This window comes from Colossoma macropomum, unplaced genomic scaffold, assembly GCF_904425465.1.
Source record: "Colossoma macropomum unplaced genomic scaffold, Colossoma_macropomum, whole genome shotgun sequence".
NCBI classification, from domain to species: Eukaryota; Metazoa; Chordata; class Actinopteri; order Characiformes; family Serrasalmidae; genus Colossoma; species Colossoma macropomum.
The window spans coordinates 3771041-3843129 of record NW_023494786.1 but is presented as its reverse complement, the minus strand read 5'-3'; the positions used below and the strand labels follow the sequence as shown (position 1 = coordinate 3843129).

The 72089-nt window shown below is 43.2% G+C and overlaps 3 protein-coding genes across 8 annotated transcripts in view; 1 reads left to right on the top strand and 2 right to left on the bottom strand.

The window, feature by feature from the left end:
- Nucleotides 1–37425, bottom strand: part of fgf12b (fibroblast growth factor 12b) — a 55185-nt gene extending 17760 nt beyond the window's left edge. For 2 of the 6 annotated variants that reach the window (XM_036558171.1, XM_036558162.1), the window contains exons 1-2: nt 6551–6749; nt 2866–2976 (exon numbers count right to left, since the gene is read on the bottom strand). In XM_036558171.1, coding sequence (XP_036414064.1) covers nt 2866–2976; nt 6551–6749 — 310 coding nt within the window. Of the gene's footprint in view, nt 1–2865; nt 2977–6542; nt 6750–20227; nt 20251–20335; nt 20663–37118 lie in introns of those variants that run through there. The other 4 variants (XM_036558188.1, XM_036558180.1, XM_036558197.1 and 1 more) reach the window with 4 other exon arrangements.
- A 6778-nt stretch (nt 37426–44203) lies between these two features.
- Nucleotides 44204–51587, bottom strand: LOC118798559 (protein MB21D2). Its single transcript, XM_036557942.1, has 3 exons — nt 51371–51587; nt 46350–46603; nt 44204–45976 (listed from the first exon to the last, which is right to left on the bottom strand). Exons 1-3 carry the CDS (start codon nt 51585–51587, stop codon nt 44972–44974), a joined length of 1476 nt encoding a protein of 491 aa, XP_036413835.1. The 3' UTR covers nt 44204–44971.
- A 772-nt stretch (nt 51588–52359) lies between these two features.
- On the top strand, nt 52360–66345 carry LOC118798606 (presenilins-associated rhomboid-like protein, mitochondrial). Its single transcript, XM_036558018.1, has 10 exons — nt 52360–52463; nt 53752–53941; nt 54448–54588; nt 56876–56924; nt 58343–58438; nt 60541–60690; nt 62296–62366; nt 62927–63028; nt 63122–63219; nt 64405–66345. The coding sequence occupies exons 1-10, from the start codon at nt 52375–52377 to the stop codon at nt 64529–64531; spliced, it is 1113 nt and encodes a 370-aa protein (XP_036413911.1). The 5' UTR covers nt 52360–52374; the 3' UTR covers nt 64532–66345.
- The last annotated feature ends 5744 nt before the right edge of the window (nt 66346–72089 follow it).

The following is a 72089-nucleotide window of genomic DNA, read 5'->3' as shown; positions in this document are numbered from 1 at the left end:
CAAAGGATGGGACAGATCACTGGTTTTAATGCAACGCCGCATTATCGCCTAATGATTATTAAATTTCGAGATGTCAGGATTAGTCGATCGACTGAATTTATATTTTAATTTACCTTCACTTAGTGATCAGTTTGCAATTCGGATAATAAACAGAGTATCCGCAGGTCATTATTTTAGCTGATTCTCCACAAGGGGGTGCTATCAGCATTCAGGTTGCTTTTGTTCATCGCTGAAAGAGAGGAAACCCACACCAGAAGGAGCTCAATAGTGAACATATGTTTGTAATTGAGTTTTCGGCTGTTCTACTGCACTCATTAGTGCAGTAGGTGAAGTACAGAAGTGTGCGGTTTGGGACGCGGCGTTAGATCAGCCAGTGAGACGCGTTCAACTGCTGCTCTGCTGTGCTGCTCGTTAGCTGATCATTAAATACCTCAAAGAGGAAGTTTGAGGGGTTTGTTGATTAAGGAGCTTTTATTGAGGTAAATTAAAGCATTTATTCATTAAGTCCACCTCCTTGTTTCTATATTCTTTGTCCACTTTATCAGCTCCACTGACCGCATAGTTTCACTCTGTAGTTCTACAGTTACAGACTGTAGTCCATCTGTTTCTCTGCATACTTTGTTACCCTGTTCTTCAGTGGTCAGGACCCCCGTGGACCCTCACAGAGCAGGTACTGTTTGGGTGGTGGATCATTCTCAGTACTGCAGTAACACTGATGTGGTGGTGGTGTGTTAGTGTGTGTTGTGCTGGTGTGAGTGGATCAGACACAGCAGTGCTGCTGGAGTTTTTACACACCTCAGTCTCGCTGCTGGACTGAGAACCAAAAACATCGAGCCAACAATGAAACTGTAGAACTACAGAGTGAAACTATGCGGTCAGTGGAGCTGATAAAGTGGACAGTGAGTGTAGAAACAAGGAGGTGGACTTAATGAGGTGTCTGGTCAGTGTATATCCCATACTTTAGTGTGCTGGTGATGTCTTAGTGTTAGGACCATCAGATTGATTGCGAGTTTATGACCAAAATCTTTTCAGATTCAAAATCTTTCAGATTCTGATTGTGCATCATTGCTATCGAGGAAAATCCTGGACCAGTGGAGTCAGGGTCATGGTCAGGGTCAGTCTGAGGGTCAGTCCGGATCTGAGAATGAACACCTGCGGAGGGCGGATCCGCTTGCATTTCCCCTGTCCCTGTTCCAGCGCTCCGGTAATACTGTCAGTTTCCATTTTGGATTTGAGCTCAGATCAGATTCCTTCACTTAGAGGACACAAAGGGAATATAAGCACACACACACACACACTCACACACACACACACACACACACACACACACACACACACACACCCTCAATGCTTTTCCAGAGAGCAGAAAGAAAGCCGGAGAGAAATGATGATGAAGATGATGGTGATGATGATGATGACAACAACTCTGTTCATAAGATGCTTGGCAAAGAACATTGCAAAAAAAGAGGCATACTTAAAGGGGAACTCCACCAATTTTTCTAAATTTCTAAAATTTTCTGCCTGATTAAAGGGTTAACACATCAACAGAGTCATTCAGAGTGGTTTGGTGTGAAACGCTCTGTTCTAGATAAACTTACCGAGTCAGAACTGTTCACAGTGGTGGTGATAGGAACCAGACGTCCACCTCTAAAAGCTCCCTCACAGAAAGTTACTACATGAAATGGTTATGAATTCACTGCCTGATGACTGACACACTGTTTTATGATAGTTTAGAGAACTTAAACTCCATTCATGGTGGAGGGATACATGCAGGGCGCTGTGAGGCAAAATAGTCCCCAAAGAAAACTTATTATTTCAGATTTTCCACTATTTTCATCATCAACACTCCATATAAACTCAGAAGACTCGTGTAGGTTCACTGGTGGTTCTGGATAGTAAATAAAATGTCTGTATTTGTGTTGTAGTCATGGCGACCCCTGGGTCCCATCACCACCACTGTAAAGACATCTGAACCATTTCACACCAAACCACTCTGAGTCACTCTGTTTACATCTCACACACTGAATTATAGGGGATTTTTGAAACATAGGTGGAATTCCCCTTTAAGTACATGAATAGTATACTTGAAATATATAAACAAAAGTGTACTTAATTGTCAACCTAAGTGTATTATTTAGGAAAGCACTGATTTTAAAGTATGCTTTAAAATATTTTAGTTGCATTAGAACTAACTAGCAGTCATATAAGGGAACCAGTACACCCAGGAGTTTACAAGTATGTTGCAAGTGTGTCAAAAATTGCTTAAGTTAACTTCATTGCAATGTAAGTTGCTCCAGTTTAAACAGAAAAGCACTTACTAGACATAGAAAATATATTCCAACATGAATTAAATATAAGCTTTTAGTATATATGTTGGTTTTAGTATATATCCAAAAGCATATATAAGTGTGTATCCTGCATATTTAAGTGTGTATTTATTAACATCTTAATTCTGCCACACTTAAATAAATATTTATGTGTTGAACGTATGTACATTAAAAAAAAAACATGCAAATGTATTTAAGTGTGTTTTAATTGCAGTATAACTCAATAAGTAGCACTAAAGTGTATCCATACATCCAGCAGGACATTCATCATGTATTCCAAGTTCCATACTTAAATCTACTTAAATGTAACTTTAACTGTGCTTAACATTTATTTTATCATATGTTAATTACAATTTGCATACACTTAAGCTGTCCAAAATAAAACTTTGTATGTATTAAAGTATGGTTACAAATTTTAACATTAAAAATGTACTTTTCATTTTAAATATGACACTAAAATGCTTCTTTTCCTCTACAAAAGGCCAAACAGAACACAAAAAAGAGACAGAGATGGTTTGTTGTGTACGTGTGGACTCACTGTAGTCGCTGTTCTCATCCTTGGTCCCATTGATGGTTCCATCTGGCTCCATCTGCAGGTAGAACCCCTGTTCACTGAACAGCCTCGTTACTATCCCCTTCAGCTGCGGCTCTGCAACACACAAACACACGAACGCTTTACTGTCGTGTATCCTCAGGGTATAAACGCATGGCATGACGCTAAACAGCAGAAACTTCAGCAGTGTAAATTTACATGACAGGAATCTGTACAGCAAAGCTGCAGTGTAAAGTTGAGCAGTGTAAATTTACATGACAGGAATTGGTACAGCGAAGCTGCAGTGTAAAGTTGAGCAGCATAAACCAAATTGGCATAAATCTATACAGCAAAGCTGCAGTGTAAAGTTGAGCAGCGTAAAACGTAAATGGCATAAATCTGTACAGTGAAGATACAGTGTAAAGTTGCGCAGGGTGAAGCTAAACTCCATGAATCTGCACAGCAAAGCTGCACTGTGAAGTTGAGCAGCATAAACCAAATTGGCATAAATCTGTACAGCGAAGCTTCATTGTGTAAAGTTGAGCAGTGTAAATTTACATGACAGGAATCTGAACCGCAAAGCTGCAGTGTAAAGTTGAGCAGTGTAAACCTAAATGGCATAAATCTGTACAGCGAAGCTGCAGTGTAAAGTTGAGCAGTGTAAATTTACATGACAGGAATCTGAACAGCAGAGCTGCAGTGTAAAGTTGAGCAGCATAAACCAAATTGGCATAAATCTATACAGCAAAGCTGCAGTGTAAAGTTGAGCAGCGTAAAACGTAAATGGCATAAATCTGTACAGTGAAGATACAGTGTAAAGTTGCGCAGGGTGAAGCTAAACTCCATGAATCTGCACAGCAAAGCTGCACTGTGAAGTTGAGCAGCATAAACCAAATTGGCATAAATCTGTACAGCGAAGCTTCATTGTGTAAAGTTGAGCAGTGTAAATTTACATGACAGGAATCTGAACAGCAGAGCTGCAGTGTAAAGTTGAGCAGCATAAACCAAATTGGCATAAATCTGTACAGCAAAGCTGCAGTGTAAAGTTCAGCAGCGTAAACGTAAATGGCATAAATCTGTACAGTGAAGATACAGTGTAAAGATGCGTAGTGTGAAGCTAAACACCATAAATCTGTACAGCAAAGCTGCAATCTAGAGATGCACAGCTAAAGCTAAATAGCATAAATCTGTACCACACAGGTGCAGTGTAATATGGAGCTGCATAAAACAAAAAAAGCATATTTCTGTACCACAACGATGCAGTGTAAAGTTGCGTATTGTGAAGTAAACGCCATAAATCTCCACTGCATAGCTGTGCATAAGTTGAGAAGCGCAAACCTAAATAGCATAAATCTGTACAATGAAGCTGCAGTGTAAATCTATATGGCATAAATCTGTACAGCAAAGCTGCACTGTAAAGCTGTGCAGTGTGAAGCTAAACACCATACATGTCCATCACACAGGTGCAGTGTAAAAGCTCACAGCTAAACCTAAATAGCAAATAAATCTGTACAGTGAAGCTGCAGTGTAATGTAGAGCAGCGTAAACCTAAATAGCATAATCTTTACCACAATGACGCAGTGTAAAGTCCTATAGTGTAATCCTAAATGGCACTACTTTGTACAGCAAAGCTGTTGAGCAGCACAAACCTAAATACCGTAAATCTATACCGCAACGCTGCAGTGTAAAGTTGAGCAGTGTAAAGCTAAATAGCATAATTCTGCACCTTAAAGCTGCAGTGTAAAGTTTCATGACCATTTTCCAACGGCTCTTCATCCCTTAGAATTAAACAGGCTGTTTTTTGTTGTTGATATATGTAAATGAGCTCAGTGCTGATTGGCACCCCCGTATTGTGCCTCATGCAAAAAGCATGCTGGGCTGAATCACTGCGTATAATCTCATGAGCTCTTGAAGAATCTGGTGTGTTCTGTTCCTTAATGTGGTCAAGAACCTCCTACTTTGACAGGAAGGGGCTGCTAAGCTGACCACAACCAACCTCAGAGCACTGTTTTAGTGTAATACGTAAGGCAGGTGCTTTTTAAAACAGGGCTACAACATAAAACCCTCAGTGTTCACACAGACGTGCAGGTAGCCAATCAGAATGGAACTGACAAAATCTCCATAGTTGTGACCAGCTTAACATGCAACAGATATCAGATGCTCTATTTACATGTGGGTGGAGCGTCAGAGGCTGAGACGACACCCATTATGACCTCATTATAACGGGCGGGGCTAAACTGCTGTAGTCTGAATAGGTGGACAATCGTAAATAACATCACAACAATTCAACGCCGGCTGTGTTTGCAGTTGAGATACCATATATTAACTGTATGTACTGGGCAGTGAGGGGTGCGTTTTAAAACTTTACAATGTTTACATTCTACATTAAACTCTTTTATTATAAAAGAGGGGGATAAAATCAATTTGGTCCAGATGATGTCCACTGAACAGTTAAACAGGCTACACTGCATGGTTTTAAATGACTAACCACAGAACAGTATGCCCTCAAAGTTAAATGATCAAAGCAGTCACAGGCTTAATTAAGCGCTAAGTGCTCTTAGCAAACTATGCACTCAGTAGCTCAAACCATGAAAACAGGCTGGAATACCAGTAAAAGTTTAAAAAAGGTATTTTGTAAAGATCCCCAGTGTAAAGATTCGTTATAATGATTCACAGACTTAAGCGGCAGTGTAAACGTATACACTGTCACGACGCAGTGCAGTGTTTCAATGTAAAGCTGTGGCATAAAACTGCAGTGTAAAGAGACATTTAAATTGGAATGTTTTGTAAAGGCAGCATGTACACACCATGTAAAGAGGTTGTGTAAAGGCACCCAGTGTAAAGCTGCACTGTAAAGAAGCTCAGTGTAAAGCTGCACTGTAAAGATGCAATGTAAAGCTGTACAAGATGTATTGCAACACTACAGTGTAATGTTACATGCTTCATAAAGATGCAGTGTAGTGTTACACAGTGTAAAGATACTTTACATTATAGATACACTGTAGATATGTGTAAAAATACTCTGTAAAGACGTACAGTGAAAAGCTGTGCTGTAAAGATGCTTTGTAAGGATGCACTGTACGGGTGCACCGTGTAAAGCTGCATTGTAAAATGCACACTGTAAAACTGCATTGTGAAGGCGCACTGTGTAAAGCTGTGTTGTAAAGAAGCTCAGTGTAAAGTCACACTGTAAAGACGCACAGTGTAAAGCTACACTGTAAAGACGCGCAGTGTAAAGCTACACTGCAGAGACACACAGTGTAAAGCTACACTGTGAAGACACGCAGTGTAAAGCTGTACTGTTAAAATGCTATGTAAAGTTGAACAAGATGTAATGCAACACTGCAGTGTAAAGTTACACGCTTCATTAAAATGCAGTGTAGAGTTAAGCAGTGTAAAGATACTTGCAGACCTACAGTGTAACTGGACATTACTCATTCCACTGAAAGTTGGCTGTAAACCTCCAACTGTCAGTGCGTGTGAGCCGACCTGCTGCATCACAGCGTATACACAGTACACGAGCGCTCATGTTAACACTGAGAACTGCTTTTTTACCCATAGCTCACATCTACAGCGCACGCTTATATAACGGGAGCGCGTTTATTTGGAGCGCACGCAGACTTTCTCTCTCCCCCTCTCACACACACACACACACACACACACACACATACACACACACACACACTCTGACCTGGTTTCCGGCGCACGGGTCTCTTTTTGCCACTGCAGAAGCGGACCTTGCTGAAAACACCCAGGAAGTGTCTCGCACACAGCGAGCGTGCCTCCTTGCTGGGGCTCGAGCGCCGTTTGGACGCGGCCACTCGCTCGCTGTTGGACTCGCGTGCCTGCCTCTTCTGCCGGATCAGCGAGCTCGCGATGGCGGCAGCCATGCCGGAGTGTGTACAGACTGAGTGTGTGTATGGTGTGTGTGTGTGTGCGGGTGGGTGTGTGTGTGTGGAGGTTCAGGCTCGGGCGGCTCTGGGTGTTTCAGGGCTGCCGCTGCATGCGGGGCTCCGGGCTGGAGCGCGCGCTCTGCTCTCCGCGCGCCATGAGCAGCTCCGGTGGGCGCGCGTGGTTATGTAAGAGCGCGAAGAGATCCTTCACACGCGCTGCTGAACCGGAGAGTCCGCGCGGGCCGAACTAACCGGCGCATCACGCGCACATCACGCAAGGAACGACCTCCTTCCACTGCGCGAGACTGTGTACATCAAACACGGAAAACTCGCCACGAACTGTACGACGTACTGAGCTGCAGGACGGTGATGTGAGCACGCGCTCCTCCAGTCATGCAGTGCGGATGAAGAACTCGCCGAGGAAGGCGGAGGGGGGGTGAGAGAGTGAGTGAGTGTGTGTGTAAAACAGAAGGAGGAGGGTTTAAAGCTCAGGAGATACAGAAAACATCTCTCCCTCCAGCTCCTTCACCCGGCGCGTCAGCAGGCCTCCACCACTCCAGATGTCAGTAATTATTCATCAGTGTTTTAAAGCAGAAACACCACCGAGAGGAGCTTCAGGTCCAAACCCATACAGCGGCTATCTGTCCCACATCTACCCCACAACACGCTCCCCTAGTTCTGCCCCTCTATAGAGATCTAGCCTCATGTAGAATTTAACCTTAGAGACGTTTCCCCCCCAAAAAAAGATTACCACTGGAGATCTACTCCAATAGAGACGTACCCCCTTTAGAGCTATTTCCCCCTGTAGTGATTAAAGCTGGATCTACCACTATAGGGATTACCCCTACAGATCCACCCCTGTAGAGTTTACCCTGGAGATCTACCTCCTGTAGAGTTTACCCTGGAGATCTACCTCCTGTAGAGTTTACCCTGGAGATCTACCTCCTTTATAGTTTACCCCTGGAGATTGACCTCCATAGAGATTAACCCTATAGATCTACCTCATAAAGATTAATCCTGAAGATCTACTGCCTGTAGAGATTGATCCTGTAGATCAACTCTCTGTATAGATTACCCCATAGATCTACTCCCTGTAGAGATTATCTACCCTCTGTAGAGATTAACCTTGTAGATCTACTCCTTGTAGAGATCTCCCGTGTAGATCTACTTACTGTAGAGATTACCTCTATAGATCTACTCCCTGTAAGGACTACCCCTGTAGATGTACCCCTTGTAGAGATTAATCCTGTAGATCTACCCCCTGTAGAGATCACCCCTGTAGATCTACCTCCTGTAGAGATTACCCCTGTAGATCTACCTCCTGTAGAGATTACCCCAGAAATCTACTCCTTCCAGAGATTACCCCTATAGATCTACTCCCTGTAGAGATTAACCCCGTAGATCTAAATCCTGTAGAGATTAATCTTGTAGATCTACTCCCTGTAGAGGTTAACCCTGGAAATCTACCCCCTGTAGAGATCACCCCTGTAGAGATTGCCTCTGTATATTTAATCTCTGTAGAGATTACCCCTGTGGATCTACTCCCTGTATAGATTACCCCTATAGATCTACTGGCTGTAGAGATTACCACTGTAGATCTACTCCCTGTAGAGGTTTCCTGTGTAAATCAACTCCATGTCGAGATTACACCTTTAGATCTACTCCTTGTAGAGATTACCCATATAGATCTATCCCCTTTAGAATTTACTAGAGATCTATTCCTCTGTACAAATTACCTCTATAGATCTACCTCCTGTAGTGTTTACACCTAGAGATCAATAACCCCACCCGCGCCCGCCTCCTGTAGTTTACCCCTAGAGATTCACTTACCTGTGGAGTTAACTTTTATAGATCTACCCCCTGCAGACTCTACAGGTGTACTGTACTCCTGTTTACCCATGATGATGTGCACCATGCAGTTTTAGCTAGAATTAAGGTTAGCTAGCAGTAACAGAGGGAATGACAATCTAACGCTGAATAAATAAGTAGCTACTTAATTGATTTATTGAGATGTTTCTGTTGTGACAGCTCTTTGTGTTCTTTTCACTGTTTTGTGGTGGATGTTGTTGCTTCTGGCCAGTGTTTTGAATACAAAGCTCTAAAAACAAACATGATTAGCATTAGCTGTGCTAGCAAACTGCATGACAGATAACGTTAATGTTAGCTATTATGACTGAAAAATAACGTCCTCTGAATTTGCAAGTACCTGGTTCTCTGAATAAACAGATGTGAAATTCTCACACTGGCCTCCGTTCCAGTGAGAAACAGACCGATGGACACAAATGAAGCCCATTTTTATCCTTAATTAATCAGATCGTTGATAGATTATTCGATTACAGCCCTACGACACTGATACAGTTGCAGCGGAGTATCAAATGTAAATCCAGTCAATGCTACACACACATCCGGCCGGGAAACGTGGGAAAATTCAGTTCTAGTCAGTGAAGCCACTTTATCATGCTTGTACACTAATACCCAGCACTGTGGATGCAGTGGTGGGAGTTATAAGACAAGGCGAATAACATCACCGTCCAAAAAAGCCCAAGTATTTCCATTTTTTGTGATTTTTAGTTCTCTGCATAACTCAAGCGACTGTCTTTTATATTGTTTATATTTCCATGATGAATGGACCAATAGAAATGCTCCAAAACTGCTTTGAAAAAAATCTCTTTACATTAACTTACGTTGAAAGTAAAGAGTATTTTTGCCATCTCCTGTAAAGTGGAGACTCTTGTTTTTCTTTGGACAGCAACAATGTCTTGCCTAGAGGATTTTAGGGAGCGCCCCCTGTCTTTTAGACAGGTGTAATGCTGGGGGGAGAGGAGAGAGCAGGATCATGCCAGAGAATCTACAAAGCTGATGTGTTCGCAGACACTCCAGCACAAAGCACTGCAAGATAGTTTCTGTTCTCTTCAATAAAGAGGCCAATCGCTGTGACCCAAATAGATCATCACTCTCATCACCGCACAGTGATTATTTTTTCACAGAGAGAGGGAGGAGGAGTCTGTCTGTTATCTTTAACTCACATACAGGAGGTGTGATCTGAAGCTGACTTTACATCGTGGAACTTTCACGCAACTTTATCTGCTTCAAACCTCATGATACTCAAATTCGCATGTGTTATATAAGGTAAAGCCTCCTGCAATTCACATGAAATGGGTCTGACACTCAGCCGGAACAGCTGGAACCAAGACCAGCCAATCAAACTGCCCACAGTGTGACAAACATTCAGGTCAAATGATCTGGTTTGAACTGCCTGACTCAAAAAAAAAACCAGACAGAATATTGGTTTTTGGGTAATCAGTTAGAGGGCGGCGCTGAGCGACGTTTGTTTATTTGATGGTTGTTAATGACGCCTTTAGAGGGCGGCGCTGAGCGACGTTTGTTTGTTTGATGGTTGTTAAAGACGCCTTTAGAGGGCGGCGCTGAGCGACGTTTGTTTATTTGAACTTTCTTAGTGACGCCTTTAGAGGGCGGCGCTGAGCGACGTTTGTTTATTTGATGGTTGTTAATGACGCCTTTAGAGGGCGGCGCTGAGCGACGTTTGTTTATTTGAACTTTCTTAGTGACGCCTTTAGAGGGCGGCGCTGAGCGACGTTTGTTTATTTGAACTTTCTTAGTGACGCCTTTAGAGGGCGGCGCTGAGAGACGTTTGTTTATTTGATGTGTGTTAATGACGCCTTTAGAGGGCGGCGCTGAGCAACGTTTGTTTGTTTGATGGTTGTTAATGACGCCTGTAGAGGGCGGCACTGAGCGACATTTGTTTATTGATGGGTGTTAATGACGCCTTTAGAGGGCGACGCTGAGCGACATTTGTTTATTTGAACTTTCTTAGTGACGCCTTTAGAGGGCGGCGCTGAGCGACGTTTGTTTATTTGAACTTTCTTAGTGACGCCTTTAGAGGGCGGCGCTGAGCGACATTTGTTTATTTGATGGGTGTTAATGACGCCTTTAGAGGGCGGCGCTGAGAGACGTTTGTTTATTTGATGGTTGTTAATGACGCCTTTAGAGGGCGGCGCTGAGCGACGTTTGTTTATTTGATGTTTGTTAATGATGCCTTTAGAGGGCGGCGCTGAGCGGCGTTTGTTTGTTTAATGGTTGTTAATGACGCCTTTAGAGGGCGGCGCTGAGCGACGTTTGTTTGTTTGATGATTGTTAATGATGCCTTTAGAGGGCGGTGGTGAGCAACGTTTGTTTGATGGTTGTTAATGACGCCTTTAGAGGGCGGCGCTGAGCGACATTTGTTTATTTGATGGTTGTTAATGACGCCTTTAGAGGGCGGCGCTGAGCAACGTTTGTTTGTTTGATGGTTGTTAAAGACGCCTTTAGAGGGCGGTGGTGAGCAACGTTTGTTCAATTTTGTCTGTGTTGGGGTGGAGCTTCATTTAGCAGCTTTGAATCTCCAAAACAGAGGAAATGCTAATGCTAATTCTGTGAGTTTACTGTTTGTGGTAGATGAGATGAGCCAGTTATCGACACATTTTTTCCAACCAACCACAAACTATGCTGTGGTAAATATATAACAATCTGATAGAATTATGTGTTTTACTGCTTACGGCAGGTGCGCTAGCCAGCTCGCTAACAGCTATGTTAGCTCCTTGACCAACTGCATCTGCAGACAAATCAGTTAGCTACACTTACGTACTCCAGATCAGTGTGTGGCGCTGTACTCCTGTGAGTGGTTAATTATCTTTTATCAAAGCAACATTTGTTTCATTGCTGTTAATGGTTAAAAATTTAGCTAGCTTGCTAACTACACCAACACAGAGGACTCCTTCTGGTCCAGTCTCGGTCACGCCCAGTTCGCAAGGTGACTAGCAGACGTCTAGCGGCTTAGCGTCTGCTCTCCACTGCGGCTGAAGGGCTGTAATGTGCTGCCGCTGGTAGAAAGGCACACAAGGACATCTGATCAGCAGCTGTAATGATCTCATTCACACCCTCTCGCTCTCTCACACCAGCTCTGTTAGGCAGAGATGGAGCCAGAGCAGGTCATTAACTCAGTGACATTATCAGACATTAGAAAAGTTCCCATAATTCTGTGCATCCATGCACATGGATTTCTGCAGTAGTGAACCATGATGACCAGAGCTGGGCCTCCGGATATGAAACAACAAACAACAAACAACAAACAACAAAACACCTTTACAACGATGCTTTTTTCTGCTAGCGCCCCAATGTGATATCTAGTAGTAAGGTAGCGCTAAGCTAACACTGCTGCACACAAAGACAGTCCAAGCTTGTAACAGACACTTCACTGATCAGCTATAACATTTATTTAGATTCACTACGTAACACTGCGCTTCCAGTTTAACACGCTATGCTAATCGACTCCAGGCAGGTTGGAAACAACGAGTAGACACTGTCTGTTCTACAGTTTCTCATTAGGTTGAATGAATAACCGACTCTAAATGTAGGTATTGTGATATAAACCGAGTCTGTTCTACAGTTTCTCATTAGGCTGAATGAATAACCGACTCTAAATGTAGGTATTGTGATATAAACCGAGTCTGTTCTACAGTTTCTCATTAGGTTGAATGAATAACCGACTCTAAATGTAGGTATTGTGATATAAACCGAGTCTGTTCTACAGTTTCTCATTAGGTTGAATGAATAACCGACTCTAAATGTAGGTATTGTGATATAAACCGAGTCTGTTCTACAGTTTCTCATTAGGCTGAATGAATAACCGACTCTAAATGTAGGTATTGTGGTATAAACCGAGTCTGTTCTACAGTTTCTCATTAGGTTGAATGAATAACCGACTCTAAATGTAGGTATTGTGATATAAACCGAGTCTGTTCTACAGTTTCTCATTAGGCTGAATGAATAACCGACTCTAAATGTAGGTATTGTGATATAAACCGAGTCTGTTCTACAGTTTCTCATTAGGCTGAATGAATAACCGACTCTAAATGTAGGTATTGTGGTATAAACCGAGTCTGTTCTACAGTTTCTCATTAGGTTGAATGAATAACCGACTCTAAATGTAGGTATTGTGATATAAACCGAGTCTGTTCTACAGTTTCTCATTAGGCTGAATGAATAACCGACTCTAAATGTAGGTATTGTGATATAAACCGAGTCTGTTCTACAGTTTCTCATTAGGCTGAATGAATAACCGACTCTAAATGTAGGTATTGTGGTATAAACCGAGTCTGTTCTACAGTTTCTCATTAGGCTGAATGAATAACTGACTCTAAATGTAGGTATTGTGATATAAACTGAGTCTGTTCTACAGTTTCTCATTAGGTTGAATGAATAACCGACTCTAAATGTAGGTATTGTGATATAAACCGAGTCTGTTCTACAGTTTCTCATTAGGCTGAATGAATAACCGACTCTAAATGTAGGTATTGTGATATAAACTGAGTCTGTTCTAAAAGAACAACCATTTGTGGGCGGAGCTAACTGAAAAGTAAGTAAAGTGTGACTCAGCTTGCGACATGGCATCGGTTTGACCCTCAGCCATCCACCCCAAGGATGTTAACACTGCAGCTATTGAGCACAGCTGACTTTGGGGGGCCTGAGCGGGTGGATCTGTGTGTGTGTGCTCAACCGCTGCAATATTAAACTGTAACACTGCCTCCATTCTCTAGATTAAGTGTCGATGCGCCAGCAGGGCGGCGCTCTAATTGGTGCGTTCGTGAGCGATGGCTCTTTCAGCAGCCAATGGCGTCGCAGCAGCTTCAACTGTCATTATCCTGACCTCTGATGGTGCAATTTGGGAATCGATCTGAAATCCCCACACTGATACTGCCCCCACTGGCCCCCACCCCTACCCCCCACACGTATCACTGCGATTGATGTCTGCCCTGATTCCTTTGCTGTGAATTAATCAGCGATTCTGCCAATAACCTGCAGTTAGGAGTGCATGTGTGTGTGTGTGTGTGTGAGTGTGTGTGTGTGTGTGTGTGTGTGTGTGTGTGTGTGTGTGTGTGTTGGGGGGTGGGATAAACCTCCACAGAATAAACAGAATAAACCTCCACTGAACTCACAACAGCACGTTTAACTGCAGTTTAACAGTGACATCTAGTGGACAACACTGAGAAATGCAGGCTTTGTATATGAAATGGCCCTTAAGGTTAGAAAACCCTTTTTTGGTGCTATAAAGAACCCTTTTCAAAAAGGTTCCATATAGAACCATCTATAGCACATTCTCCATCAGTCTGAAGAACGCTTTCACAGTGTTCATGGTTCTATTAGAACCATTTTCTCTACTAAAGAACCCTTGAAGAAGTGTTTATGTAAACACTGTCACAAAATGTGCCATCCACCCTTCAGGCCATATACGAACACTAAACTGCAAAAACAGTCCGTTTTGAATTTTGTGATGTCACAAAAACTCATTTACATATATCTGTTTAATCAGCCTACAGCAGCTTAGCCCCGCCCATTCATGCTGAGGTTATGAGGTTATGTGGTTTCAGCCCAGACTCCTTTGGTAACGCTTTCTATGAATGTCACGTTGTTAAGCATCTATAAACACATTTATAACATGTTATAATGCCTTCATACAGCATTATAAACATGATTATAAACATTTATAAAAATGAATTACACCGGATTACACTTTATAGCCATGTTTATTATACATTATGAATTGTTAATATAATGCATAATAAGTAGTGTTGATAACATGTTATATTGTCAGTGCCAAAGAAATCAGTCCCAGCTTGGAAAGTGTAAAGTAAAGACAAATACCAAGCTAACGGTGGTGAACATTACCTTTCCCACATTGGGTAAAACACTGATGGAGCACTAGTTTAAACTCTGACATTTGAAGCCTATAATGTGCTTTATTGTGAATGTTTTAGTGTTTCAGTAAATCCTTCAGTAAATACTTCAACTTGTAGCCTCACTCTTAACACTGGTGGAGGCTCTTATAACTTGTTATGATCAGTACTTATAATGTATTATGTTAACAATTCATAACGCATAATAAGCATGGCTATAACGTTCAATGCATTTTTATAAATATTTATAGCCATGTTTATAATGCCTTATGAATGCATTATAACATGTTATGAATGTGTTTATAGATGCTTACAAAGGTGACATTCATAGAAAGTGTTACCACTCCTTTCTGAATGAAGCAACAGAGGACAGCCAATCAGAACAGAGCTCATTTACATACATCAGTCTTAGAGGAACAGTCCCGAAAACAGCCTGTTTGATGTTTAAGGTGTAAAGTGAGGCTGAAAATGGCGATGCAGAATTGAATCATGATGTTTTTGGTATAAAAAGTATAAATGGAATAATAAAGTGTAGAATGTGGCACTTCACGTGTGGTTTAGTGGGAGGGGGTGGATGGAGCTCTGCTCTGTTTTGGATGTAATCGTCTATTCAGCCCTGCAAAATGCATGACCTTAAAACAGAACCCGGCTTCAAAACACTCGCACAGAGCACTTACATCCCTCTCTCTCGCTCGCTCTCATGTTTTAGACCGCACCCCACATGTGTGGAGGTTCACATCGTTCGCAAGTGTTCTGAAAACAATAACAGCACGAATACAGTGTGTATAAAAACATCATCAACGTCGTCTGATTTTCAGTGAACAACTCAAGCTGAGAGTAAGTGTTCGGCTGCAGTCTGAATCAGTTCCAGCAGGGGGCAGCACAGGCACTACTAGATCTGTTCTCGGGAGACATTATAAAGGAGGAGGAGACGGTCACTGGTTGAAACACAAATATAGACATTTTATTTACTATCCAGAACCACCAGTGAACCTACACGAGTCTTCTGAGTTTATATGGAGTGTTGATGATGGAAAATAGTGGAAAATCTGAAATAATAAGTTTTCTTTGGGGACTATTTTGCCTCACAGCGCCCTGCATGTATCCCTCCACCATGAATGGAGTTTAAGTTCTCTAAACTATCATAAAACAGTGTCTCAGTCATTAGAGAGAGAAAAAGAGAGAGAATGGTGTGAGTAAGAGGGAGGAGAGAGAGAGGGAGAAGGCAGAGTGTGTGAGAGAGAAAGATAGAGAGAGAGTGAGGGAGGAGAGGGAGAGAAGGAGAGAGAGAAAGGGAGGAGAGGGAGAGAGGGAGAATGGTGTGAGTAAGAGGGAGGAAAGAGATAGAGTGAGAGAGAGAAAGATATAGAGAGAGGGAGGAAAGGGAGAATGGTGTGAGTAAAAGAGAGAGGAGAGAGAGTAAGGATAGAGGGAGAGAGAGAGGGAGGAGAGAGGGAGAGAGAGAGAGGGAGGAGAGGGAGAATGGTGTAAGAGGGAGAAGAGAGAGTGTGTGTGAGGTAGAGATATATAGAGAGAGGGAGGAGAGGCAGAGGGAGAGAGGGAGATATAGAGAGAGAGTGAGAGAGAGAGAGATAGAGAGAGAGGGAGGAGTGAGTGTGTAAGTGAGACAGAGATAGAGAGAGAGTGAGAGAGAGATATAGAGAGAGGGAGGAGAGGGAGAATGGTGTGAGTAAGAGGGAGGAGATAGAGAGAGTGAGAGAAAGAGATATAGGGAGAGAGGGAGAATGGTGTAAGAAAGAGGGAGGAAAGAGAGAAAGAGTGAGAGAGAGATATAGTGAGAGAGGGAGGAGAGAGAATGTAAGTGAGAGAGAGAGATAGAGAGAGAGTGTAAGTGAGAGAGAGATAGAGAGAGAGTGAGAGAGAGAGATATAGAGAGAGAGGGAGGAGAGGGAGAATGGTGTGAGTAAGAGGGAGGGAAGAGAGAGGGAGAGAGAGATATATAGAGAGAGGGAGGAGAGAGAGTGTAAGTGAGATAGAGAGATAGAGAGAGTGTAAGTGGGAGAGAGAGATAGAGAGAGAGTGTGAGAGAGAGATGTAGAGAGAGGGAGGAGAGGGAGAATAGTGTGAGTAAGAGGGAGGAGAGAGAGCAAGAGAGGGAGATATAGAGAGAGAGAGCAAGAGAGGGAGAATGGTGTGAGTAAGAGGGAGGAGAGAGAGAGTGAGTGAGGGAAACATAGAGAGAGAGGGAGGAGAGTGTAAGTGAGAGAGAGATAGAGAGAGAGTGAGAGAGAGCTATAGAGAGAGAGGGAGAAGAGGGAGAATGGTGTGAGTAACAGGGAGGAAAGAGAGAGAGTGAGAGAGAGAGATATAGAGAGAGCGAGAGAGGGAGAATGGTGTGAGTAAGAGGGAGGAAAGGGAGGGAGAGTGAGAGAGAGAGATATATAGAGAGCAGGAGGAAAGAGGGAGAGAGTGAGAGAGGGAACAGAGAGAGGGAGAATGGTGTGAGTAAGAGGGAGGAGAGAGAGAGGGAGAGAGGGAGATATAGAGAGAGAGGGAGGAGAGAGAGTGTAAGTGAGAGAGATAGAGAGAGAGTGAGAGAGATATAGAGAGAGAGGGAGAAGAGAGTGTGTGTGAGGTAGAGAGAGAGTGAGAGAGAGATATAGAGAGAGCAAGGAGAGGGAGAGTGGTGTGAGTAAGAGGGGGGAGAGAGAGTGAGTGAGGGAAACAGAAAGAGAGGGATGAGAGAGAGTGTAAGTGAGAGAGAGAGATGGAGAGAGAGTGAGAGAGAGATATAGAGAGAGAGGGAGGAGAGGGAGAATGGTGTGAGTAAGAGGGAGGAGAGAGAGAGAGTGAGAGAGAGATATAGAGAGAGAGTGAGAGAGAGAGATAGAGAGAGAGCGAGAGAGGGAGAATGGTGTGAGTAAGAGGGAGGAGAGAGAGAGAGAGTGAGAGAGAGATATAGAGAGAGAGTGAGAGAGAGAGATAGAGAGAGAGCGAGAGAGGGAGAATGGTGTGAGTAAGAGGGAGGAGAGAGAGAGTGAGAGAGAGAGATAGAGAGAGAGCGAGAGAGGGAGAATGGTGTGAGTAAGAGGGAGGAGAGAGAGAGAGAGAGTGAGAGAGAGATATAGAGAGAGAGTGAGAGAGAGATATAGAGAGAGAGTGCGAGAGGGAGAATGGTGTGAGTAAGAGGAGGACAGTAATGATGTATTTATTAGTGTATTTTTATACAGTGTTGAGTCTCTATTACTGCCCACATCAGCGTCCATCTCGTCTGTATCGTCTCCTCTGAAGGTTACAGTCTAATGATTAAACACCGCAGCTCACTGTGGGAGCTCAGGACAGTCTATTGCACTACAGTAACTGACCACTGACAGGACAGTGACCGACGCGCCGCTCAGTCACATCCGTCTCTAACGTCTACACTCCTAAAAACACGGTTCCTCAAGGGTTCTTCAGTAAAGACACCGGGCCTCATTCACCGTCCGTCCTTAGGAATAAATTTCACGAAGGTTCTGACTCACCAATGTTCTCTTATGTGGGATTCGTTCTTAGGTAAGAACACAATCTGCACACACTCAAGAGCACGAAGGTGAGAACAGTTCTGCGCTTTAAGAACGCGTCATGAATCTGACGTAGACTTTATCTTAGAACCTTTCTCAAGAACACATTTAAGAACACACTTAGAATATATTGGAGAATGAGGCTCAGTGGGTCTATATAGAACCATGAACATTCAAAGAACCATTTGTTTAAAGGGTTCTCTGCATGGTAAAATGGTTCTTCAGACTGGAATGGAGAATATACTGTATATGGTTCTATACAGAATCTTTTTGAAAAGGGTTCTATGTAGCACCAGAAAGAGTTCTTCTATTGTTACAATGTCAAGCTTGATGTGAACCTTAATGAGTGTTCATGGTTTACTGAAGAACCATTGGAGAACCGCCTTTTTTTAAGAATGTACCGATATTAAGAATGTAATGATATTTAACCTAAATGACGTTACAGCGCAGTTAAGATCGATTAGCTAACTGGTAAACGTAGCTTAGCTGCTGACAGTGATCTTGATCAGTCAGATCAAACCGCGCTTACTTAGTGATTAAAAACATTCTTTATAAAGATAAACAATGATCCACTCTTAGATGAGCCGTTCTTTGCATCAGATCATGTAACGGCCTCAGGAAGGGATCGGCATCAGAGGGTGTGATGGCATCAGAAAACACGGTGTTTGACAATGTAACAGCATTAGAACAGCCTAATGGCATCAGAAAGAAAAATGGCATCAGAACCGTACAATTAAACCTGTAAAAGCATCAGAACTCTGTAATGCTGTTTTACACCAACAGAATAGCACAACGGCATCAGACAGTTTAAATGTATCAGAACAGCGTGACAGAATCAAAACAGAGTAACGGCATCTGAAAAGTATAACAGCATCAGAACAATGTAATAGCATCAGACTTCGTAGCAGCATCAAACAGTGTAACGACTAACATTAAAATGCCATCAGACAGCAAAACGGCATCAGACGGCATAATGGTGTCAGACAGGATAACGGCATCAGACAGCGTAACGGCATTAAAAAGCATAATGCCTTAGACAGTGTAACGGCCTTTGATAGCACAATGGCATCAGACAGCATAACAGCATCAAACAAAGTAACGGCATTGGATAGTGTAATGTCATCAGACAGTGTAATGGCATCAGACAATGTAATGGCCTTTGACTTCGTAATGGCATCAGACAGTGTAACAGCATCAGGCAGCATAATGGCATCAGGCAGGGGTACATTATCAGGCAGTGTAAAGGCACCAGTCAGTGCAATGGCAACAGACAGTGTAACAGCATCAGACAGCGTGACAGCATCAGACAGCGTAACAACATCAGACAATGTAATGTCCTTAAACAGCATACAGGCATCAGAGAGCGTAACCGCATTACAACAGTAAAATGTTATCAGGCAGTGTAACGGCATGAGACAGTATAACATCAGAAAATGTAATGGCATCAGATAGTGTCATGTCCTTAAACAGCATAATGACATCCGACAGCGTAAAACTTCAGGCAACGTATAACAGCATCAGACAGTATGATGTCATCAGACAGCATAATGGCATAAGACATTGAACGGCATCAGACAGCGTAATGGCATTAGATAGTGTAACGGCATCAAACGACATAACGGCATCAGACAGTGTAATGCCATTAGGCACTGGACAGCATCAGACAGCTTAACGGCATCAGGCAACGTAAGGGGATCAGACACGTAACGGCATCAGACAAAATAACGTCTTAAACAGCGCAATGGCCTTAAACGTAATGGCATCAGACAGCGTGATGGTATCAGATAGTATGATGGCATCAGACAGAATAATGGAATCGGACAGCGGAACTGAATTACAACATAATGGCAATATAATCACAATGTAAAAGCGTACTGATGTCTGACGACGTAACAGGATCGTCAGATTAACCCCTTTCCAAGCTATGGGTCCAAGTTTTATTACACACTTCTATAACCTAAGAAAAGCTCCATTAGTTTGCATTGAAGTCGCTGTAGTTACTGAATAATAAGCTAAAGATTAATAGCATCTGAACAGCGTAACAACATCAAACAGTTCAACAGCCTCAGAAATCAGAACGGAGACTTACACAAACACTCTTCTAATAAATATTTGTGCCAGTCTGGCTTTTGCACAACCTTTAAACTGTGAAAAAGTGACAAATGCAAGGAGTAAAAAATAATCTAAAGCTTTTCAAACCCAGGAACACACAAACACGCACAGCTGGGCTAACAGCAGCTACAGGTTTCAGCCCAGCCGGCTCTGCTTTAGCCAGCACCACACACAGCCACACACAGCCACACACACACAATCCCAGAGTGAGTCTGACCGGGTTCAGCAGCGTCACTCTTCACCTCTCCCTCCTCTTCGCCTTCGTCCTCGGCCTTGTTGCGGCGAGACAGCAGGCGGCGGAAGGCGCTCAGGTACCGCGTCATTGTGTGTGTGTGTGTGTTTTAAAAGTCCCCTGCTGGCCTGTAAGTCTTGGCTCTCTGTACTGCGGTGGTCTCTACTACTGTATATAGACCTATGGTGGTCTGCATTGCTCTCTATGCTGTTACCACATTAAGACTATCAGCGCGCACACACACACACACACACAGATCCAATCACACAGCTGACTTTGGGGGGTTTGAGTGATTGGATCTGTGCGTGTGTCGTTCCACTGGGGGGTATTTGACAGGATTAAGTGGTCACCTAAAACCACATACACATGGACACGCCCTGACTTTCTGTGTCAGTTCAGAGACCCTCAGCTGCAGTGCAAAACAAGGCTGGCTTTACACGGTGAAACGTCCACACAGCAGGTTGCACGTTGTAAGTTGCTTTCTGGATCAAATCTTCTTAAACTCTCCTTTAAAGGCTCTTCATAGAACATGATCCTCATACATTTCATATCAAAATGCTCCGTTATCTTCATCACTACTTTCCAAAACCACTGCAGCAGCTTCAGCAGCTGTAAACTCTCTGAGCGCCGTTTCACATGAGTCTCTGATGTGGACTGAACGAAGAATGAAGGGTTTCCAGCGTGATGGTCAGTCCTTAGTGATTTCCTGAGTGTCCATTGGTCAGTTTCACACAGAATGTAGACGGACACACGAATCCACCAGTTCCACACGGTGAGAGGCAGATGACGTGTATCTCAGCCCCTCTTCATAGGCTCATAACTCCGGATGTGAGTGTCGTATGATCTCGTGATGAGATGGAATGGAAAGGACGACTCTACAGATTCAGGAAATATTTGGACCACATCGCGTCGCTGCTGCGAGTCGCCCTGGAAAGCCTGAAATAATCGTTTTAAAGTCAGAGGTGTCGAGTTTTTCACGCCACGTCGTACGTCTTTACATATTAACATCACACGACAGGCTCAAAAAGAAGGTCCGGCTCGATGTTTAGGCCTCAAATGCTCTCAGAATCAACATCATACTGAAGAAGTATATAATTCTACGTTGTGTGCAGTTACACATTTCCAGCAGAGAGGTCTCCAAATCCCCAAATCTTACATAGTGCAGCTTCAAGAAAATTTGCCCTTCTCCTATAAAGTTGCCGTTTTTAATATATCAAGTGTTGTTGCTGCTACTGTAACCTTTCAACGTTACATTAATGTACCTCAAAGTTAAAGCTGCTTATTTCTCCGAAAGATTTGCTGTTTAAACTCAAAGAAGTGTCGTTACTGAGTGAGGAGAATGTAAACAGACTAAAATATGGTGCTGCTGCTGCGAGTCACCCAGTAAAGCCTGAAATAATCATCTAAAATTCAGAGGCGTTGAGTTTTTCACGCCACGTCGTACGTCTTTACGTATTAACGTCACACACAGACTCAAAAAGACGGTCCGGCTCGATGTTTCGGCCTCAAATGATCTCAAAATCAACATCACACTGATGAAGATGTGATGACAGTAGTAGATAATTCACTCACATCCACAGAAGACGCTCCTTCACCAAGTTTAGACTGAGTTCTCTTTGAATTCTCTTTCAATCATCAGATTCATCCCCTCGGGGAAGGAGCACAACCCACGCTACAGAATGTTCTGCATTCAGTTACACACTTCCACCAGAGAGGGCTCCAAATCCCCAAATCTTACACAGTGCAGCTTTAGAAATTCAGCTGTTTTTGTACTGGTTTCTAAACAGCATTAGCCGTTCAGAATTTTTTTACCAGCAAATCTGGGCATGTCTTATTGGAAAGTGAGGATAATAAGATGACTATAAATGTTTACAGTGTAGGAATAGGTACAGGAAGGACTGTGCAGTTGGTTAGAGAGTAACTCAGAAGTAAAGTACGGAGTAATCAGATCAGTTTTCACAGTAAAACCTTGTTACAGCCTGAGAGGAGTAATCAGTCATTTCTAATAGATTACTTTCTCTGAGTAACTGCTCCTTCAGGAGTGTGTGAGGAGTGTGTGGGGGGTAAGGTGATCCTCTCTGGGTGTGTGTGTCAACTCAGAGGGTCTATTCCCAGTGTGGAAAGAGAGACGTGAGACACAGCGCAGATATTAATAACACTGTTTACATGCAGAAAGTGCTGCACAAGCAGATTCAGCAGATTCTTAAACACACACAACCGCTCACACAAGCACACCCCAGCGTCCACCTCTCAGCTCTGTGAATTGTCCCGTCCTGCTATCGGAGTGAGAATAACTCAGTTTTGACACTAGTAGTGTCTCAGTCAGAGGCAGCAGTTCCTCTGTCTGCCAGCAGGGGTCTCTGCTCAGCCAGCGCAGATACAATATTTAATAACATGTATGAGAGCTTAAATATGTTTTCACAGCAGTTCCCCTGTCTGCCAGCAGGGGTCTCTCTTTAGCTGTATTCTGGCTAGCGACAACACAACAACAATTCAACAACATCTGACTCCTCCCTCTCCCCTCCAATACCCTTCCCTCAGTTAGACTCCTCCCTCTCCCCTCTGAACCCCCTCCCCTCAATTAGACCCCTCCCTCTGAAACTCCTCCCTTCAGTTAGACTCCTCCTCTCCCCTCTGAAACCCCTCCCCTCAATTAGACTCCTCTCTCCCCCCTCAATTAGACTCCTCCCTTCAGTTAGACTCCTCGCTCTCCACTCTGAAACTAATCCCCTCAATTAGACTCCTCCCTCTCCTCGCTGAAACCCCTCCCCTCCATTAGACACCTCCCTCTGAAACTCCTCCCTTCAGTTAGACTCCTGCCTCTCCTCACTGAAACTAATTCCCCATTTAGACCCCTCCTCTCACTTAGACTCCTCCACTCAGACTCCTCCTATCAGCAAAAAGTAAAACACACACAAACGGAGAGAGAGAGAGAGAGACAGAGAGAGAGAGAGAGAGAGAGCGACAGAGCACTTAAAACCCAAGAGCTCAGCCCTAAACCCAGTCCCCTCTGTCAGCTGGCTCTGAGACTAACTAACCCACTGACCCCTCACACACAGCGGCCTCAGTCCAGCACTGCTGACCAAAGTCCAATCAAAGTAAACCAAATGATCAGAAACAGTAAAACCACCTATCTGGAACATTGGGACAGCGAAACCAGAACTCAGTCTAAATTACAGGACTATCGGGCCCTAAACAGAGAGCAGGAACTGGCAGAGTATCTCTTCACCGTCAGAGACCCACAGCAGAGACAGATCCTGACCAAGTACAGGCTCAGTGACCACAGTCTGGCCATAGAAATGGGCAGATATAAAAATCCTGGCTGCCCAGAGAGAGAAGACTGTGCGGTCACCGTGAGAGCGGTGAGGTTGAGACAGAGCTGCACTTCCTCCTTCAGTGTGAAAAATTCAAATTTGCACGAGAAAATTTCATAACAAAATTAAAAAACAGTCTCTCAAATTTTGAAATTCTAACAGAATCTGAAAAACTACCAATCTTCCTTGGTGAGGGCAGCTCAGCGTCTCTCGCTGCGAAATATGTAGCAACTTGTCACGGCCTGAGGGACAGTAACACACTCCACACCCCCACCTCCCTGACCCCCCCAAACCCTTCACTGTATATAGGTTAAATACACAGATTGTAATTATTTTTTATTATATAATATATGTTGTCTTATTTTATTTATTTATTTACTTTACCAAGCTTTACAACATTTATTATATTGTCTTATTTTATTTATTTACTTCATTTATTTTAACATTGTTGCTGTTATTTCAATAACCATTATCATTGTTACTATTAATTCTATATTTGTTTTTTAGTTCTACAAAATATGTTCCGCTTTGAGTTGAATTTTATATGCTTTGGCAACATTGTACTCAAAACAGTCCTGCCAATAAAGCTACTTTGAATTGAATTGAATTGAGAGAGACAGAGAGAGAGAGACAGAGAGAGAGAGAGAGACAGAGAGAGAGGTATACAGATTGGTTTGGCTCAGATTTATACAAATTTTATTTCAAAACAGCAGCAGATCTGCAAAACAGTGCTCTATAAAACAGAGTAACTGAGATAAACTATACAGAGACAATATATATATACATACAGACAACAGAGATGCATAAGCCCCTCCCCCTCACTGCCCACATTACTCTGACAGGCTTCACTCAGATGCATAAGCCCCTCCCCCTCACTGCCCACGTTACTCTGACAGGCTGCACCCAGATGCATAAACCCCACCCCGACCCTGCCCACTTTACTCTGACAGGATGCACTGAGATGCATAAGCCCCGCCCCTTTAATGCATACTTTACTTTGATAGGCTCCCAGATGCATAAGCCCCTCCACCTTATTACCCATGTTAGGCTGACAGTCTGCACTCAGATACATAAGCCCCTCCCCTCACTGCCCACTTTACTCTGATAGGCTGCACTCAGATGCAGAAGCCCCATCCCTCATGCCTGCTTTACCCTGATAGGCTCCCAGATGCAGAAGCCACGCCCCTTCGTGCCTGTTTTACCCTAATTGGCTCCCAGATGCATAAGCCGCACTGCTTCATGCCCATTTTGCTCTGATAGGCTGCACTCAGATGCAGAAGCCCCACCCCTCATGCCTGCTTTACCCTGATAGGCTCCCAGGTGCATGAACCCCACCCCTCCCTGCCTACTTTACGCTGATAGGCTGCAGCCAGACGCTGAGTTTCCATCATTCACAGTGGTTTCTATGAAAGCTCTGGAGACAGTGAAGAGCGTATCAGCCATACTGCTTTACATTTGCATGCATATTTAATATATGCTAATTTTTACAGTCTTTCTGTGGCAACATCGCTACACTGTTGGTCAGCACTGTGGAGAAACTGTCAGTGATTGAGGGAATTTAAAAAATCCTTCCTGAAAAATGGATTTTATTTAAAAAAAAAAACTGCAAACTGCTCACACGGCTGAGACCATCACTGCACTGCAGTGCGCTGGGTGATTTTTCACTGCTCTGCACTGCAGTACAGTCAGAAAGAGGAAGCGGATGGACACGGCTGGACTGAAGGACCGTTCTGACCTCTCTTAATGGCCCAGCAGTTTCCTCCAGCTCCTCTCTGGACGCAGATCTGCTCCAGCTGTCCAGTTTCGGCCCCAGCGTGCTCCTCTCTGGCTAATCGCTGTGGTCAAACCGTTAAAACTCGATTTCAGAGCATCAGCCAAGAGCTGTTATCAGATTTTATCACCAGAATCAACAGGAACCAAAAAGCCACATCTCTACTGCAGTGAACAAAGCTAGCAAAGCTAGCATGGTGGAACACATACAAGATGGTAGACATAGAACATGGTGGAACACATACAGGATGGTAACATAGAACACAGTGGAGCACACACAGGATAGTAGATAGAGGACATGGTGGAACACATATAGGATGGTAAATATAGAACATGGTCGAAAACATGGAACACATACAGAATGGTAGACAAAGAACATGGCGGAACATACAAGATGGTAGATAGAGGACATGGTGGAACACATAAAGGATGGTACACAAAGAACATGGTGGAACACATACAGGATGGTAGATGTAGAACATGGTGGAACACATACAGGATGGTAGATGTAGAACATGGAGGAACACATACAGGATTGTAGATATAGAACACGGTGGAACACATTCATTAGGGTATATAGAACATGGTGGAATAAATTGTAGGTATAGGACATTGTGGAATGCACAGAACATGGTGAAACACATACAGGATGGTAAACATAGAACACAGTGGAACATACACAGTATGGTAGACAAAAAACATGGTGGAACACATACAGGATGGTAGACATAGAACATGGTGAAACAGATACAGGATGGTAGACACAGAATATGCTGAAACAAATATAGGGTGGTGTATATATAGAACATGGTGGAACATATACAGGATGTAGTTATGGAACATGGTGGAACACATACGGGATAGTAGACATAGAACACAGTGGAGCACATACAGGATGGTAGATATAGAACATGGTGGAACACATACAGGATGATAGATATAGAACATGGTGGAACACATACAGAATGGTAGATATAGAACATGGTGGAACACATACAGGATGGTAGACATAGAACACAGTGGAACACATACAGGATGGTAGATATAGAACATGGTGGAACACATACAGGATGGCAGACATAGAACACGGTGGAACACATACAGGATGGTAGATATAGAACATGGTGGAACACATACAGGATGGTAGACATAGAACACAGCGGAACACATACAGGATGGTAGATATAGAACATGGTGGAACACATACAGGATGGTAGATATAGAACATGGTGGAACACATACAGAATGGTAGATATAGAACATGGTGGAACACATACAGGATGGCAGATATAGAACATGGTGAAACACATACAGGATGGTAGATATAGAACATGGTGGAACACATACAGAATGGTAGATATAGAACATGGTGGAACACATACAGGATGGTAGACAGAGAACACAGTGGAACATATACAGGATGGTAGATATAGAACATGGTGGAACACATACAGAATGGTAGATATAGAACATGGTGGAACACATACAGGATGGTAGATATAGAACATGGTGGAACACATACAGGATGGTAGATATAGAACATGGTGGAACATATAGGATGGTAGACATAGAACATGGTGGAACACATACAGGATGGCAAATATAGAACATGGTGGAACACATACAGGATGGTAGATATAGAACATGGTGGAACACGTACAGGACGGCAAATATAGAACATGGTGGAACACATACAGGATGGCAAATATAGAACACGGTGGAACACATACAGGATGGCAAATATAGAACATGGTGGAACACATACAGGATGGCAAATATAGAACACGGTGGGACTCATGCAGGATGGAAGACAAATTGTAACAAATTGTAGGTATAGAATACGGTGGAACACACAGAACAGGGTGGAACACATTTAAGATGTAGATATAGCACATGGTGGAACACATACAGGATGGCAGATATAGAACATGGTGGAACACATACAGGATGGTAGACATAGAACATGGTGGAACATGTTCTAGAACATCAGAACACACCACAACACAGGTTTGATATCCAGAAGTTCAGAGGATAAAGATTCAAATCTGAATCACTTTTTGTGCGTTGAGCCGTTAGCGATGCTAATCTTGCTCCGTTATACAGTCCCTTGACAGCTTCAGAGGCTAGCGTTAGCTTAGCAAGTAGGCTAAGCCTGTTTCACACTCAACAACACGGGTTCTGTATCCGCAAGTGTAGAGGATCCAGACTCAAATCTGAGGCAGTAACCTGTTTTTGGTATTGAGCCATTAGCTGATAATATTTTTTCATAAGCCCATTGGTAGCATCAGAGGTTAGCGTTAGCTTAGCGAGCAGGATAAAACAGTGTCACACTCCACAACACAAGTTTGATATCCACAAGTTTGGAGGATCCAGACTCAAATCTGAGGCAGTAATTTGTCTTTTGTGTTGAGCCGTTAGCTGCTACTCTTGTTCTGTAAGCCCATAGATCTACATTCGTAGATGCCGCTTTGTCTGTTATTCTCTATCTGAGGTGATACGTCTGCGCATCCGCCATGTTGGAGAGGTCAAGATCCACTTGTGAACAGATTCACTTGTATTGAGAGACAAAGAGTCTCAGGATTAAATCAGCCACAACTTCCTTATTACTCAACCGATTTTCACCAAATCTGCTTTGTTATAATCCTCAGACGTAGATTAATCTGGGCTGCACGGATCTGCTCTCGGTAGCTTTTATTACTTCAATAACTGACCGTGCTAATTAGTCGTCCGGACCAGCAGGAAAGTATTCAGTCTGCACCTGATGTTAAAAACCGAGTTTAGCGTGAGAAACAGAATCAGACACATCAGCAAATCCATCAATGTGTGAATCAATTCTAATCTTAATACACATAAACATAAAATAAACCCCCAAAACATAGTAAGAAAGGCGGAGCTGAAGTTGGCTTCATATTCGCCAGCTTCTTGTTTGAATTTTCCCGTTCCACCTTAAATGGTGCAGCGGTCGCTTTCTGGTGCCTGAAGCTGCACCATTTAAGGTAGAATGGGAAATTTCGAACAAGTTGCTGGCTGCTGCACCATTTAAGGTGGAATGGGAAAATTCGAGCAAGAAGCTGGCAAATAAGAAGCTGACTTCAGGTTTGTGTAAGAAGGTGCTAACATTAATCTATTATGAATATCTACACGGATTAAGGAATGCTAAAACTGCTACAATGCTTTAACCATCATTGTAAAGAGGAAAAACAATCACATTAACAGGTTCTCTGTGCTTCACCAACCCTCATGGCCATATCTACACAAACATCACACAAACATGAGTGTGGAACACTGCATTCCCTCCGTTATATAATCCTATCCCACTTTTTGAGAGTAATATTCTTAAAATAGTGTAATTTTGGACAGCATCTTTCTTAAACTGCTGCTCTGTAATGGTACTGAATGCAGTCCAGCAGCGATGTTGACCGCCTCAAAATGGTGGCGCCGTTGACGTGCCTGGCTGGACCCAACCCCTATGTGTAAGCCCCTTGGTAACTTTAGAGGTTAGCGTTAGCTTATCGAGCATGCTAAAACAGCAAACTCACCACAACACAGGTTCGATTTCCGCAAGTTTAGAGGATAAAGACTCAGATCTGAGGCAGTAATTTGTGTTTTTTTGAGTTGAGCTATGTTACTCTTGTTCTGTAAGCCCCTTGGTAGCTTTGGAGGTTAACGTTAGCTTAGCAAGCATGCTAAAACAGCAAACTCACCACAACACCGTTTTGATATCTGCAAGTTTAGAGGATAAAGACTCAAATCTGAGGAAATGACTGGTTTTGAAGTGGCACAAAGACCAAATAGAGCCAAATATAACCTTTGCCAGTTTATTTTCTGATTATTTATGTTAGAGAGTGTATTGTTTCTGTTGTTTGGGGCATGTAGAATCTGCAAAAGCATGAATATTCATACATTTTTGCATTCTTAATGAGCGTTGAGGTTCAAAGATGCTCCTGTGCTATCTTTAGCAGAGTCCTAGGCCTAACAATAATGCATGAAAGTATTTAACAGTTTCTTATTCAACAACTATTATTATTATTATTATTATTATTATTATATTTTATTATTATTATTATTATTATTATGATAGTTTAAATTATGACTTTTTTAGGGCACTTTAAATGTGTCCCACTTTTTTCCCCAAGTATGACTTCCGACTACATAATATACACATTCATTTAAGTGCATCTGAACATATATTAGCAATTCTTCTGTCACCACAAACTGATACTGTAACAATGATAATATTACTATGCATAGGAATATGTTACTAAACACAACAGCATGACTTCGTACACTGAACAAACAGATATTCTACTTTACAAACAACTCTCCTCCAGCAGGAAGCCGCAGGATTTCCTGTTCCTGATGTGTGGGTGTAGGCAGTGGTACAGTCCGTCTGGGTGGAGTCTTCCCACAACAGCTGTTTATTCCACACTGCTATTGTCTCCCACAGCATCAATAAATCATCACCTGAATAACTCAACACATCCCCACACTCACATCTACAGTAACAGTACCAGCTCCAGCAGCCACAGCTCATTTATCCACCCCTTCTCTGTGAGAGAGAGAGAGAGAGAGAGAGAGAGAGAGAGAGAGAGAGATAGAGGCTCTGTTTGGGTGAGATGCCCAGCCGTCTGAAACTTAGAGCCAGAATCAATATCCAGCGCCAGCAGCGCTACAGCGTCTATACAACTACGGTTACACCTACACATGTACACCATGTCCACTCTGTCCACCGAAGGCTCTGAAGCACACATACGCTCTATAACTGTGCAACAAGCAAGCTCTTTGCTGTAACAGTGTAATGGTCAGCTCTGTAACAGTGTAATGGTCAGTTCTGCAACAGTGTAATGGTCGGTTCTGTAACAGTGTAATGGTCAGCTCTGTAACAGTGTAAGGGCCAGGTTCAGCTCTGTAACAGTGTAGTGGTCAAGTTTGACTCTGTAACAGTGTAACGGTCAGGTTCAGCACTGTAACAATGTAATGGTCAGGTTTGACTCTGTAACAGTGTAAGGGCCAGGTTCAGCACTGTAACAGTGTAAGGGCCAGGTTCAGCACCGTAACAATGTAATGGTCAGGTTTGCCTCTGTAACAGTGTAAGGGCCAGGTTCAGCACTGTAACAATCTAATGGTCAGGTTTGCCTCTGTAACAGTGTAAGGGCCAGGTTCAGCACTGTAACAATCTAATGGTCAGGTTCAGCTCTATAACAGTGTGACGGTCAGGTTCAGCTCTGTAACAGTGCAGTGGTCAGGCTCAGCTCTATAATAGTGTAATGGTCAGGTTCAGCTCTGTAACAATGTAACAGCCAGGTTCAGCTCTGTAACAGTGTAACAGCCAGGTTCAGCTCTGTAACAGTTTAAGGGTCAGTATCTGCTCAGTAACAGTGTAACAGTCAGGTTCAGCTCTGTAACAGTGTGATTGTCAGGGGTAAGAGGTCTAAAACACATAACTGTCAAGTTCAACTTCTGCTCTTTAACCGCGTAACATTCAGTTACTTTCAAGTTCAGTTCTGTAACAGCGTGACGGTCAGGCTCAGCTTTGTAACACTACAATAGTCAGCTCTGTAACTGCATAACATTGAGATTCAGCTCTGTAACAGTGTCGTAGTCATGTTCAGCTCTGTAACAGTGTGATTGTCAGGTTCAGCTGTGTAACAGGGTAGTGGTCAGTTTCTGTTATGCAACAGTGTAATGTTCCGATTCAGCTCTGTAACACTGTAGTGGTCATGTTCAGCTCTGTAACAGAGTAGCAGTGAAGTTCATTTCTGTAAGAGTCCGGCACTGCAACAATGTAAAAGTCAGGGTCCAATCTGTAACAGTAAAGTTTCAGCTCTGTAACTGCATAGCTGTCAGGTCAGATTCCGTTTCAGCTTGCTAGCTGTGTAAGTCAGTTACCTAACACCGTAACTCCACCACCGTCAGGTAACGGTGAAATTCAGCTCTGTAACAGCGTAACAGCTCTGAAACAACACAATTGTCAAGTTCAGCTTCAGCTCTTTAATTGTGTAATTCAGTTCTGTAACAGCGTGACGGTCAGGCTCAGCACTGTGACACTGAAATAGTCAGCTCTGTAACAGCATAACAGTATAACTGTCAGACAAATGGCTGCAGTAACTGCTGCGTGTGACGGTTATTAAGCCTGTCGTGCATCGTCATCCCAGTCTTATGGAGACGTAGAGGCTGCAGCTGCACTCTGCTGTGACGGAAACATGAACCTGGACGTAACTGTCATGTTTTCAGTCGGATCGTGACTGAAAGGAGCTGCTCGCTCAAACACAAAGAAGCTCTCTCAGCTCTACACTGCAGTTCTCTCATCCACGGTGCACGTGAACTCACTGGGGCTGCGCACTGGCAGCAACTTCACCACATGAAGAGCATCACAATACACGCATCACATGATGCAACACAGACGTACAGCACGAACAGGCTCACGATCAGCTGATTTATTAGCCTGCAAATCTTTGATGAGGCCTAAACACGCCGGTCCTGAGGTTGTGGTGTTGTTGTGGATGACGTGGCTTCTAAAAATGTACCTAAACGTCGACCCGAGGCCGCTAATGTGTTAAAGCCCTATGAGAACGAATGCAGTAGTGGGTTCTCTCGTACATACGGGCCCTGTGTAAGGGTAAAAGAAACACTGATACGCTCATGAGGCCCACACTCTAACCACCCCCCCAACCCTCCACCGCCAGCACAGTTCACTCACACACACCCCGCCCCGGGGGACGCATATCAAAAGGTACTAAAATTAACATTTCAAAACTATCCTTCCCAATATAAGCACTGGGCCTCGTTCCCCAGTATCTTCCTCAGTGTGTTCTTAAATGTGTTCTTGAGAAAGGTTCTAAGAAAAGGTCTACGTCAGATTCATGACGTGTTCTCAAAGCGCAGAACTGTTCTCACCTTTGTGCTCTTGAGTGTGTGTCGATTCTGTTCTTATCTAAGAACGAATCCCACATAAGAGAACATCTTTGAATCGGAATCTTCGTCAAAACTGCGTAAGTGTAAATTTCTACGTAACAACGGTTGGTGAATGAGGCCCAATGTTCGCAGTTATTATACTGATGTAAACTGAAGTAACGCTGCTGGTAACTAATGTAATTATCAAGTTAGCTGGGCCATTATTTCACCATATAATAATAGTAATAATAATTATAATAATTAGTTGGGCATGAATATCAATAGAGGATAACGTTACATTGCGAATGTTCTTTTAAGCTGTGACTTAACGTTAACATTAAACTTATTTCTCTCCCTCTCGCTGGCTGCATTGGTTGCAGTCGACTTAGTTCGGCCCTGCGCAGCGATGACTTAACGCAATACATGCTGGACCTAAAACAATGCATGCTAGTTGGAAATTATGTCTGACTTTATTCCGAACGTCACCACTGAAGTCAGTTTCTGAAGTCAGGCGCTACAGCTGCACACACATTTTCTAAACCACGCTTATCCTTCTGGGTTGCGAGGGCGGCACCGGAGCCTACCCCAGCAGTCATTGGGCGCTCCACACAAAGAGGTCCCTGGTCGCCCGGCAAGGGAACTGAACACAGGCCCTTCCTGCTGTGGGGCGGCAGGGCTTATCCACTGCGCCACCGTGCCGCCCCTCTCCGTAAAACAGAAAGAAAAGAACCTCTCTAAAAGTGTGGCTCTAGCAGGTTTCCCATGTGTGACTTTTCCCCTGTACGCTTAAACCCATCACCCTGCACGTTTTCTTAACGCATTACTTTGATTTAATTTGATGCGTGTCAAAAACGAACTTTCAAGCGCTTCAATTTTGTCTACATGATCGGCCAGTGCTGTGAGGGGGAGTAGAAAGTGTCTGACTTGGCAGCAGTGTTTTTATACCCCTGCGGTCAACAGCAGTTCATGTTGACCATCAAGTCAGCCGAAGCCAGGCTAAGTCGAAAACGAACGCAGCCATCAGACGACCAGTGACGCGTTTAAAACACTGTGCACCACTTTGCTCTGGTTTCCGGATTGAACATCATGTTTCATTGACACGGTGAGATTTGTTTTCTCTCGTTTGATGGGCGTGTCTGAGGTGTCACCCAATCAGAAGCGACCTGTATATAAACCCACCAGATTAAAAAGGCAGTGCACCCAATGGATACTGATAAAGTTTCTACAAATGCAGCCACTGCAGTTTGGCGTACTGACCTGTTATAGATGTTAGCTTGCGTGACACAACAACAACATCGCACCACTGTTTCTATTTTGCTACATTTTGTTGGGGCTGAATGCAGCCCATGTTGGGTGTCGTCAGAGACTGAACAAATGAAGAGGCGGTCACTGGTTAAAATTGAATTAAGAACACTCGTAACACTAAACACGGCATCTGTTTGTGGAGAAAGTCCCGCCCTTCAATAAAAAGAGCTCGGTAAGCTGCGAGCAGAGAAGGGCTGACGATATTGTGGTGCTAGTGGGGAAAGTTCCCCTTCTTTGTGGAGATCTAAGCAAGCGCAGCAACCAAAACAACCCAAAAAGTTTGGTCTGGAGTATTTTGGTCTCTGTACATTCAGAGAGAGAGGAGTCTGGGCTTGTACAGCTGGAAATAACTGCCCAGCGGTGTTGCAAAGATGGCCACCAAGTGAACAGACTTTAAGGACTTTGGCCAGGGCCGGTTTATGAGGAGCCTGGCCACTTCCTATTTCCCCCGTTATATCAAAAACAGGACTGCTAAACAGCAGAGGGCGCCCGCGAGCGAGTCCTCAATGAATGGGAGTGAATGTTGCTGAATGGCTAAAAATGAAGTTAAAATTGTTTCTAATCACTGAACCAGAACTTTAATTTTAGACAGTAGAAGTTTGTATTTCACTGAAACAGCAAAGAAAACTCACCTGTATGTTTCCTTTATTCTACAGCAACCGGGTTTTGGGCATCAGGACGCTAACATTACTGTTACTGAGTGGCGAGGCTCCTCACACTCACTGAGGTCATGAATGTACATTAGGCGCCGTTTTAAACTCCTATAACTCGAGTTTAAAAGCTCTTAAAAATATAACAGCAGTGTTAAAATGTTTTATGCTGTTCTGTGTTCAAGAAATTTTAACCCATTCATTTTGGACTCGCTCGGGAGCGCCCTCTAGTGTTTGAGAACCCCAGAAGACATTACAGAGTGGTAATTCTCCTCTTTACAAGTTCTCTGCTTTGGAGTCACCACATGTCTCCACTTCCTATATCCAGCATTTCATATTAAAAGCCCTCGGCAGAGTTTTGTAATTGCGACTTCATGACATTTCTTGAAATTCTGAAACAGCAGCGTCAATGATTTGGGGTCAACACTTCAAAATATACAGCAGAAACACTGAGTTCACTGACCCACTGAAATTAGAAGGTCTAACTCTGATAACAGAGGGTGTGGCAGCCAATGTAGCCTTAAATAATCCCCTCCTTCACAACTTATGATGGTATGACGGAGTACCTCTCAATGTCATTTGGCACAGAAAAAACAATAAATATTCCCACTGAGGCTGGAAAATCTGTTTTTGGTAAGAGCTCAATGTAATTTAAACCACAGAGGACAAAAAGTCATTTCTTGGCGTGTTCAGACGAGCAAGGTCTGTATTCTGATCACCATAAAACTATAATCAATACATTCTGATTTTTCAAAATTACTCCATAATTCAGTGTGTGAGGTGTAAACAGAGTGATTCAGAGTGGTTTGGTGTGAAATGGTTCAGATGTCTTTACAGTGGTGGTGATAGGAACCAGGGTCGCCATGACTACAACACAAATATAGACATTTTATTTACTATCCAGAACCACCAGTGAACCTACACGAGTCTTCTGAGTTTATATGGAATGTTGATGATAGAAAATAGTGGAAAATCTGAAATAATAAGTTTTCTTTGGGGACTATTTTGCCTCACAGCGCCCTGCATATTATGTATCCCTCCACCATGAATGGATTAAAAAAAGTTTCAGTACTAATAATATTAATAACATTATTAAATCAGCAAACAATAAAAATAAAACTGTGAAACAGTGGCAGAAAAAAGAAAATAATCAGAAATGTTTAAAATCAGAATAAAAGTAAGTTTAAAATAATATGAAAGTGTCATAAAAACATGCCAATAAAAGTAAGGAAAGTGATAAAAGCCAGTTAAATGCTAAAGTGAAGAAATGTGTTTTTAGCTGTTCTTAAAACCAAATATTAATTTATAAACATGTTCCAGATCTTTGGTGCACAAGGTTTTAGGCCTTATCTAAAGAAACAACAGTCATCAGGCAGTGAATTCATAACCATTTCACGTAGTAACTTTCTGTGAGGGAGCTTTTAGAGTGGACTTCTGGTTCCTATCACCACCACTGTGGACAGTTCTGACTCGGTAAGTTTATCTAGAACAGAGCGACTCTGTTTTCATTTTAACCATTCAATTATGCAGAGAATTTTGAAAGATGGGTGGAGTTCCCCTCTAAAGACTGCTAGAGCTGAAGCTGAAGGTGAATATGCAGCCATTAAGTACAAGTTATTCATTTTCCAACATCAGCAAAACTAAAAATTACCCAGAATCCTCAGCAGCTGAATCTAATCTCAGCTGTGTGAGGGTCAGTGAGTCACTCTTCACCTTTATTCCAGCTTCCATTCTTTTCAGGAGCCTCACTTTCAGTTCCTCAAAGAATCTGCGGACACACCTCCAAAGTTCAGTCTTAGAAGCTGGTTGATCATTTTCTGAAGTAATCAAACACATTCAGTGGTGTTGAGGTCTGGACTCTGGGTGGTCAGTCCATCGTTCAGCTTCTTTGTTTGATGTGTCCGTCTCCTTTTCTCAGTGAGGTTCTTCTTGATCAGCTATACATCCTTTCAGACCCATAGCACTGAGTCGTCTTCTCACAGTGGAAGGATGGACAGAAACACCTGTGGATGTTTTCAGATCTGAAGCAGCTTGATTTTCTCCTCTCTCTCAAAGATGAAAGCTTTAAGTGCTGTTTATCTGATGGGGGCAGTTTTGGGGGTCGACCAGCTCTTCCAGGTGGTTGCTAGGAGACACATTTCCCCCATTATTATCCTATATCTAATCAATAAGTTGTACTTAACGGCTGTTTTGATGGACAATTGTAGGGGGTGCACTAACTTTCGCACAGTACGTAAACGCAAGGACTCTGTGTGAAGACCCGGTGCAGTGAAGTCAGGGTGGGCAACATGTCCTGCATGCTGATCACCGACGGCAACGCCATTAGCCCCCCAACACACACACACACACACACACACACACACTCACACACACACACTCACACACACACTCACACACACACACTCACACACACACACACTCACACACACTCCATTAACAATTTAGCCCATTCAAGACGAATGCACGCGCATCCATCTCTTCCCCATGCACATAAACACGCGCGCACACACCTCTAGACACAACACACAGGCTCGCGCGCGCGCGTTCACACGCGAACGGGCGTGTGTTGGGCGAGGTGGTGACGCTGGAGAGGCAGATGTCCCATGTTAAACATCTCCACACGTCTGCAGTGTGCGCGAGCACTCATGTGTGTGTGTATAAATGTGTGTGCACGCGCATGTGTGTGTGTGTGTTGTGGTGAAACGCGTCACCGTTGCTTGGTTTTCCTTTTGCTGCATCAGGATGCTGAACACACGCGCGCGCGTTAGAGTACCGCAGTCTAACACACGCACACGCGCGCGCGCGCGCGCGCACACACACACACCCTTTACTCACCAGCTCCTTTGTCCTTGGTCTCCATCTCCCCGCTGCTCGCGCAGGATGAGGATGGTGGCGGTGATGAAGGTGGTGAAGTCGCCTCGTTTTTCCTCGCGGGCGCGGCTCTCGCGCTGCTGCTGCTGCTGGGCTTGTTGTGATGCTGCTGGGAGCCGCGCTCGCGCCTGGATGTTTCTGAGAGAGGCTGAGTGTGTGTGAGTGTGTGTAAGAGTGTGTGTAAGTGTGTGTGTGTGTGTGTGTGTGTGCGTGTGATGGAGAGGAGCCTTTGATCCCGGGCTGATAGAGGCTCGCGCGCGGTTTACCTGCTGCTGTCCTGTCCGCCGCGCCGGGAGGCGGAGCTTCTGCCGCTGCTGTCAGTCACTGCTGAAGCCCCGCCCGGCAGCAGCGCCCCGTGACGTCACGGCCCTTAAGGTGCCACGGAGTGAAAAACGAGCGCTAACCTGTGGCTCCACCAGCTCTCTCTCTCTCTCTCTCTCTCTGTACTGGGCCAGTTTGGGGTGTATAGGTAATTGTACTGGGCCAGTTTGGGGTGTTGGGATAATTATATTGGGCCAGTTTGGGGTGTATAGGTAATTGTACTGGGCCAGTTTGGGGTGTATAGGTTATTGTATTGGGCCAGTTTGGGGTGATGAAATAATTGTACTGGGCCAGTTTGGGGTGTAGAGATAATTGTATTGGGCCAGTTTGGGGTGTATAGGTAATTGTACTGGGCCAGTTTGGGGTGTATAGGTAATTGTATTGGGCCAGTTTGGGGTGTTGAGATAATTATATTGGGCCAGTTTCGGGTGTATAGGTAATTGCACTGGGCCAGTTTGGGGTGTATGAGTAATTGTATTGGGCCAGTTTGGGGTGTAGAGATAACTGTATTGGGCCAATTTGGGATGTAGAGATGATTATATTGGGCCAGTTTGGGGTGTAGAGATAATTGTATTGGGCCAGTTTGGGGTATAGAGATAATTGTATTGGGCCAGTTTGGGGTGTAGAGATAATTGCACTGGGCCAGTTTGGGGTATAGAGATAATTGTACTGGGCCAGTTTGGGGTGTATGGGTAACTGTATTGGGCCAGTTTGGGGTGTATGAGTAATTGTATTGGGCCAGTTTGGGATGCCGGGGTAATTGGACTGGTCTGGGAGGGTGTGGCTGCCTGGCCTGGGCTGCTCTGGGAGGGCGTGGCTGCCTGGGCTGGTCTGGGAGGGCGTGGCTGCCTGGGGTGGTCTGGGAGGGCGTGGCTGCCTAGGCTGGTCTGGGAGGGCGTGGCTGCCTGGGCTGGTTTTTCCTACAGTATTTGAAAGATCCAGCTGGAAGAGCTGACCAATAGAAATGTCCATAAACACTTATAGATAATCTCACTGCATTACTGCACACTTTATGTGTGTTTTGTGTTCTATGGTGTTGATTAGCTGGTCTGAAGGTGCTGAGGATGATAACTAAACTCCCCTCCTGCTGATGTGGGTCGCTGCACTGTGTGTGTGCGTGTGTGTGTGTGTGAGTGTGTGAGAGTGTTTATAAGTGTTGGTCGCAGGTGTGTGTGCAGGTGCTGAGACAGCAGACACAGAAATAGCCGTGCAGAGAGAGAAACACACTCACTGTGCTGTATTATGTCCATATTTAGCTGATGAAGCTGCGAAAGCTCAGCAGAAAGAAACAGACATAAATACAGTCCATAATCAGTCAGCAGAACCCATAATAGCCTCGGCCCGGCGTCCAGAGTCCACTCTGACTCTCAGCACTTCCTCTGTCCGAAACCCGCCACTCAGGTGGAGCGGCAGTGAAAGAGAGGTGTTAATGGAGCCGGAGCCAAATCCTGATATCAGCTCCAACGAGCTAAAGCGCTATTATGTGCTTCTTCTGGCCTTCGGCTAAGGTCACTACAAAAGAGTTGTCCATTCAGGCGTCCGGCGGCGAGTGGACGAGTCAGATCGGCTCTGCTAAACACACCAACAGTCCCGAAAAGGGAGCTTTATTTACGCGAATTAAAGAGAACGTAGTGTACGAACGAGTTCTCTCAACTGCTCTTTTATTTTCATCAGAACCTTTTTGAAAAGGGTTCTGTATAGCACTGCAAAAGGTTCTTCAAGCTTGATATCGTAATAGTAGAAGAACCCTTTTTGGTACTACATAGAATCCTTTTTCAAAATGTTCTTTACAGAACCATCTACAACACAGAGGGTTCTTTGAGTGTTCATGGTTCTGGTTTATATAGAACCCATTGTGAAAGGTGTTTATGGCTTGGTGTATATAGAACCCTTGAAAAAGGTTCTATATAGAACCCTCTACAACACATTCTCCAGGACTATGAAGAACCATTTCATGGGGATTCTATATACACCAAACCATGAACACTACATAGAACCCTTTCATGATGCAAACAGCTATTTAATCATGCAAAGGGTTTTTGAGTGTTCATGGTTCTATGTAGAACTATTTTCTTTACTAAAAAGCTCTTGAAGAACCCGATTTTTAAGAGTGTATATAGAACCTCTTTGAAAAGGGTTCTACATAGCAACCAAAAGGGTTCTTTTATTGTTACAAGCTTGACACCCTTTTTAAAAAGGTTCTATATAGATCCATCTACAGCACATTCGTCAACAATCTGAAGAACGCTTTCATGATGCAAAGAACCATTTAATCATGCAGAGGGTTCTTTGAGTGTTCATGGTTCTGGCTTATATAGAACCCTTTTGAAATGTTTCTATATAGTGTAAATAGTTTGGTGTCTATAGAACCCTCGTAAAAGGGTGAAAGGGTTCTTCAGATTGATGAAGAACGTGTTGTAGATGGTTCTATAAAGAACATTTTTTCCATACAGAACCCTTTTCAAAAATGTTCTATGTAGAACTATCTACAACACATTTCCATCAATCTGAAGAACCATTTATTGAGGGTTCTATATATGCCAAACCATGAACACAGCAAACCATGAACACTATATAGAACCCTTTCACAATGCAAAGAACAGTTCTTTCAATGTTCTTGGATCTATATAGAACAATTGTCTGTACTAAAGAACCTTTCTATCTTTTTAAGAGTGTATATAGAACCTTTTTAAAAACTGTTTCTATGTAGCACCAAAAATGGTTCTTCTGTTGTTTTAAGCTTGATATTGTAACAATAGCAGAACCCTTTTTGGTGCTATATAGAACCCTTTTCAAAAATATTTTGTATAGAACCATCTACAGCACATTCTCCATCAATCTGAAGAACCATTTTTAACCCTTCAATAATGCAAAAGGTTCTTTGAGTGCTCATGGTTTTATATAGAGCCACTTTCTTTACTAAAGAACCCTTGATGAACCATCTTTTAAAGGGTTTATAGAGCCTTTTTGGCTACATAGCACCAAAAAGGGTTCTTCTATTGTTATAAGCTTGATATCGTAACAATAGCAGAACCCTTTTTGGTGCTATATAGAACCCTTTTCAAAAAGGTTCTATAAATGAGGCATGACTGTTCTTACTCTGGGAAAAAGAAACATGTTCTCAGTCTAATGTTGAGTAAAGTTTGGTGGAGGAGGGATGATGATATGGGGTTGTTTTTCAGGGGTTGGTCTAGAACCCTTAGTTCCAGTGAAGGAAATCTTAATGCTTCAGCAGAACCAAGACATTTTGGACAGTTGTACACTTCCAACTTTGTGGGAACAGTTTGGGGAAGAACCTTTCCTGTTCCAGCATGACTGAGCCCCAGTGACCAAAGCAGCTCCATAAAGTCATGACTGGGTGAGTTTGGTGTGGAAGAGCTTGACTGACCCTCACAGAGTCCTGACCTCAACCCCATCAAACACCTTTGGGATGAACTAGAACAGAGATTGAGAGCCAGGCCCTCTCATCCAACATCAGTGTCTGACCTCACAAATGCTCTTCTGGATGAATGGGCAGAAATTCCCACAGACTCTCCAACATCTTGTAGAAGCTTCCCAGAAGAGTGGAAGCTGTTGTAGCTGCAAAGGGGGAGCAACTCCATATTAATGCCTATGGATTTGGAATGTGATGTCCAACAAGCTCAGACTGCAGGGCTGGACGCTTAATCGAATATTATTACGATTTTGGCTTCCAGCAATTATGAAAACAAGACAACTGAGATAAAACGATAGTTTAGCAGCGATGCTCTCGTTTTGTCTTGTGTTATAAATCCTTACTTTCCTTTACAGCGATGCGCTTTCGCCCCTCCCTGAAAGCCCAAACTCACTGAATCTGTTTTTATTTATTAGTTTTGTGTATGTTTGGTGTTTTTCAGTAGGTTGTGGAAGTGAACTACAACACAGTTCATCTTATTTATTTTGGTCTTTATTTATTTATTTATTTATTTAAACGTACATATTTATATATTATACATTATTTAATATTTGTTTTTTGTTCTTCAGTTGAATGATGTTCAAAGTAAATTTACTGTTAACAAGCAATTTATTTATTTATTTAATGTAGTTATTTAATAATTTTGTTTATTTATTTATTTAAATGCATATATTTGTATATTATACATTATTTATTTATTTTTTTTTTAACATTTGTTTTTGATTTGCTTTTCAGTTTGTGTTTAAAGTTCAAGGAAATTCGCTGTTAAAAAGCAATTTATTTATTTTATTCAAATATGTTTATATTTTTTACATTATATACATTATTTATTTGTTTGTTTTTGTACGTTTGTTTTTATGTTTTTCAGTTTAATTATGTTTAAAGTTCAAATACACTGTTAAAAAGCAATTTATTTAATGTAGTTTATATTTTTTAATTTTATTATTTATTAGTTATTATTATTTGTTTATTTATTATTTATTTAAATGTTTTTATTCATACATTATATGTTATTTATTTTATTTATTCGTTGTTTTTTTCAGTTTATGCTTAAAGTCCAAATTCGCTGTTAAAAGGCAATCAAAGATGCTTCTAGAGCCACGAATAATCGTGTAAATAATCCTGATCTCGATATTGACCAAAATAATCGCGATTATGATTGCTGCCCAATCATATTACAGTGACGGTCAGGTGTCCACATACTTTTGGACACATAGTGTACATCAGCCATACTGTTCCTCTGAAAGTCCCTTTAAAATCTGCGGATTTTGTGACATCATCAAACACAGAAGCACTGAGGTGAGGTGGAGTCTCTCGGCTCTGTACAGGTTTATTTAGTAAACACACTGTGGAACACGTAGTGCAGCATCACGGTGGTGACATATACATAGAAAACTATAGTGTCTCCGTTAGAACCCGCAGAACCTGAATAGAACACTTCCTGTCTAACACACTCACACAGACTCGGACTAAAGCAGGCCCCGCTCTAATTGGCTAACGTGGACGATAAGGCAGTGTGATTGGTCCCTGTAGACGCTGAGAGTGACCTCGTGGTTTCAGCAGGCAGCTGATTGGTCTGTTTAAGTGTAGTGGGCGGGGCCTAGCATTTACAGTTGTATTTACACAGAGGCAACGTTCAGCGTCCTCGTTAAATCAATAAACCCCAATTAGCACATTCGCTAATTAGTGTGAAAAGGCTAAAAGCAGGCGTGAGTCCAGCAGCACATTCAGAGCGTTACACTAAAATCAGCTTCTAATGTCGTATAAAATAAGCAGGATATGCAAAACAGCAGGAACGACTGTGGATATTGAAATGGTAATGGTTCAGGAGAACGAGGGGGAACTCCACCCATTTTTCAAAATTCCACCATAATTTATTGGTTAAGCTGTAAACAGAGTGGTTCAGAGTGGTTTGGTGTGAAACGCTCCGTTCTAGATAAACTTACTGAGTCAGAACTGTCCACAGTGGTGGTGATAGGAACCAGACGTCCACCTCTAAAAGCTCCCTCACAGAAAGTTACTACATGAAATGGTTATGAATTCACTGCCTGATGACTGAGACTGTTTTATGATCGTTTAGAGAACTTAAACTCCATTCATGGTGGAGGGATACATGCAGGGCGCTGTGAGGCAAAATAGTCCCCAAAGAAAACTTATCATTTCAGATTTTCCACTATTTTCCATCATCAACACTCCATATAAACTCAGAAGACTCGTGTAGGTTCACTGGTGGTTCTGGATGGTAAATAAAATGTCTATATTTGTGTTGTAGTCATGGTGACCCCTGGTTCCTATCACCACCACTGTAAAGACATCTGAACCATTTCACACCAAACCACTCTGAATCACTCTGATTACATCTCACACACTGAATTATGGGGGATTTTTGAGAAATCAGTGGGACTGTATGTACATTAATGTAAAAATATTTGAGTGAAACAGCAGTAAAACGTAAAGAGACGACAAGGTTTTGATCCGACAGCGATGACGTTCGTGTGGTAGCGTTGTCGGAGAGTCTGATGGCTAAAAGAACACAACAGAACATCACTGTGAGAGAGACAGTGAACACTGGGCCTCGTTCTCCAGTCTCTTCCTGAGTGTGTTCCTGATAAAGGTTCTGAGAAAAAGTCTACGTCAGATTCATGACGTGTTCTTAAAGCGCAGAACTGTTCTCACCTTCGTGCTCTTGAGTGTGTGTAGATTCTGTTCTTACCTAAGAACGAATCCCACATAAGGGAACATTGGTGAGTCAGAACCTTCGTCAAAACTGCGTAAGTGGGTTAAAGAAGAAATTTCTTCGTATGGACGGTTGGTGAACGAGGCCCAGTGAGCTGATGAGATCGACAGATCAGCAGTGCTGAACCTGTGGAGACTCAGTACTACTCTCTCTCTCTCTCTCTCTCTTTTTCTCTCTCACTCTTTCTCTCTTTACTCTCTCCCTCTCTTTACTCTGTCTCTTTCACTTTACTCTCTTTCTCTCTCACTCTTTCTCTCTTTACTCTCTCCCTCTCTCTCTCTCTTTACTCTGTCTCTTTCCTCTCTCTCACTCTCTCTCTGTCTCTATATCTCTCTCTCTACTCTTTCTCTCTCTCTCTCTCTCTCTCTCTTTACTCTCTCTCTCTGTGTCTGTCTCTATCTCTCACTTTCCCTCTCTCTGCCCCATTATATCGTTTCTCTGCCCTTTCCTTTCTCTTTTTCATTCTCCCTCGTCATAAATTTTCCCTTCTCTTTCCTCTCACTCTTTTATTGTCTCTCTTCCCCCTCTTTCCTCTCTGCCCCTCTTTCCCTCCCCCTCTCCTTCCTCTCTCTCATTATTTCCCCTCCTACGTCTCTCTCTCTCTCTCTCTACTTACTCTCTCTCTCTCTCTCTCGTTGCTGCCACATTCTTTCCACATTCTTTCCTCCACAGTTCAGTGAAGTTCAGTAGTGTTGTTGTTACTGTGCTCCACAGTCGTGGTTCGGTGAAACTTTCACACAACTTTTGCAAAGTACAGGAAACTACGGCTGAAAATGTAAAATAGATATAAAATTATTTTTATCATAAAAAAATAAAACATAAAATGCACTGGCCACATATCAGTTACTCTCCTCAGTGTATTACATTCAGTAAATAAACAGTAGTTGTGTAATAAAATGTGCAGAAGTGTCTCTGTGGGGGATGTTTTCACGTTTTTGTGCTTAGAACGTCAGCATGTTATTTGACCGGGGCGCACAAACTTTTGCACACGGCTGTCAGTGCTGCCGGCGAAGATTTTACACGGTTTGAGCAGGAAAATATTGTCATACGGAGCTCGTTTAGCTGGCTGGCTTGCTGGTATGGAAGACTGAGGCACCATGACAGTGTGTTTTTTATGCTTTGGCGTAACGTCGAATAAAACCAGCCAATCAGACTGTTTACAGCCCCAGACATGAAGCTACTGCTTACGCTAACCGGAATAATCGAACAGTGCAATGTTTTAACGGCTTCGTTTAAATTGCAGCAAGTTGTGTGAAAGTTTCACCAAGTAACGTCAAGAAATATGCACGATATGTTGAGCGATACAGTCAGTAAGTGGGCGGGGCTTCAAAAGAACTTGTCGTCGATGCGGAAGTGTGGCCGCGTGACGTCGTCGGGGTTGATGAAGACGGAGATGGACTTCCCGGGGTTCTCCGTCACCAGCTGCTGAAGCTTCTGGGCGAGGCGGTGATCGTGGGCGGCGTCAGAGGTGGGATCCGAGGCAGAGTCAGAGGGTGTGGTGGGCGTGGCCTGGGGGAGGTGGGCGGTAGAGACGCTGGAGTGCTGGATGGCGCTGCGCAGGTGCTCGGCCGGGTCGGAGCGGACGGAGGAGAGGCGGCGGGCGTGCAGGACGGCCGCGGAGTCGCTCAGATGCTCCAGCATGTTGCGCTGCGGGATGAAGTAGTTTGGACACGCCTTGTTGACCAGACAGTGCTGCAGGTCGTCCAGCAGGCCCAGCAGGAAGTGGGCGGAGTGGTCTTCCTGCGCCAGGTAGGCGTGGGGCAGTCGGTCGCAGGCCCACAGCATGAGCGAGCGCAGGTGGTACGGACTGACCGCTTTGGGCCGCGACAGCAGCAGTTTGCTGATCAGCGCCTTGCAGGCCTGGAAGGCCTGCATCAGGCCGCCGGAGATGCACTTCTTCAGCTGCACCTCGCTGCGGGCGAACGACAGGCGCCACTCGTTCTCCTTGCAGCCCACGGGCGAGCAAGTGGGCAGCAGGTAGAAGCCGCTGATCACCTCCTCCTCCGTGATCTTGCCGTCCCAGAAGTGGTTCTCCATCAGCCAGCCCTGAGCCACGGCCGGCCAGCCTTTGAAGGAGACCACGGGCACCACGTCGTACAGGACCCGGCTGCCACCTGCCGCCAGGACGATGGAGGTGACGGTGCCGCTGTGCTCCAGCTTCTCCACCCGCGGCGTCCCTCTCTGCGGCTTCCGGCCTAGCTCTCGCAGGACTGAGCCCACCGCCTCGTGGAACCAGTCAGACACCAACGTCGGCGAGAAGAAGTAGTTGTTGACCCCGCTGACGTCGGGCTCAGTGTCCGTGCAGCAGTCCTTCCACCTGCCCACGGTTCCCTCGTGGAAGAGGGGAATGTTAGCTTGCTAATGACACAACATGCTAACAAAAGAGCTAAGATTGACTGCTGGTTGGGCAACATTATGGTACGAATTAGTAGGGCTGCAACTAATTACTGTCCTGACTAATTAATTGACTAATTGAACAATTATATCCTCTTTTATTTAATTAGAAGCCATATCGCCCCCTACACTTCCTGCAGTGTATTACATTCAATCGTAACCATCATCAACTTATCACTGCAGTCCTACTAATTAGTAGTAGTAATTAATACTTTGAGTAGAGTAAAAATGTAACATGACCGGCTACAAACGAGTCTGGTCAGCTAACATTAACGTTAGCGCTAGCTAGCAACACAAAACTCAGTCTTACCTCGTCAAAGAGCCGCAGGCTGAGCCACGAGTGTCCCGGCGCCGAGTGCCGCATGTCCAGAGTGACCGGCTGGTTACGGTCGTGAAGCTTGAGGGCGGGCACCAGGAGGGTGAAGTCCACGTCGTAGTCCGTCCCGCGGGCGTACACGCTCAGCTCGTCCAGGTCCATGTCCACCACGCCCTCCCGCACGCCGCCCGACAGCAGCAGGTACTCGTTAGCCACTGGAAGCTTCTGGTCCAGCTTCTGCACCATGCCTGACCACAGGAGGACCGGACAATACACAATTACTGCGGGTCACGCCGTGGGTGGGATAAACCAGGCATTTATAGCCGCAGAGTAACGTAACTTCATAATAGAGCCCAAACGATATATCAGCTGGTCAATACTGTCAGCCAACATCGACAATCCGCAGTTTTAGCACAGGTGGACCGAGATGGGAATTGTGGGCCGATGTCGATGTCCAGTACTTGTCTCCCGATAGTGAAACACAGTCATATATAAAATGTGGGACTATGGCCCAGTCCCATTTCTTCTTTCTTCGTCAGAACTGCTGGACTATTTAAGGTGGAACGGGAAAGTTAGCTAGCTAGCTACCGAGGCATTATCATGCTATTGGTGATTTTTTTATGCTTGTTATGAAGAAAAAGACCATAATACACTGAAACTACATTAAACTAAGATAATACAGTGGTTATCGTAATTTTTCTCGTAAAAATTCGTAAAAATTCTCACACTTGTGGGTTTCTTTGGTTTCTTGTTCTTGTTTTCCTTTATTTCCCATAACTCTCTGTTTGGAGTCTCTGAAAAACCTCCGTTTGGAGGGTCATGTAGCGCGAACACTTCACCTACCCCTCTATCTCAACAAGAATCGGGACACCCTACCCCTAGACGAGAACCCTGAAAACGGTGGCATAGGGCTGAGTGGTAGGGGCGAGGGGTGAAACGGGACTGGGCCTCAGTTTATCTGGATCAGCTTTGCAGAGAAACATAACATTTTATTTGTTTATTTGAGTTATAAACACAGTAAAATGAATGACATGCGGGTATTTTAGAGTAGCACCTCAGCATCACGTAAACATTCTGCTCTTCTGGAGTTCAACACACACATCACCACATATCAGCCTGGAATATCGAGGGCCGTCCAAACAGATTGCCTCTCGTTTCAGCCCTGACTACTTCCAGCCAATCAGAACAGAGCTCATTTGCATATACAGCAAGTTTTAAAACATACGTGTCACTCCCCCGAGTCCATATACAGAAACTAAGCTGCACCAACAGCCCGTTTGAAACTCACGTCACAAAACCAACTCATTTACATATTCAACCTATAGCAGTTTGGCCCCGCCCACTCACCGTGACGTTCTAAAGAGTGTTTCCGCCCACTTAAGATAAGAGGTGTGTCTGAATGAGGCGCAGCGCAATCGGAACAGAGCTCATTTACATATATCAGTCTTAAAGGCACGGTAACTAAAACGGCCTGTTGAGTTCTGAGGGGCACAGAGAGGTCCGGAATAATTGGATTCACAGTTTTTGATCTCACTCTTTAAAAAGAAGGTTCTTCAAGGGTTCTTCAGTAAGGATAATAGTTCTATATAGAGCCATGAATACTTAAAGAACCCTTCGCATGATTAAACGGTTCTTTGCATGGTGAAAATGTTCTTCAGATTGATGGAGAACATGCTGCAGATGGTTCTTTATAGCACCATTTTGAAAAAAGGGTTCTATAAAGCACCAAAAAGGGTTCTTGTATTGTGATGATATCAAGCTTGTAACAATAGAGGGACCCTTTTTGGTGCTATATAGAACCATCTACGGCACATTCTCCATCAGTCTGAACCATTTAAGTGTTCATGGCTCTATACAGAACCATTTTCATTACTGAAGAACCCTTGAAGAACCATTTTTAAGTGTGTATTTTTATAAACGTGGCTCTGCTTTGTTCTAAGTTGTCAGATGTCCGAAAAAATGAATATCGTGACACATTGTGCACCGTAAAATCCGTCCTGAGGTATCGTGATATCATATTCTGCCATATCGCTCAGCTCTGACCACAGCAGTGTGATTAACACAGCGGCGAACCGAGAACAGTAAAAGTACTGGACTCTGGACTGTGATGATGTCATCACTCAGAACCTCGTGATTATATAGGCCAGCACACGCGTACGGCTCAGGCTATTTATGGCCAGAGGCAGCCGCACCCCCCCACCCCCACCCTGCCGCACCGAGAGTCAGAGTGGGTGTGTACTGAGCTCTGCTCGCTCTCTCTGTCTCTCTCTCTGTGTCTCTCTCTCTCTCTCCATCTCTCTCTCTCCCTGTCTCTGTCTCTCTCTCTCTCTCTCTCTCTCTCTATCTCTCTCTCTGAGAGTTTCTGCAGGTGCTGCTGCTCCAGCCTGAGAGCCAAACTCAAACTTTACTGCTTTTTAAAGCTCAGAACCCAAAAACTGCTCCTCCTGATGCTGCAGCAGCAGAACCCAACCAGCAGCACCCAGAACACACACTGCTGTAACTTTACATCATCAGGTCAACCTGAAACACCAAAACGGACGTTTTTTTACCTTTTAGTGCAAATGACTTAAAGGGGAACGCTCCGTTCTAGATAAACTTACAGAGTCAGAACTGTTCACAGTGGTGGTGATAGGAACCAGACGTCCCCCTCTAAAAGCTCCCTCACAGAAAGTTACTACATGAAATGGTTATTTACTGTTTTAATGTTTCTGTGGCATCAAATCCATTTCAAAATGCGCAAGCGAGGAAGAACTGCTCTCGCGCGGGAGGAAGAACTGCTCTCGCCAGAATGAAAGACAGAATTCAGTAATTACAGGCAGCGTTTCGGCGAGCGCCACTGTACTGGTGTGCTCTGAAGATCGTCTTCTAGAGTGAAAGCCCTGTTCCAGGTTTTTTATATGCAGCAAAGCTCTGACAATCACTCACAGCCAGCCAATCACAACACAGTTCCAGATATCAGTAATGACCAATCATATGTCAGATGCGCAAGAGTAGTTTTCTCATGCGTTACAGTAGTTTTCCTCACAGGCAACATTAGTTTTCCTCACGCGCAAGAGTGGTTCTCCTCGTGCGCAAGAGCAGTTTTCCTCACGTGCGCAAGAGTAGTTTTCTTCGCGCGAAAGAGTAGTGCAAGTGCATGAAAGTAGTTCAGCTCCGTCATCAGCACCATTTGCCTCCATTTAGTGACCTTTTGTTTGACCGTTGTTTTGTCCATAATGTGAAAACCCAGATCAATCGCTCACCAATACTGTTAATAAAGTGATTTTTGCCGTTCACGGTTTTATTGGTTTTTGGTATTGGTGTTGCATCAGCGACCTGATTGGCTACATTCAAATTGGCGAACCAATCATAAATAAGCAGATTTAAATTGAGGTTTATTATTGTTGCTTTCACTGCTCGAGAAATCAGCAAATGGTTTTTATTGAGTATTTGGCACTAAATCTAATTTTGCTCTCTTTATAATGAAAGATGCAGTTGGTCAGTTTCTACAAGCACTGACGATAAACACCATGTGATCAGAACAGCATACTGTATTATACTGTGGCATAATTTATCATGATAACGATATATACTGTCATACTGGCACTGTTACCTGGCAACAGTAGCCTACTCTGAACAGACTACCTGCCGGTGGAAGAACTTCCTTTACTGCAATTATTAATTATAACAAACTATTGAATATTTGAGCTCTGCTTCACACTGTGTGTTAAAATCACTGTAATGTGTGACCTCACACGGCCTACTGCTTTGTTTAGAACCTTTACTGAATAACTCTAGAACATCAGAAGATCATGTTTAGAAGAACAGTTCTAAGTTATTCTGTACTTTTTTAGTTCCTTCTACATCAATCACTTTCATAACACACTGAGTCTCTCTCTCTGTCTATGACTCTCTATCACTCTCTCTCTCTATGTCTGTGACTCTATCAGACTTTATATCTCTCTCCCTCTCTCTATGACTATCACTCTTTCTATCATTCTCTATCTGACTCTATGTGTATCTCTCTCTCTCTATGTCTAAGACTCTCTATCACTCTCTATCTGACTCTATGTCTAAGACTCTCTATCACTCTCTCTATCATTCTCTATCTGACTCTACGTGTATCACTTTCTCTCTCTCTATGTCTATGACTCTCTATCACTCTATCTGACTCTGTGTATCACTCTCTCTCTCTATGTCTCAGACTCTCTAGCACTCTCTCTATCATTCTCTATCTGACTCTATGTGTATCACTTTCTCTCTCTCTCTCTCTATGTCTATGACTTTCTATCAGTCTCTCTATTATTCTCTGTCTGACTCTATGTGTATCTCTCTCTCTCTATGTCTAAGACTCTCTATCACTCTCTCTATCATTCTCTATCTGACTCTATGTGTATCACTCTCTCTCTCTATGTCTAAGACTCAATCACTCTCTCTATCTGACTCTGTGCATCACTTTCTCTCTCTCTATGTCTATGACTCTCTATCACTCTATCTGACTCTATGTGTATCACTCTCTCTCTCTGTCTCAGACTCTCTAGCACTCTCTCTATCATTCTCTATCTGACTCTATGTGTATCACTTTCTCTCTCTCTCTATGTCTATGACTTTCTATCAGTCTCTCTATTATTCTCTGTCTGACTCTATGTGTATCTCTCTCTCTCACTCTCTCTCTATGTCTAAGACTCTCTATCACCTTCTCTATCTGACTCTATGTGTATCTCTCTCTCTCTCTCTATGTCTATGACTCTCTAGCACTCTCTCTATCATTCTCTATCTGACTCTATGTGTATCTCTCTCTCTCACTCCCTCTATGTCTAAGACTCTCTATCACCTTCTCTATCTGACTCTACGTGTATCTCTCTCTCTCTCTCTCTATGTCTATGACTCTCTGGCACTCTCTCTATCATTCTCTATCTGACTCTATGTGTATCTCTCTCTCACACACTCTCTCTCTCTCTCTATGTCTATGACTCTCTATCACTCTCTCTATCATTCTCTATCTGACTCAATGTGTATCTCTCTCTCTCTCTCACCCAGTACTGAGAAGATGAAGTCCTTGGCCGTGTGCAGCTCCAGCGCGCGCTGGTCGTCATGCTCGCGCTGCTCGTGCGCGCCGAGCTCCGCTATGAGCCGCTGCAGCTCCCGCAGGCGCGCGCCCGACCTGAAGTCCAGCAGACCGGCACCGGGAGCAGAACCGAGCCGCGGGGAGAGCGCGCGCGCAGCCATCGCACGGGCAGCCGCACTGCGCATGCGCGGGAATGCAGGAACAGGGAGGGGTTCGGATTTAGTAAACATGCGGTGAAGCACAAAGTCCAGACAAAACAAGAGCCTCACAGACATTACACAACGAAGTGTGTGTGTATATATATATATTTATATATAATTTGAAGTAAATTAATTGTAAAATAAATTAATTAAAAAAGAAAAGAAAAGAAAAAAAGAAAAACAAACAAAAACACACAGTTTCACCTGTAAGTCTGCATTTTATTCCCCTCCTGTGTAACTATCTCTTACAGTTTATTTAGTTTATTACTCTTTTACTTTTTTAATTTTGACATTATTTTGTAGTTTTGTCCCCTTCAGTGCTCACACTCTTCTCTGTGACTCTTATTCTGTGAGTTACTTCCTTCCAGTGTTCGTGCTCTTATTCTGTAGTTTATTGCTCTCCATTGTTGTCACTGTGGTGATCAGACTCTAGTGATCAGACCCTTATTTTAACATTTGTTCCCCTTCCCCACACTCTTATTCTGTAGTTCAGTTGATCCTCACAGCTTTTCCTCTTGCTCGTGTCTACAAGTGATACCAATCCGTCTGTCGTTAACAGTGTTGTAAAAATATGTTTTATTATTTTATTATATTTTAAATATATATTTAGTTTTTTTTGACGTGTGAGTTTAAATTCTGCATTTGATTCTCCTGCAGGGCGCGGACTTTTATTCTGTCGTGTGAAGCTGGCCGTGTGAGGCGCTGTGCTGTCGTTGTCCCTCCGCTCCGCCGGGCGGCGCTGCTGGGCGCTGCAGCGGGGCGCTGAGGACAGATGATGGCGTGGAGGAGTCGAGCGGGCAGCTGGGCAGCATGGAGCGGGGCAACAGGGGCGATTCTCCCCCACCCCGGGGCACACAGAGGGTAAACACACACATACGGGGGGTCTTATAGCCCCCCTCCACCACACTGAGGGAAAATATATACACGCAGGGGCTTTAATTCACACCACGAGCCCGTTAGAGGGTAAACACACACACACAAACAAACACAACAGAACTGGGGCATTAATTAACTAATGTAATCAATGTGATTAATTTAATGAATTTACCCCCCCCAACGTCACCAAACCCACCACACAGGGGGGCACTAACTTTATATCAGTGACTGTTTAAACACCAGAACTGTAGATATTAGTGGTGTAGTAGTGTTAGTAGTGTTGGGATTGATAACGGGGTCAATATTAGGGCTGCTACAGTTGTTACCTGTATTATTATTATTATTATTATTATTATTATTGAGATATTAGGGCTGATTTTAACCTCTGGGTTTTTAGTGTTAGTAGTGTTGGTAATGTTGGGATTGATAATGGGATCAATATTAGGGCTGTTGCAGTTGTTAACTGTATTATTGTTATTATTATTATTATTGTTATTATTATTATTATTATTATTATTATTATTGACATTGGTGCTGATATTAATCTCTGAGTTCTTAGTGTTAATGGTAGTGTTGGGATTGACAGTGGGGTCAATATTAGGGCTGTTATTGCCGTTAATGCTGTTATTATTATTATTATTATTATCATTATTATTGGGGATATTAGTGCTGATTTTAACCCCTGAGTTCTTTGTGTTAATAGTGTTAGTAATATTAGAATTAATTATAGAGTTAATCATTGTTGTTAGTATATTATTGTAATTATAGCTACCAATTTAAAAGATGGTTCTCCAGGGGTTCTTTAGTAAAGGCAATGGTTCTATCTAGAACCATGAGTTCCATATAGAACCAATTAATGCTTAAATGTGCAGTAAGAAGAGGGTTAAGCGGAATTCCGTTGATATTCCGAAATTCCCACATAGTCAAATGGTTAAGATGTAAACAGAGTGGTTCAGAGTCAGTTTGGTGTGAAACGCTCTGTTCTAGATAAATTTACCGAGTCAGAACTTTTCACAGTGGTGGTGATAGGAACCAGACGTCCACCTCTAAAAGCTCCCTCACAGAAAGTTACTACATGAAATGGTTATGAATTCACTGCCTGATGACTGAGACACTGTTTTATGATAGTTTAGAGAACTTAAACTCCATTCATGGTGGAGGGATACATGCAGGGCGCTGTGAGGCAAAATAGTCCCCAAAGAAAACGTATTATTCCAGACCTGCTGCTGTTTATCCGTGTGAGATCTTCAGTGCTCTGATCCTCTGTGTGCAGGTTTCTCCTCCACCATCAGCAGAGATGCGGCTTCCGCAAGGTCGCCAAGAAGGCGGAGCCAAAGAAGGAGGCGGAGCAGGGTGAGCTGATGCAGAAGAGGTCCGTGGCTCCTCCATTAGAACCGCCCACCCCGCAGCTGCCCGAAAGGTCATTCAGGAGACTGGTCAAGCCGCTGGTGTTCACTGTGGGGGTAGGTACAGCACTCTGGCCTATTAACCTGGACCTGAACCTGGTCAGTGGTGTACGTTTCTGTCTCACAGCTGTGGGTCACTGTACACTGGGTTACCACGGCAACTTCTGCTGCACGCCGAACCTGCACCAGGGCAGGTCAGGATCAGATTTATGGACTGTAAGCAGCTCATTGACCAGACAGGGCCAGACTTCTGACCAACCAGATGTAGACTTCTGACCAGCCAGGGCCAGCCTCCTGACCAATCAGGGCCAGACTTCTGACCAGTCAAGGCCAGCCTCCTGACCAGTCAGGACCAGCCTCCTGACCAATCAGGGCCAGCCTTCCGACCAGTCAGGGCCAGCCTTCCGACCGGTCGGGGCCAGCCTCTTGACCGGTCATTTGTGTGTAGTACTGTGTGTGTAGTAGCGTATTTGTGTATAGTACTATGTGTAGTACTGTGTGTGTGTGTGTGTGTGTGTGTAGTACTGTGTGTGTATCTGTGTATAGTACTGACTCCATGTCAGTTTACAGGCTGTTCGTTCGGCGCGGCGGCGATTTGGCAGTATGAAAGCCTGAAGTCTCGCGTTCAGAGCTACTTTGACGAGGTCCGAGCTGATTGGCTGGATAAACTGCGACCACAGAAGCAAGGAGACTTCCGCAAACAGGTGTGTGTGTGGGTGCGTGAAGGGTGTGTGTGTGTGTGGGAGTGCGCGTGTGTGTGTGTGAAGAGTGCGTGTGTGTGAAGGTTGCATGTGTGAGTGCGTTTGTAAGTGTGTGAAGGGTGCGTGTGAGTGTGTGTGAAGGGTGCGTGTGTGAGTGTGTGTGAAGGGTGCGTGTGAGTGTGTGTGAAGCGTGGGTGTGTGTGAAGGTTGCGTGTGAGTGCATGTGTGAGTGTGTGTAAAGGGTGCGTGTGAGTGCATGTGTGAGTGTGTGTGAAGGTTGTGTGTGAGTGCATGTGTGAGTGTGTGAAGGTTGCGTGTGAGTGCATGTGTGAATGTGTGTAAAGGGTGCGTGGGAAGGGTGCGTGTGTGAAGGGTGAGTGTGTGTGAAGGGTGTGTGTGTGTGCTTGTGTGAGTGTGTGTGAAGGGTACGTGCGTGAGTGTGTGTGAAGGGTGAGTGTGTGTGAAGGGTGTGTGTGTGCTTGTGTGAGTGTGTGTGAAGGGTACGTGCGTGAGTGTGTGTGAAGGGTGAGTGTGTGAAGGGTGTGTGTGTGCTTGTGTGAGTGTGTGTGAAGGGTACGTGCGTGAGTGTGTGTGAAGGGTGCGTATGTGAGTGTGTGTGAAGGGTGCGTGTGTGAGTGTGTGTGAGTGTGTGTGAAGGGTGCGTGTGTGAGTGTGTGTGAAGGGTGCGTGTGTGAGTGTGTGTGAAGGGTGCGTGTGTGTGTAAGTGTGTGAAGGGTGAGTGTGAAGGGTGCGTGTGTGAGTGTGTGTGAAGGGTGCGTGTGAGTGTGTGTGTGTAAGTGTGTGAAGGGTGCGTGTGTGAGTGTGTGTGAAGGGTGCGTGTGTGAGTGTGTGTGAAGGGTGCGTGTGAGTGTGTGTGTGTGTGAGTGTGTGTGAAGGGTGCGTGTGTGAGTGTGTGAACGGTGCGTGTGTGAGTGTGTGAATGGTGCGTGTGTGAGTGTGTGTGTGTAAGTGTGTGAAGGGTGCGTGTGAATGCGTGTGTGTGTAAGTGTGTGAAGGGTGCGTGTGTGAGTGTGTGTGAAGGGTGCGTGTGAGTGCGTGTGTGAGTGTGTGTGTGTGAGTGTGTGTGAAGGGTGCGTGTGAGTGAGTGAGTGTGTGTGTGAGTGTGTGAAGGGTGCGTGTGTGATGGTGTGTGAAGGGTGCGTGTGAGTGCGTCTGTGAGTGTGTGTGAAGGGTGTGTGTGTGAACGGTGCGTGTGTGAGTGTGTGAAGGGTGCGTGTGAGTGCGTGTGTGAGTGTGTGCGTGTGTGAGTGCGTGTGTGTGCGTGTGTGTGTGTGAGTGTGTGTGAAGGGTGCGTGTGTGAGTGTGTGCGTGTGTGAAGGGTGCGTGTGTGAGTGTGTGCGTGTGTGAAGGGTGCGTGTGTGAGTGTGTGCGTGTGTGAGTGCGTGTGAAGGGTGCGTGTGTGAGTGCGTGTGAAGGGTGCGTGTGTGAGTGCGTGTGTGAAGGGTGCGTGTGTGAGTGTGTGAGGGGTGCGTGTGTGAGTGCGTGTGTGAAGGGTGCGTGTGTGAGTGTGTGAAGGGTGCGTGTGTGAGTGCGTGTGTGAAGGGTGCGTGTGTGAGTGTGTGAGGGGTGCGTGTGTGTTTGTGGTTAAACATGTCAATGAAGGTTACGGGTGTAAATCTCTGACCTCACAGTGATTCACTTCAATTATGATTCCTTACAGAACGAGTCATTCCATCATAAAGTCTCAGATTTCACTACAATTCAGTTCAATCATGATTCTTTAGGAGATGATTCAGTTCATCATTTAGACCTTATATTGAACAGTGTTTCAATTTTACTTGTGATTCTTTAGGAAATGATTCAGTTTGTCATGAAATCTTTCACCATGATTCAGTTCAGTAATGATTCTTCAGGCAACAGTTATGTTCAATTATGAAGTTTCAAATTTCACTGTGATTCAGTTCAATTATGATTTCCAGTTTTTCATGAAACATATGTCACGATTAATTCCAATTATGATTCATTAGGAAGTGATTCAGTTTATCATGAAATCTCAAATTTCACCAAAGGTCAATTCAGTCGTGATTCTTGAGGAAACGATTCATTTCATCTGTTTCACTGTGATTCAGTTAGATCATTTTGGAACGATTCACAGTTACTCTTTATGTAAAAATATAGATAATAAAATCTTTTCACATTTCAAACTTTGTTTTGGCCAGAAATGATTTTATAATTGATTGTAATTGATTCTGTAGTTTCACAGTGAACGTTAATGAATCAGCACATTCAGATCAGTGCCTTATTCATGTGTTTTTTTCTTTATTTCTAGGTGAATCAGTGGTGGAACAGTCTGAGTGAAGGCCAGAGAACTGTTACAGGTCAGATACAGATATACATTCAAATACATACAGTACAGTACAGGTCAAAAGTTTTTGATTTCTTTCATATAAGACCGGTTTATTTGAAGATGTGTGTATAAAATGATTCCACTGTAAAACTAATTTCTTACGAGAGTCAGTCAGTCAGTCAGTCAGAAGGCTGTAAAAATGAAGATGTTGTGGATGATACACTGAGCTGTACGTAATTTTTATGATAATTGATAAATCTGTACATCCCTAAAAATGAACTGATAACGCTGTTCAGAGTGATTTTCCAATAAACAGAACATTGTAGATTATTATTTAATAACATTTCCATATTTTTGTACCACAGTTTAACTTTATGTTGTTCCCAACATACTGTAAACTATGGACATCCAGGCTGTAAGCTGTTGCTATAATTTTCTGGGTTGTTATCTTGAGATAACAAGATAAGTAACTCATTATTTTAAGACAACAGTGTTGTTATCTTGAGATAAGTAACTCATTATTTCAAGATAACAATGTTCTCTTGAGATAACAAGATAAGTAACTCGTTATTTCAAGGTAACAATTTTGTTAAGTTGAGATCACAAGATACATAACTATCGTAAAATAACAACTTTTGTTATCTCAAGATAACAAGATAAGTAACTTGTTATTTCAAGACACCAATGTTATCTTGATAAGTAACTCATTATTTGAAGATAACTATAATTTTATCTTGAGATAAATAACTTGTTATCTCAAGATATCAACTTTATCTTGAGATCACAAGACAATTAACTCATTATCTCAAGATAACTTTTGTTGTCTCAAGATAACAAAATAAGTAACTTGTTATTTCAAGATAATTTCATGTTGAGATAACAAGATAATTTGTTATCTGAAGATATCAACTTTGTTATCTTGAGATCACAAGATAATCAACTCGTTATCTGAAGATAACGCTTTGCTCGAGATAAGATAATTAACTCGTTATCTCAAGATAACACTTCAGTTATCTCGAGATAACAAGATAATTAACTTGTTATCTCGAGATAACAATCCGGAAAATGATACCCACCTCATTGTCTCTCTGATCTTCCATAGTAAACTGTGAATAAAGTGTTGATTTGATTTCACTCTACACTGTATGAGTTATGACTGAATATCAGTTATTATTATGATAAATGACCCCAAACGTGTTTACAGCATCTAACATTCCACAGTAGCCCCCCCTCCTTTACTATGACCATCACTGTAGGACCACCTTACTTTCGGTCTGATTATCACTGTATATAAAACACACATGCTGTAGGTTTAGGATGGACATGTCACTCAAATTTGACATTCCCCCTCATTGATAAACATTAAAAAGGGTCCTCGATCTACACAAACACATTCGCTGAGACCCCCATCAGCAGATAAACCTGTTCATATTAACGCTCCCCTCTCAGGTATCATAGCGTCGAACGCGCTGGTGTTCTGCTGCTGGAGGATCCCCTCTCTGCAGCGCACCATGCTGAGATACTTCACCTCTAACCCCGCCTCCAGTGAGTAAACCCGCCCGTCAGTCACTCCCAGTGGGCGTGGCCTACTGCAGACTCATAATGTTTATTTTTCTCTGACGATGATATTTTATTACAGCTTATTATGTTTTTGTTTGTGCTGTTGAGCTGTAAACTAGCAGAGTGTTTATTTTAATAATTCTGTGTGTTAATTATTTGTTTTTCATATTTACAGCATTAATCATCGCCATATTGATATTTCAGGATACAAGATGCAAATTAACATTAAAAAAAAATAATTAATTAATTAAATTGTGCCAGAATAATAGTCACATTCAAGGTGCTTCGTTGTTTTTTTTTTTGTTATAAATGATTATTTTAGTTAGTTATCATCAATATGTTGCAATACAATCAATAAAACACACACAATAAAAAAGCCCCCCCCCTCCCAACAAGACCTGTTAGCTTCTTCAGTTTTAGCACTGGAGCTACAAGGCTAATGTAGCTAACAAGAAACACTCGCTTACTACCATGCTAATTAGCATGAATCTAACCTGGTCACCACTGCACTCACCTCAGACTGTGTTGAGTAATCTTAGCCTACTGTCAAATGGACAAAAGTACAGACCACATTCAGGCTTTACGGTGGCTGCTATTGTTTTTAGCTTCATGCTAATATACTTTAGTCCATGTTTATAGATAACAGTGAGTCACACAGAGTCAGAAACCACATAATCAGGACTGTTAGGCTACGTTTACACAGCAGGTGAAAGTGGCCCAAATCCGATTTTTTTTGTTTGGCTGTTCAGATTATCTTTTAAATGTGATCTGTATGCGACATCAGTCTGAACAGATCAGCTCCTAAACTGAGCCACATGCGCAAAAGAACAGAGCTTCACGTGGCTCGTCCAGAGGTAAACAATCATGACGGCCAGCGAACGCCAGTCACTTCCCGGAGGGTTCAGTTTCGCCTTCGCCAGCATCACAAAGATCAGATTTGAGCCACTTTTACCTGCTGTGTAAACGTAGCCTTAGAGACACTGAACACCTCCACACAGTCTGAGGTGATTAGGTGAAGGTTTAGTCATGCAGAGTTAGCATGATGCTAATTTCTAGCCATAAGCATTCATTACTTGTTAGCTACATTAGCCTCGTAGCTACATTAGCCTCGTAGCTACATTAGCCTCGTAGCTACATTAGCCTCGTAGCTCCAGTGCTACAACTAAAGAAGCAAACTCCAGACACCAAACACATCCTGGTCTAATCGAGTCTGTTAGAGGTTATTTAATAACTCCTCACAGTTTGAGGCAGATTTTTATGATTTAGCCATGATGCTAGTTGGAGGCGTATAAGCTTCCATTGCTTAGCTACATTAGCCTTTTACAGGGTTGCTGGAAGTGGCTGCCCTTAGAAACAGGTTGAGCATGGTAGAGATACGTGTGCGTGTGTGAGGTGGGGTTTGAAGTGTATGTAATGTTTTTTGATATATTTTCTATTTTTAGAGCGAATCTTAATCTTATAGCTTATCTTAAATCGCTAAATGGGAAATTTACAGGAAAAGGCCAGAAACGCGCGCAAGGAGCTACGCTGCGCGTTGTTCCATTAAAAGAAAAATGGTCTGATGTGTCAGTTAAATGTGTATATTGTCATCTCTCGCCTCATTGTGGCGCAATATGGCACACTGTGCTTGACATAAAAAAAAGGCAAATCATTTTGCATGACGTCTTCGGTCACATCGCATTTACACTGCTTAAAATTTTAGCAACCCCAACTAAAAACAGCTTCCCGTGTCCCTGGAAGGGCTGTGTGTTTGCGTTGGCCGGGCCTCGTCATTCGTGCTTTCCTCCGCTGAGTGTGTTTCTGGCCTTAACGTAAGTTAATGTCAGCAGACTATTCTCCAAGCAGTTCTGGACCATTTCTATTGATTCATTCGTTGTGAAATGTGTAAAAGGCAACTGGCATCATTTAAATTATTTTTTAAAAATGTAACACCGCTGCTCTCAAACCACATCCATCTCTGACCTCGTAGCTCCAGCGATGAAACTAAAGAGCACCAATCAGCCAATTCAAACACCAATCCACCAGTCAGATCTCGGCTGGTACGTGAAATCGTGTATTAATCGTGTGTTTGTATGCGTGTGTTGCAGAGACGCTGTGCTGGCCGATGCTGCTGTCCACCTTCAGTCACTACTCTCTGTTCCACATGGCCGCCAACATGTACGTCCTGTGGAGCTTCTCCTCCAGCATCGTCAACATGATGGGCAGAGAGCAGTTCCTGGCCATGTACCTGTCCGCAGGTGCGCCGTGTGAGGTCTTGACAATATACGCCAAATTTAAAGGAACGGCTCGGCTAAACAAATCACATTCCTGCACTGAACCCAGACGTGCTTGGTGTCCAAATTCGGTTTCTGTAGTTTAGCACTGGAGCTGAGAGGCTAATGCAGCTGACGAATAGTAGAAGTCAATAGTCACCCAAATCTGTTTTTGTAAGGCGACGTGTGAGTCCAGAAGGCTGTCACCATTTAAGGTGGAACATGAAAATTAGACTTCAGCCTCGTCATATTGAGCCTAAATGTAAGATAGCCTGTATGTTTTGGGGCTCACAACTACTCGGTACTACTGAATAATAGACGTCTTACGTTTATAGCGTATTCACTAAGGTAGTGCGGGTCCTCGGTAGGACTGTCCTATGAAGACTCCTCCTTAGTAGCCTGTTGGCCACACAAATGGATCAGTCTTAATGAGGCTGCGTCACCAGAGCGGCGCAAGACTCGTGAGAGCCGGAGAGAGAAAATGGAGCTGCTGCATTGAGTTTGTTCCTTTTCCGTTTCTTCCCGGAAATGGAGGAGATGATCTTGCGTAGTACGTCTGCGGTTGTTTGTTTTCTCCACAGGTCTGTCATAGGGAATGTAGGAGTATATACAGTATAGAGCTGGACAGTGTTACGATATTTATTATTATCGTGATAAATTGTGTCACAATATGAAACAATATGCTTTTCTGAGTGTCACAGATATCGTCAGTACTTAAAGAACCCTGACCAACTTTTTTATTACAAAGAGAACAAAATTAGTCGTTTTTTTGGATAAACATTGAACAAAACATTGAATAAACATCATTGTGTTCATAGTTTTTGATAGTATTAATAAAACGTGCCACAGCTGGGTTTCAACTTATTATATGGCAGAAAAAAAATCGGGACACATCGTGTATCGTGAAAAGTTCATAAAGTATCGTGATGGTGTGTTTTGGCCGTATCGTCCATCTCTGTTATATACAGGATATCATTCAAGGCTGGAAGATACAGAGATATACATTTTATACAACTAGTCCTATATGCCCTTTAAAAACATGGTTCTGTAAGGGTTCTTTAGTAAAGGTTCTGTCAGTCAGGCAATTAAATGCATTTACATGTATTTACTTATTTACTTACACCGATGAGCCAAAACATTGTGAGCTCTCAAAAATGCGGCGAATAACATTAATTGTCTCGTACACTCTTAAAAAAGATGGTTCTTCAAGGGTTCTTTAGTGAAGACAGTGGTTCTGTATAGAACCCTGAACACTCAAAAGACAATTTCTTTGCTTAAATGAAATGGTTCTTTAGACTGATGGAGAATATCTTTTATATGGTTCTATATCGCACTAACAAGGGTTCTTCTATTGGTACAAGCTGGACTTTGTAATAGCAGAACCCTTTTGGTGCTAAATAGAACCATTTTCATCAAAATGATGTATATAGAACCATATACAACACATTCTCCATCAATCTGAAGAACCATTTCACCATGCAGAGAACCATTTAAGCATGCAAATGGTTCTTTGAGAGTTCATGGTTCTATATAGAACCATTGTTTTTAGTAAAGAACCCTTGAAGAGCTTTGGCTTTTGTGTTTTTTCAGGGGTCATCTCCACGTTCGTCAGTTACGTATGTAAAACGGCTACAGGCCGGTTAGGACCATCACTGGGCGCGGTGAGTGATTACATCATCAATATTAAACTCTGTTACCAAAGTGTAGTTAATAACAATGTTCATAGAGAAGTCATATCGCCCCCTACACTTCCTGTAGTGTATTACAGTCTGTCAGAGTGACTGTGTGGATCATATGAACATTATAGAGCTTTTTAAATGAAACAGTAGAAGCCATATCGCCCCCTACGCTTCCTGTAGTGCATTACAGTCTGTCAGAATGACTGTGTGGATCATATGAACATTATAGAGGCTTTTTAAATGAAACAGTAGAAGCCATATCGCCCCCTACGCTTCCTGTAGTGCATTACAGTCTGTCAGAATGACTGTGTGGATCATATGAACATTATAGAGGCTTTTTAAATGAAACAGTAGAAGCCATATCGCCCCCTACACTTCCTGTAGGGTATTACAGTCTGTGAGAATGACCATGTTGTATGTTTTTCATTGTTTTTTCATGTTTTAAATAGTTTTTTTTTTTTCCATAAAAGCGAATTTAATTATTTTTTATACCAAATTTTCATGTTAACCGTTGCCGCTCTACGTTAAATGCGGTGTTCCAGTCCGGGGCTATAATGACCGTCCTGGCGGCCGTCTGCACGAAGATGCCTGAAGCTAAACTGGCCGTCATCTTCCTCCCCATGTACACCTTCACCGCTGGAAACGTGAGTTTATGACGAGCATAATTCACTATTTATTGTTACACTAATAAGTGTTTATCATTATCTTTAAAACAAACTGACCACCCTACGTCACAGGCGCTGAAGACCATCGTTGCCCTGGATACGGCTGGCCTGATTATGGGATGGCGCTTCTTCGACCATGCTGCTCATTTAGGAGGAGCGCTGTTCGGCATGTGAGTGTGGTTGTGTGCACATTACCAGCCCTCACAGATAGAGTGAATAACGTTAATTGTCTCGCACACTCCTAAAAAAGATGGTTCTTTGAGGGTTCTTTAGTAAAGATAGTGGTTCTATATAGAACCATGAACCTGTTGCGTGATTAAATGGTTCTCTGGATGGTGAAATGGTTCTTCAGATTGATGGAGAATGTGTTGTATATGGTTTTATATAGCACCAAAAAGGGTTCTGCTATTGTTACAAGCATGGCATAACAATACGTGACCATGGAAGAACCCTTTTTGGTGCTATATGGAACCCTTTTCAAAAAAGTTCTCTGTAGAACTATATACAACATATTTCTCCGTCAGTCTAAAGAAGCATTCCATGGTTCTTTCTAGCACCAAAAAGGGTTCTGCTATTGTTACAAGCTTGACATCATAACAGTAGAAGAACCCTTTTTGGTGCTATATAGAATCCTTTTCAAAAAGGTTCTATATTGAACCATATACAACACATTCTCCGTCAGCCTGAAGAACCATTTCATGGTTCTACCTAGCACCAAAAAGAGTTCTGTTATTGTTACAACCTTGACATCGTAACAATAAAAGAACCCTTTTTGGTGCTATATAGAACCCTTTTCAAAAAGGTCCTATATAGAACCATATACAACACATTCTCTGTCAGTTTGAAGAACCATTCCGTGGTTCTACCTACTGCCAAAAAGGGTTCTGCTGTTGTTACAAACTTGACATCAGAATAATGAAATAACCCTAGAGAACCCTTTTGCTGCTATATAGAACCATTTTATGGTTGAACCCTAAACAACACATTCTCAGTCAGTCTGAATAAACCGTTTCACCACCATTTAAGCATGCTTCTATAAGCACAGTTCTATAAAGTACCATTATCCTCACTAAAGAACCCTTGAAGAACCGTCTTTTTTAAGAGTGTAACAGTGGTGCATTGTAAGGGTCTGGGATACATTAGACGGTAAGCAGACCGTCGGTTCTCATAGTCGACATGTTGAGCATATTGAGCATATTTGCATATTTTAGCATATTTTTAGGTGCTAATACTCGTTTAAGTGTCCATTCATACCTGCCGTGGTTCATATGTGGACAGAGAAGTGGACACTGTTCACTATTGTGGTGGGACTTGTGATCAGCTGCTGACCGCTGTGTCTCGCTGTGTCTGTGCAGATGGTACATCCTGTACGGTCACGAGCTGATCTGGAAGAACAGAGAACCGCTGGTGAAGATATGGCACAACTTCAGGACCCGCGGCCCCGGATCCAGCTCCGGCTCCGGGGGCAACGGCTCCATCTAGAGGAGTGTGAGAAAGTGACAGGACAAGCAGCCACAGCAAGAGAGGAGAGGAGAGCAAACGGACCACACGCTCTTTCACACACATACACACACACACACGTTGTACAGTGATAGGTCCACTCAGGTAAATCTTGAATTGATTGACCCAGACTCCGCCCACTAGTGTGCTCCTGATATAAGGTTGGACAAGCTTTACGGAAAGATCCCGTTCATTTAGGCTGGGGTTTGTATTTGAGACATCATGTTGAGCACTGTGGTCTTTCAGCTACTCAAAATCTTCTGTGTCCAGATGTCATTTTATAACGAGATGGGGGCGACCTTGAGAGGTTTGAGGCTGAATGTAGACTTATCAGGGTGGGAACAAGCTGAGTGTGAAATTGCTAAACCAGTCCAACAGCTCATGAAGGCCGAGCTCACAGCAGGGGGCGCTGTTGCGCTTGTCAGCACTTTCCAACTACCGTTAGCTCATGGATGTAGTGTATGTAGCTGAAAGGTACCCAAAAAGTCCAGTTAAGCATGCAGATGTGAGCCACACGTGCAGAGATCGCAGTAAAAATAAGCTTCTTACAAGCGAAAACAGCTCCGATAGCTAACGATAGAGGGCTATAAGAATATGGGGGCGGGTTTATTGAGGGGGTGTGGTTATAGAGGGGGCGGACCCTTATTAGCGGCACAATCCAGCACCAGAAGTTTAACAAGCTGTCCCCAGACGTGTATTCTCGTTACAAGGTCACATCTGTCCCCACGAGACTGAACAAAACTATGCACATTTGAATCAATGACAGATTAGCCATCGTGCTAATGTTAGCTCAGCTACTGGATAAAAAATTCGGTTGAACGGGATTTTTATCAGTGTTCTGTAAAGTGTGTCCGATCATACAACAGTAGCTACCAGGGACGCGAGGGGGCTCTGCAGCACCCCCAGATTTCGGGATTGTCTAACTGCTAAAAATAACAGCAGACAAATAAAAAAGAGCAGAATTTTTGAACGTTTTGAGCACCCGTTTGTAAAATGGAGCATGTATTTTTGTTTTGTTTATAGATGTTCAAAATCTGCAGTAGCCGTGCGCGATTAAGTTAACGCTGCATTCTGGCTGGAGTTGTGAGCCCTGAAGCCGCTTAACGCTGTTTAGAAAAACGTAAAATCTTCAACGTATTCGTCTTCCACTCATATCCATATACTTCGACCATTATAATAAACTACCGCTAGATATGCGCATGTAGCTTGAATATAGGGGCAACAAAAGCGGTTTCCCACCTCATATCACCAATCTGATTGGTTGATGCTCAGGTCATTTGCATAAAGTTTGTCCAGTAAGAGAGAGCAGCTGTCGTCTCTCGCCGAACAATCCAAATGAAGGAAATGAAGCACACGCTGTCTAGCTGGACGTCTTGTTGGTCACGTAAATGCTGCTACAAATTTTAACACCCCCTCAAAACGGCGTCCCGCGTCCCTGCTAGCTATGAAAGAACACATTTGTGGGCGGGGCCTGGAGGGGGAACTCGAACCTCCTTTAATTCGGAGCGGGCTCTTTCCGAGAGTCTGTTAAAGAGGCTCTCGGATGGTGTATTTTGGGATTTGGTGGTAAATTTTCTCCTGAGCCGCCGTGCGAAGTAGCACCTCCCCTCAGAACAGGAGACTGAGATCGTTTTTAGAGCAAACCCAAAACTCTAACCAGTCACAATGAGGTCCAGCAGGATCGTCGGCGCTAGACCTGCAGGCCAGACCGCACTGAACCTGTACAGCGAAGTAAATGTTGTAGAGTCTGCAGATTTGTTTTGTTTTCTTTGGAAATTAATAAAATGTTTATTTAAGGTCAGAAAGTCACGAGTGGTCTGTCAGTGAAAGTTACACACATGCTTCCTAGAATCAGGATGAGGAAAAGTGCAGAAGAGCTTGTTCTAAGGTGGTGAAATTTGGTGGACGTACGCGCTGGGTGAACATCTAACGGCACCTCCTCAGTTTTTGTCATTTTTATTTATTAGCGGCTTGAAATCAGTTCTCACCATGTGACCAAAGGACTAAGATTAATGTTAATAGATATCAGTGAGTGAATGGTGGAGTGCTCAGTAAATCTATAAGCACGTTTTGGCCTGAAGGTGGAGCTAGAGGAGCATCTCACTGATGGAGGGAGTGATTCCTCCTCAGGCTGACATAAAACACCCTGAATAGAAGGAAAACAAAGAGAGAAGAGGGCGGCACCGTCCACCGTCCACCGCCCCCACAGCTCACCTCTTACTCCACACTGGAACTTTCCGAATTTGTCCATTTAGGGCAATTCAGTTTGGACGCAAATCAGATTTACGCTGGTAATGTTGCCGTCAGAATTCAGAGACAAGGATGCTGTTTTTATCTGCAGCTTTGAGCCGTAACAGTTTTCAGTGATCTACCATCCTTTTCATCCTAACTAACCTGTCTAACTAGTCCATATTTGTAGATAACAGTGAGTCACAGTTTCAGACACCACATCATCAAGATTAGAGATACCGAACACCTTCGCACTGTTTCCATATCCTGTGTGTGCAGGAAGCATTGTTCCAGGGTTTCTGTGATTTCAAGACTCTACATTCCCAGGGTCCTGTGTTCTTTGGGCTCTTTATGTGATACATCATACCTCAATATGATACATTAAGATAACCTATGAAAGAGTTCCTAAGGTCATGAGGTCACCAGAGGTCATACATAGGACAACGAGCAGCATTACTTTTTCAATAGGAGCACACAATGTTCCCAGGGCCCTATGTTTCCTATGTCCTATGTTCCCAGAGCCCTGTGTTCCCAGGGTCCTATATTCCCACCATACTATTTTCCTAGGGCCCTATTTTCCTTATGTTCCCAGAGGCCAATGTTCCCAGAACCGTATATTCCCAAGATCCTATTTTCCCAGAGCCATATATTCCCAGGGTCCTATGTTCTCACGGTCCTATGTTCCCAGAGGCAAGTGTTCCCAGGTTCTATGCTCCCAGGGCCCTATGTTCCCAAAGTCCTATGTTCCCAAAGTCCTATGTTCCCAGAGCCCAATGTTCCCAGAACCGTATATTCCCAAGATCCTACTTTCCCCAGAGCCATATGTTCCCAGGGTCCTATGTTCCCAGAGCTGTATATTCCCAGGGGCCTATGTTCTCACGGTCCTATGTTCCCAAAGCCAAGTGTTACCAGGTTCTATGCTCCCAGGGCCCTATGTTCCCAAAGTCCAATGTTCCCAGAGCCCAATGTTCCCAGAACCGTATATTCCCAAGATCCTATTTTCCCAGAGCCATATATTCCCAGGGTCCTATGTTCCCAGAGCTGTATATTCCCAGGGTCCTATGTTCTCACGGTCCTATGTTCCCAAAGCCAAGTGTTCCCAGGTTCTATGCTCCCAGGGCCCTATGTTCCCAAAGTCATATGTCCCCAGAGCCCAATGTTCCCAGGTCCTTTGCTCCCAGGGCCCTATGATGCCAAGGTCCTATGTTCCCAAGGCCCTATGTTCCCAGTGCCCTATGTTCCCAGTGCCCTATGTTCCCAGAGCCTTATGTTCCCAAGGTCCTGTGTTTCCAGGGCCCTATCTTTTCAGAGTCCTATGTTCCCAGGGCCCTGTCTTTTCAGAGTCCTATGTTCCCAGGGCCCTTTATTCCCTGTCTGTTGCTTTTTCAATCGGAGCACACTTGTTTTGGTTAGGTCCTTAGTGAGCTAATAGGTTAGCTTAGGTAAACCGTGTAATGCAGACTGTTTATTAAGCCATGGACAAAATGCTCATTGCGTCCGATCACAGTTATTTCTAGGCAGGTCCTCCTGTCTCTTTCGGTCTACATCCATCAGTCCCTCACCTCTCCAGGGCATCTTCTGAGCTATACAATGATGGAATTGCCCTGAAGATGGCACTGGAGATTCCCTGAAAGGAAAAATTCCAGGTTAAGGTAACAAGGGCTTGTTAGACAGTATGGAGAATTGAGGGTAGATTCTGCTGTTAGTAGGATTGCCAACTTTGGTCATGTTTTTGGTCATGTTTTAAAATGTTGAAATGTTCAACCGGAGTGTAATAGTTTAATAAGGGCATCAGTTTGGAAGCCGCGTGTACATAAACACGGTTTCAGACATTATTTACTGAACGTAGAACAGACTGTACATTGGTAGATGTGGAAGGGGGTCTTATTTTTTCATTAAATATGTTTGAGGAAACATGGAACAGAGTTGTTTTCTAAAAAAAAAAAAACAAATACATGAGCAAATAAAGCTCCACTGTGATGAAACTGCTACTGTTTTTAGCTCTAGCTTGTTAGCTAACTGGTTTTAGCTATGCTAACGCACTATAGCCCATGTTTATAGATCACAGTGAGTCACACAGGGTCAGAAACCACATCATCAGGTCTAATAGAGACACTGACCACCTCCACATGCTCTGAGGGGAGTGTGTGATGATGTAGGCATGCATTTAGCACCATGCTAACAGCTAGTCATTAGCATTATGCAGTGCAGTGCTAGAACTACAGAGGCAAACCTCAGACACTAAACACGTCTTGGCTGATAGACTACACTCTTAAAAGAGGGTTCTACAAGGGTTCTTTAGTAAAGAGAATGGTTCTGTTTACACCCTGAGTTCTACATAGAAACATTTCATGCTAAAATGGTGGAACGAACGTGAAATGGTTCTTCAGATTGATGCCGGTGCTGCGTAGAACCATATATAACACGTTCTCCGTCAATCTGAAGAACCGTTTCACCATCCAGAGAACCATTTAAGCATGGAATGGTTGTATGTAGAACTTATGGTTCATTCCTTTTACTAAAGAACCCTTGAAGAACCATCTTTAGGAGTGTACACATGGGGGGAAACTGTAAATGAGATTTTTTTTTGTCCAAAAGAAAACACTTTTTGGTTTGATGGTGGTGATTTTAGGGGGTTCCCTGCTGAAACCATTAAGTATCTTATCATCTGTTGGTTCCTGATGGTTTTGTAATGTGTTTTGGCCTTTTTAATGCCTTGATATTACAGTGTAAAGGGTTTCTAATGGTGCTTTTTCAGCAAAGCGGAAGCTAAATCGGCCTGTTTTTTCTCCATGGCCATAAAATCTTACCTACCTGCCTGTAGCCGTTGAGCAACGTTCACCTCGTAACAGAGTTTTTATTCCTGCTTTCTGTCAGAATTGATACCAATAAGATGAGCCAATAAAACCCAGGAGTCACAGCCCATCCCTGTGTGTGTGTGTGTGTGTGTGTGTGTGTGTGAGTGTGAGAGATGTCCTGTGTATTGTTCAGCAGCCATAGTTTCAGTTCAGGGACTTTGACCGCCGTAAATGATTGACCAGGCTGGGATCACACATCGCCCACTTCAGTGCTGCGGTGGGGAAGTTTCACTCTCTGGTGAAACCAGGCCAGTGTGTCCACTGGGATGGCCACTTCCTGCCCTGACCTGCACACACACTCGCTCACAGGGGCAGATCGCGGCCCCCTGCACGTCACATAACATGGAATTTTAAAAAAATGAGCCAAAAAACTCAGATTAAACAGCATAACATAATATGTATTAAAGGGGAACTCCACCAATTTTTCAAAAAATTCTACATATTTAAACAGTTAGGATGTAAACAGAGTGGTTCAGAGTGGTTTAGTGTGAAACGCTCCGTTCTAGAGAAACTAGACGAATGGGTTCTTCATACTGATGTAGAATGTATTGCTGTATATCCCTTTAATGTCCTCACCAAGAAAAAAAGCAATGGAATGTTTGGGGCAATAATAAAAACAATTGGTGTTTCGTTTTTTTGTTGTTTTTTTTTTTTTCATTTTTTGACCTCACAGTTTTTAAAATATTCACGCCTTGCAGCTGTTAAGATGGCACTTTGTGGCAAAATCAGAACATATATAGTGACTCAAAATGCGCTCTGCTAAAAGGTTGGGCACAATGTTAGAGGGATATGGAGCCTTTTTGAGAAGGGTTCTATGTAGCACCTAAAAGAGTTCTGATATTGTTACTGGCTTGATATTGTAATGGTGGAATACCAATTTTGGTACTACATAGAACCCTTTTCAAAAAGGCTCCATATACAGCAAGACATTTAATGTAAATATGAAAAACCATTTATGCATGAAATGATTCTGTATTTAAGTGTGTATTATTATTAATATTATTATTATTATTATTATTATTACTGTTTTATTATTATTATTATTAGTAGTAGTAGTAGTAGTAGTACTGTTCAGTAAGAAGAGATTTAAAGCAGAATTCCATCGATTTTCCAAAATTCTCAAGTGGTTAAGATGTAAACAGAGTGGTTCAGAGTGGTTTGGTGTGAAACGCTCTGTTCTAGATAAACTTACCGAGTCAGAACTGTTCACAGTGGTGGTGATAGGAACCAGACGTCCACCTCTAAAAGCTCCCTCACAGAAAGCAGTTTTGTGATAAACAAATGGCTTAACACATATTTTAATCCTTTTATTTCCAAAAGGCTTCGTTTGTGTTGTAGACATGGTGACCCCAACCACACTCTTAAAAAAGATGGTTCTTTAAGGGTTCTTTAGTAAAAAAAAAAAAAAATGGTTCTATATAGAACCATCAACACTTCAAGAACCCTTGGCATGATTAAACTGTTCTCCGCATGGTGAAATAGTTCTTCAGATTGATGGAGATAATGTTGTATATAGTTCTCTATAGAACCTTTTTGTAAAGGGTTCTGTATAGCACCAAAAGGGATCTTCCGTTGTGACGATGTCAAGCTTGTAACAACAGCAGAACTCTTTTTGGTGCTACATAGAGCCATATACTACACCCTCTCCATCAATCTGAAGAACCGTTTCACCATGCAGAGAACCAGTTAATCATGCAAAGGGTTCTTGAAGTGTTGATGGTTCTATATAGAATCATTTTCTTTTACTAAAGACCCCTTCAATCATAATTTTTAAGTGCCTTAAAGAGTCTCTGCACTCAACCAAGTCACACCAAACCACTCTGAATCACTCTGTTTACATCTCACACACTCAGTTACTCAGAAATTTTGGTGGAATTCCCCTTTAAAGAGCCCATTGGATATTTTGTTTATTTTATTTTGTCCTCTCTGAGGTTCACTTGTAACGTTTGTGTTGTTTTATGTACCAAAAACAGTCACAATTCATTTTCTGACCTTTTTATTCCATTTAATTCAACAGGCTCTTTCTGTTACTGTGCCTTTAAGACTGATAAACGAGCTCTGTTCTGATTGGCTGTCCTGCATCATTCAAAAATGCTGAAACCGAGTGGGCGTGGCTAAACTGTTTTAGACCTAATAGGTGGATATATGTGTGTGTTTTGGGTTTTGATGAGGCCAGAAACAGTGCAGTGTGATTTCCATGTATAGGCTGGAGGGAGCGGTGTGGTCAGTCACAGTGTTTACACACTACATCAGACTCAGAGCAGTGAGTGAAGTCAGTTTTCCTGATATGAACCCTTTAAAAAGCATAAAAACATCATATCACACTATATACATTACACACACCGGTCAGCCATAACATTATGACCACCTCCTTGTTTCTATGCTCACTGTCCATTTTATCAGCTCCACTTACTATATAGGTGCACTTTGTAGTTCTACAGTTACAGACTGTA

Excerpts from the sequence above, each read along its gene's own strand:
- LOC118798559 (XM_036557942.1), bottom strand. The coding sequence starts at position 51,587 with ATGCGCAGTGCGGCTGCCCGTGCGATGGCTGCGCGCGCGCTCTCCCCG. Across the intron at positions 46,604-51,370 it reads CTTCATCTTCTCAGTACTGG|GCATGGTGCAGAAGCTGGAC; the intron begins GTGAGAGAGAGA and ends TCCTGTGGTCAG. Across the intron at positions 45,977-46,349 it reads GCCTGCGGCTCTTTGACGAG|GGAACCGTGGGCAGGTGGAA; the intron begins GTAAGACTGAGT and ends CTCTTCCACGAG.
- LOC118798606 (XM_036558018.1), top strand. The coding sequence starts at position 52,375 with ATGATGGCGTGGAGGAGTCGAGCGGGCAGCTGGGCAGCATGGAGCGGG. Across the intron at positions 53,942-54,447 it reads CGCTGGTGTTCACTGTGGGG|TTTACAGGCTGTTCGTTCGG; the intron begins GTAGGTACAGCA and ends ACTCCATGTCAG. Across the intron at positions 63,220-64,404 it reads GGAGGAGCGCTGTTCGGCAT|ATGGTACATCCTGTACGGTC; the intron begins GTGAGTGTGGTT and ends GTGTCTGTGCAG.